Raw genomic sequence first — 51,632 nt, forward strand, 5'->3', positions numbered from 1 at the left:
TGGGATAAGGTGTTAGGGTGGGGATGGGCAGATGGGTTTGGTGCTAGGAATGAGGGGTGGTGTGGATGGAGCTGGGGGTGAGGTGTCTGGAGCCTGCCTGGAGAAGTGGGGTGTTGGGATATCAATAGGCTTCACGAGGATGGGAGAGCTGGAGAAGAAAAGGCTGGGACAGCAGCAGGCTGGAGGAAAGAAACCTGGGGTAGGTAGCTCAGTTGGGGAGGAGGAGCGTTTGTGCCTGTTGGAAGCTGAGAACTGCACGGCCTGGATGTGCTAAAAATTGTTGTATGGGGAAATAGCAGTCAGAATAGGGGTGGGCAAGAGCAAAGCTGAGGAGTTGATGAATCATGATCTTGCAGAAGTTTGAGCCTTGCTTTGAGACAGTCATTTATATGAAAAGACATGGGGTGGGATGAAATCTGTAAGTAGACTCTGACCTTTGAGTCCCAGCAGTTGACTGGGACTTCTCTTAGAAGAAGGTAGTCTAGAAGTCATGTGCTAGTAGTGAGAGCATAAAGTAGCAGCTTCTATTGAAAGTTCAGCTGCTGAAGAGATATTTGTTAGCTCACTAAAGGAAGAGATGGGTGTGCCGTTGGATTAATAGGAAACAGGAGAACCTTGCTTGTTCCCATCATGTTGGCAACAATCTTGCTATTTAGTAACAAGAATGGTTTGGGTCATGATGACATGTTCTTAAGTATACGAATATATAGACAGAAGAGATCTGTTGTACAGTGGCAGAGTAATAGGATGGCTTACTGCAATTCTGAATGGCCTTGCAGTGACACTTGCTCATGTGGTGAGTTATCTACCTCATGGAAAGGAGACTCCCTTACAAGTGCAAGGATGGCTGGAGCAGTTACTGTAATCTCAAGCTGTACTAAGTGGGCATACACAGTCCTTTTGTGTGCTTCTATCTGGTGGTTCTTGTTTCTTCAGTCCTTTTTCCCTCTCTCCTGAGGAAAAGGTATATGATGCAAAGTGAACAACTGTTGTTCTTATTTGTTTTTAGGAAAAAGTTAAATGCAATCAATGTCTTGTCCAAAACCCTTGCTGTTAGCTAATGACCGAATTCCTTTCCCAGTCCTTCTTTGCTTTAAAGACCCCTATCCCACTGCATTTAAAGACCGCTGTCCCACTGCATTTTCCCCAAAATCCAAGTCTAGGGAGCTCACCTTTTGTTGTGGTGAAAGTTTTAACAAGTAAACAGTTGCTTCCTATTACTGAAGGTATACTACATAGAGTATGCTGGAACTCTTGAAAGCAAGCTATTGTCTGGAACTCTTGAAAGCAAGCTATTGTCTGGAAGCCACAGGGATGCTTTTTGTGCAATGCTGTACTGGGAAGCAAAGTCTGAGTAGAGGCAGAGTAAAAGCATGAATTTTCTTACCTGTTCAGGCAGTCATACTCCATGATCACTTCTCATATGAAAGGGATGCATAGGAGAGATGTTTATGATATGCTGCAGCTTCTTAAAATTTGGTCACTTACTCCTGAAGAACGATCAAATCTACACTTCAATCCTACAGGAATTGAGAAGCCATGGGATTTTTTTTTCTAGCTGCATATGTGCTGTTACTAAAAAGAATACTTTTACATTTCTGACTCCAACTGACTCCAACTTTTGAGCATGAGTACAGGTCATTTTGTGGAATTGCTACTGGTGGATGTACTCTTAGCTAGTGCAATAGTGAAACTATGTCTTGGACTAAGAATATCTGTTTCTTTGGAAAAAAAAATAAATAGGTCAATGTGTACTAACCTCACAGAATTACTGACTTTTTGTAATCTTCCACAAATGTTTAAGTAATTTTAAAGAAGCTAAAGTAATCTGTGTTTTTTCTAATAGGTTTTTTTTCCCTCTTAAAAGGTGATGTGCTGAATATATCATACATATACAGAAATGATCCATGTCTCTAAGAGCTTTTTTTAAGTATGGTTTTCCAGGATTTCTGGAGCAGACATCAGTAATTTTCAGGGGCGTGGGGTGGTGAGGTGGGGAGTGGTGCACTTCCTGATACCATTGTTATTATTTTGAAAACACTTCATGTCATTTTTTTGAGAGGGCATGACAGAACACTTAGTCTGTGTTGAAAGCTTGCAATGAAACACCATCACTTCTCAGGCTGTAGAGATCTGGAAAGTAGTCTGGTTTAGAGCACATAACTACTGAAATGTGTCATTTTAAATGCCACTACAGCTCCCTAGGAGGAAGTTGTATGTAGCATTTAAACTGGTGGCCTGATACCTTGAAACCACAGTGGGTTTTTCCCAATGTTTGAGAATTTATAAAGCACATGAAGCATCCTATTCTGTAAATTATGATTAGCTTTGGACTTCAGCTACTTCTGTCCACTTGAACAAAATACTCCATGTTTTCTTGTATTGTTTTCAGGAAGCTTTTTATTTCTTTATCCTTTTTTTTTTTTGTAACTTATCCTGTTAACTTCTAACAGTAAGTGTTCCCACCTTGCTGCAAGTGTGTGATCTTGTTTTTTTCACTTCCTTTTCCCAACAATTCTTTATCAATGTAGGTATTCAAGTGTTTTAAATCTCTTTTGAATTTATCCCATTCAGCCTATAATGATTTCTGTAGTTCTGAAGTCTGTCTAGATTTTAATTTAAGTAATGACATGCACCTACAATAGTGTTTTATTTTTATAGAAGAGCTGCTGACCAGGAATACTAAGCTCTGTATCTCTAGACATGGTTCAAAAACTTTTGTTTTATGTTTGCCTAAGAGGATGTTTTTCATTTGCTGTCTGCTGTTTTCTGAGTCTCTTTCAGTGATTTAACAAATTCTCAGGTAAATTCTGCTTATCTTGGCAGGAGAAAAAATACTTTAACCTATGTTATTCTGAAATGCACTCAGGAGCACCAGCTACTTAAACAGTTGTATCATAAAGACAAGAGGCCTTAATTTCAGTCAAAATGAGAGGAGTTCTAAACAACTTAGGGAGGAAAAAAATATGCTATGGTTCATATAACTCCTAGGAAGCAGTAATAAGATTGGAATAGCAGATAGGCATCAATAGAGTTTGTAGAGGTGTGGAAAGTATGTGGTAAATTTTGGAAAATATTCCTGTTAGATGCAGAGGAAGGTTGAGTTATGAGTAGAAAGGAGACTTTAGTCAATGCTTAGGGCTAGACAATACACTTTGGTGTCTGTGGTTTTTAATAAAAAAAAACCAAACACCTAGCTCATTTGTACTTCTTCAGGATTTTTATGCGTCTGTGCCTTCTTCTGTTCTAACTAGTATATTGGGCAGATGCTGGTCAAGAGTGTAAATGGATAAATTCATAGTGATGTTTGACTTATGTGGCTTAATATTTTTTCAAGTTGAAAAAATATTAGAAAATGCGTACTTGTTAGGAACAAAGCTGTTTGTGTTAATATATTAACATATGTTTCAAATATGATAATGGTATTTTCCTTGTGTAGCTTGCATGTGAAACCTCTAGTTAAAATGCATGCATGACGAATGGGAAGAGGAGGGCAAAAGCTAGCAAGACCAGAGTCTTCAAAGTATAGAAAACTGTTTTGTTCAAATTCTTGATTCAAGTGTCAAAAGTGAATCTCTTTTTTGAAAAAGAGTAGCAGAACACTCTTTGAATGAGACCCCTATTATGAGTTGCATCTGTTTGTAGGAATTTCAGGAGATGTTTCACAATTGACTTCATGTTGCAGTCTCAATTTGTCCTGGTATCAAGTTAATGGCCTACCGTGAGAGGTGACCCTCAACAACAACTGAAAAAATACTTGTTGAAATTGAAGTTCCTTTACTGAAACATCACGATACAGTGTAGCACAAACTCAGTATTTATAAGTCCAAGAAGAAAATAAAAGGAGTAACACCGATTTTTGTGGCCTGTCAAACTCTTTACCAACCATTTATTTAGTCAGGTCTCAAAGTCGCTAATCTGTTTGATCATGGCGGAGCAGATGACACAGGATACAATTTTGCTCCTTTTGGTATCATCCCTGTCTTGGACTGCCATGATTCTTTTCTTTGTTCTCTAAAGAGCTAGGAAACCTACGTTGATCTAATAAATGCTGAAAGACAAGAAAAATAAGGCTATAGAATCAAAAAGGTACTTAAGAAACCACTGAATCTGTTTCTTAAAGGATGCTCTACAGAGAACTTTCTTTCCTCAAGGGAATCATTATATTTATATTTAAGGTTAAAGAGAAAACTGAAATAATGACAAGATGTTTTGCAACTTTTGTTAATAAATAATACACAAACAATCTTCTTGCTGCTTATACAGAAACCATGCCATTTTTGGGCCAAGACTGGAGGTCCCCTGGATGGAGATGGGTTAAAACAGAAGACGGATGGAAACGATGTGAACCCTTCAGTCCTGCACTTGAGGATGGGAACAATCAGCTGAATGATATCAGTCACACTGTGTAAGTATAAAAAAAAAAAGGTGATTCTGCATGAGTAATAGCAGTTAGGAAGACAGATTGACTCAATTTCCATCCAGACTGCAAGTGTTTGTGGTAGATGATATCATCTGCATATGCTAGAAGTGTACAAATGTAACTGTGTGTTTTGTTTAGTTAGGCAGACAGGAGACCCCTGTGGAGGATCTGTCTTTCAGATCCCATCTTAAGTTGTGTATCTTTAAAAATAAAAACTTTAAAAAAATCCAAACAAACAAAAAGCCTATTAAGCACTATTTAAAGGTAAAAGTGATGCTTATAAGTTGCAAGTGCAACAGGCATATTGAAATTTCTGCTGATTGGGTGTTTGATTGGGACTGTTTATGGCGGTCATATAATGCCTTTGCTCCAAATACACAATTAATGGTAGCTTCGTGGTAATTCCTTAACCCAGTATATGACTGTATGTGCTCCTGTGGAACAGGTGAGAAAGATATTAGTTAAATAGAGTAATACTTATGGCAGATGCCCACACACTGGTGTGATATAAGTAGCTTTGTCAAAACAAATTTCTACTTGGTTTCTCCAAGAAGAAGTAATTCTCAGGGATAGCGTTCTTGGTTATAAATTCCAGCATCATGTGCTCATAATGAGAAAAGGGAACATGCAGTGTTTTGTTGTTACTCCAGTAAATGATACAGTAACTGATCTGATTTAGAGGGAATTTACTGGCAAGCTAGCACTTGCTGTACTCATACACCTGTGTTTTCTGGATATGTGAAATAAACCTCGAGAGTTATCAAGCAGTGAAGAATTAAGTTGACTTACTGTTTTCTTTGTGCCTTTTTTCTTTTTGTATTCATCTGTCACTGATACTATTTGGACCTCTTTTTCCACACAGTCTGACCACTGTGGGTACAAAAGGCTATGCTTATCTGGAAGAGCATTCGTTAAACCTCCGATGTATAAGTTGTCTTAAATAACTCTGGAAAAAAAATCTTTTCTTCCCTCTTTCATGTATCTTTAAGATAGTTGGCAAATGAAAGGAAATCTAATTTAATTTTGATAGCTATTTGCACAGTTACTAAATAATTATATTTTGTAGGTTGCTTTAATGAATATTTTTTTAGCAAGTATGACATAAATGATCATTGTTTTTGTGAATATCATTAAGACTTTCATTCTTCTGATGCTAATTATATGTTGAGATATATTTATCTTTTCTCCAGAGAGGAAGGTGAGGTATTTTTATTGCTTCTTCAAGCAAAAATGCTAGATTTTTTTTAATCTTGGTCTTGAAAGAACTTAGTATTGAACTCCTCTGGAGTTGTCTTGCTAGAAATAGATATAAATCAACAGTTTGTGGAAGGATATGAGTATTAAAGTTCAAAACTAAAATAGGTACATTAATTTGGAGGGACTGGCCATGAAATGCTCTGGGGGGAAAAAGTATTCATTAAATCTCATGTGTTTCATGAATTGAGTTTCTGAGGCTAGCTTGCCAATTTGGCAGAATCTTGGACTTGGGGACCAACCTAGTCTGCAGCAGATGTCCTCATCTGTAGCAATTCCCCAGTTCCTTATCTTCATCTTGCACATCTCCTACTTAGTGAAGCCAAACCACACCATATTTTTAGTAGGCTACAATAGTAGCCCTATTTTTATTTTTTTTTAATTCTGCTCCTGTCTATTCAGTTAAAAAATATATGCTGTCCAAACTTAGACTACGGAATTCAAGTTGGTACTTCTTGGCAAATTGGAACTTTGGATCTATGACTTAGCCTTTGCTGCTAAACAGCAATTAATGTTTACTTGCACAATATTATAGAACAATTTAGTGTGGAAAGTACCTCTGGGGGTCATCTGGTCCAAACACATGCTCAAAGCAGGGCCAGCTGTGGTCAGGTTGTATAGGGCCTTTCCCAGTTGAACTTTGTGCATTTCCAAGAATGGAAATTCCTCTCTGGGCTCCTGTTCCAAGTTCCATTACCCTCACTGTGTTTTTTTTTTTTGTTTTGTTTTGTGTGTATGTATGTTCATATCCCCTTCCCATCCTATTAAGAATTTCTCTTATCACAGCTTGTGTCCATTACCACTTGACTTATTACTGCCCACCTCCTCTAACCTTACAGTCTAGCTCTGTCTTTTTTATACCCTTGTGTTAGATATCAGCACTAATCAGATTTCCTTCCACCACCACCACCTCTTAACACTGAACAAGCTCAGTTTCTTTTACTCTTGTGCATCGTGCATTCCAGTGCTTAATCACCTTGGTAACTCGTCACTGGACTTGTTCCAGTGTGCCAATATTTTTATTGTATTGGGAAACCCCAAACTAGGCACAGTACTCTGAATGCAGTTTCTCATGCCAAATAAAGGGGGATGGTTACTTCTTTCAGTCTGCAGGCTACACCAGACCAGGGTGCAGTTGGCTTTCTACAGCACAAGGGTAAGCTGCTGACCTGTGTTCCGCTTCTTCTCCACAAGACCCCTGTCTCCTTTTCTGCAAAACTGCTTCCCATTCAGTCTGTACCCAACATATACCCAGGCATGGCGTTATTCTATCCCATGTGCAGGGTTTCGTATTGAAGTACAGCAGTGTATTGTGTCTTGCTGGCTAGTTCTCTGTACAATCTTAGAGTCAGAGAATGGTTTGGGTTGGAAAGGACCTTAAAGATCTTCTAGTTCCACCCCCGCCCTGCCATGGGCAGGGACACCTTCCACTGGACCAGGTTACTACAAGGCCCATCCAACCTGGCCTTGAACACCTCCAGGGATGGGGCATCCACAACTTCCCTGGGCAACCTGTTCTGGTGTCTCACCACCCTCGCAGTAATGAGTCTTAAGCTATTTGGAAACAATTACCTGAGTACATTGAATAGACAGCTCAGCTTAGGATATCTGTTAACATGATATAGCAGTGAGTAAGGGTGAGGCTCAACAAAATGCTTCCTTCCTTGTGGAAGCAGCATGTAGTAAACAATACATAAGTATTTGTCTCTTTGTAAACTGCCCTGTGAATAGGGATGATGGTATATGCTAGTCTGGCTGTCCTAACAGGGTTTTATTTATTTTCACTCATTAAATGAAATAATATTTTTCAGCAAAATACTCTGTAGAAATCTATGCTAAAGGTAGTACTTGAGTATTGTGTTTAGGGGAGCAGTTATGGCAGTCTTCCTTTAAAAAGAAATTCAAGCTATGTAGTTGGCTGAAACCCTGTTTACTATTACTTGTATTCTCTGCTGTGAGAGAAAGTGTGGATGGAGTTACTTGCTAAACTTTGTCTTAATTACAAATCCTTTCCCTTCAGAAATTAAAAAGACCTGCTCATAAACACATTTCGAAATAAACCTTGAAGACATGTAAATACCTTGCGTAAATTGAAGGATATGTTTTTATTAAAATAGAACTTTTTTACCTTATTCAATTAGACATCCAATGCCTTGGTGAATCCAATTGATAAATCAGTTAAAAATTGTGGACCTAATGATAAACTGTTCCTGCACAAGTGGTTATGTTTGCTCAAGGCTGGTTAAGTGATGTGGAATAATGCTTCAACAGTTGCACTTTAAATTATTTCCATTTATGGAAACTGAGATGAAAAAAAGCAAGGCAGTTCTGTAGCTTTTACTTATTTGGATAATTAATATTATATAAGCAAAGAGTGCCTTGTATTCAAAGCATACAGTAGCTGGAAATGTGGTTGCAGTAGTGCATTTGAGCTCTGTGGGCTGAATGCTGGCCATGACTACCTGCAACTTCCACCTATAAATTCTAGCATAGATATATATTTCCAGTGCCATGGCACTGTCCTTGAAGCTGGGTGGGGAAGAGAGAATAGCACTACCTTACGGAATTGTATGGAAATACCTCTCAGGAGCCTGTGATTTAGGAGTAAAGCTGTCTTACACTTACCCTTTGAGGTAAAAGAATCAGGCTAATTTAAGATTTTCCTGATGCTGATATTCCTTTGTGTGTTAAACTAATATGAACTAGTTGGGCTGGCAGGGTAGTCATTTGAGTCTGCAGTGTCTCTTGTCTAATTCTGTAAGTCAGATATGGTGTTCAGAAAAGTGTTTATCACACTGGATAAAAGTCCTTTGTTTTAAATCTAGTCTTAGATAATTTTGGCATTTGACAAATATATTGTAACATTGTTTGGTGCAGGCACTTAACCTCAGGATTTTCCGTGCATGGTCAAGCTGTAAATGGCTTTGAGTCTCTTCTAAGACACTTAGTGTGTCTGTGTAGGTGATTGCATGACTTGAGGGCATTCCTCCTCCATTAGAAAAAAAGCAAGGAGATGAGGAAGAGTAGTTGGAGTTCGGATAGGCCTGCAAAGTTTTCCAGCACTTAAGGTGTCATACCGAAGAGGTTATTCAAATACTGCCATGAAATTAATTTTTTGAAAAAGCTGAAATTATTGCATGCTTTATATAGGGTATTGTAGTTCTAACGACATCAGGTACTTTGCTTTTAGAAGCTTTAGAATATTTTTTTATGGAGGGCATCGTAAAGATGAGAAAGTAAGAATAGCTGTAAATTGGCAGTATTAGATATATATTTAAATCCTTCCAGGTGCTCTCAGATGTCACATGCAGTATTATGGTAAAAATATTAAATTAAGACTTCTGTTATACCGTATGGCATGTGCAGCACTTGATTTTGTTTCTTGTGTCTTAGCTTGGTGTTTGGGAGGGGTGGGGAGGGAAGGGTTGCTTTTGGAAATGGTGGAGCAGCTTTGTTACTTATCAAGTAGCTTGCCAAATTTCTGGAAGAAAGGCTGGGGGAGTGCCTGTATCTCTGTCCCATTCTTCTGATGTCTCTGGGACCCTGGCCTTCATTGTCGGCAAGAGACTTAAAGTTTGTCAAGAATGGTGATGGATAAGTAGAGAAAGACTCTCCACATTAAGTGGGAGAGAACGTAAGGAAATAAAGCTTCGTATGAGAAGATTTTCAGAGAAGTCAAATTTGTCTTTTCTCTAAAATGACATGCAGAATTCCATGAAAGTCACAGGTGAATTTGAATGTCAGACAAAAGTGTTTGAAATAGCCCTCTTCATCTTAATTCTTCATCGACTGTACTTAAGCTACCTTGCTTGTTTATCTGATGCTTGAGGAAGTGTATATTACTAGGGGGCAGTGGTGGGCTTTAAATAACTTCAGGTATGTTACTGGTCTAAGTTGCTTTCTAGGGACACTTCCTCTCCAGGAACAAAAGAAGGAATCCTGCCAGATTAAGATTAACCTTCCTCTTCTAAAGCTGGCCTTCAGGAATGCTGCCTTCCCTCCTCTCCCCATTGCACTGGGTCAATCGGAATGGGCGTGTTTCTGTTCTGCCTGAGTTATATTGCAGAGTGTCAGCCGGTATCTCAAGTCTTGTATCTGTTGTTAGGAAGATAAAGCTAGGTCTTGGAGCTTTGTGCTCTGTTTCCGGTTCTCCAGTAACTTCTCATGTGTTGCAGCAATCCACTCAATAAGCTAAAGCATAATTAATGATTTTAGTTGATGTTCTGCTTTTGTCAGTTGCTGGTTCCTTTTCTCCAAACTCTTGCTGTTTGACCAGATATCAATATTCTATGCAACATTGCCAGATATGAAGTTGTTGAGTCTTTATCCTCTGCTTTAAAAATGGTAAGACATGAACTAAGGCCCTCTTCTTCCATAGACCTCTGTCTGAATGCAGAGGTATGTTAGCTTTTTTCCAGGATTTAAACTGAAGGTGAAAGCAACTTTCTATTTCTGAGTATTCTCTACTTGTGTATCTTTAAGCTGAGCTAGCATTTGCTGATTAGAGTGATTAAAAACCCAAAGCTTTTCTGTGGTGTTGTTTAGTCATCTTCCTTAACATATGGTTCAAGCCTTAAAATTTTAACTGTAAACCAGTAGCAATAAATTAGTAAAACTTTATTTTTGCAACTTAATGCCCAAGTACAGGTTGTTTTTGAATAAGCTGGTATCCTTCAGTTTTACAGTGTTCAGCTGTTGCTCGTGCAATTTGAAGTTCAAACTGATATTGATAGATTCATCTGGCAAATGCAGTTTAAAACCAGCAATGAATGGGAAGGGTTTTGTATACAACTTTCTTGTCAAAGAATAATAATGGGGAAATAAAGTAGTCCTACAGTTAGGCTTCACTACTATGTATCCTTAGTTATTCTGGTTATCTGTGCAAGACTGTGGCCTTCATATGAAGTATCTTCCTGTGGAAAGGAAAATGAATACCTGTTCTAAGCTGTATTGCTGTTCCTTACAATAATTTGTAAAAATGGAAAGCAAAACTTTTATGAAGCTGTGTAGACTTTATGTAGCACAGGCAGTTTTTAAGTGTAGGTGAATTTTAGAGAAGTTACTTTATCTAACAAAACTTTAATAGTTTCTTTATATATGTTTTCATATATATATACTCACACTATCTGTATATACACTATATAAAATTATTCAGTGTAGTCCTCAGTGTTGGGTTACATAGTTAACTGTCAGAAGTGACATAGGTATAGCTGATCCTCTCTGGGAGAGAGGAGGGTAGACCACATGGTTCTTGATGCCATACAAGTCATTGGCAAAACATTATTGTGACACCTATGTTGCATAGTGTTGTGATTCAGGTATTTATTAGAAGAAAGGCTTTCTTTGCCCGGAAGCTGACAGTAGTAAGAGATGTCTTTCTTTGCTGGCTTTCCGCCTATGTAGTAATTCTGCACTGACTTGCCTGTGTGCTCAGCTTTTCAAGGTTTGGCCTATTTCAAACAATGAATTTTTTTTTACACCAGAGCTTTGCAGATAGCCAGCTGTCCAATTAGTACTGTCTTCTCAGTAGTCCTTCCTAAATGTCAGTAGTAACTCACAGGATACCTATTAGGAATATACTTTGTGTCAAAGTGATTAAATACATAAAAATTCAACCCCACTGGGAAGAGCAAGACAGCTTTTCTCTTAAGATATGTGTTGCTATAGACGATCAGGTAGAGGAACATCATTAAAAATATAACTATTTTTTCCCAGTTGGCAGACTTGATTGCAGAGGAATTATAAGATGTATGCATGTTAAATTCTTAATCACTGCTGTTCTAATTAGATATGTTTATTTCAGCATCTTAACTGGTGATGATGAAGATGAAGAAATATACAGTACTGAAGATTGCGAGTTTGCAGCCAAGAAAAGGAAAAAAGATCATTTCAGGAATAATGCAGATTCACAATGTAAGGCTTGGGATTTTTTCATTTATTTTAGAAGACTCCTGTAGGTACAGCAAAATTTTATAATATTCATCTATAGAGTAGCCTTCTGAGTTGTTTACTTTTGTATTGGCAACAAATTCTGGTGTCAGAAGTGATACATCTTAACGGAACTGGGGCATTGATCATCTGTTGTGTGATTTTTTTTTTATTTTTTTTTTCCAAAGATCCAAATAAAACTCATTTAAGAATAGTAATTCCCAAATAATAAATGCCTTCTGATACTAACCACTTTTGTTGACTAGTTCTAGATTCAATTCCGGATGCTTATGGAAGCTTTTGCTTAACCGAAGCAGATGTTTTATTTTTGCTTAATTCAAATTCTGATTAGTGTTACAGCTCTAGAATCAGTTCATAAATAAATATATTTTGTTATAATACCTGTAACTCTTGGTAGAAGCTTTATCAGTATTGAATTTCTTGAAAATAGTCCCTTTTTAAAGAAAAATCAATTAAAATATCAAAGCTACTTTTGTGAGTTCTCTTTTTTTAAAAGATCACCTGTACTTTAAACTGCAAATGTGTGTATGACAGCAAGTAAACTTATTGAGGTGGAGAATTTGGTAAAGCAGGTTTAAAAAAAAAAGGTAAGCTGATAAGCAACTTTTTGGTGTTTCTAATGCTTTGATCTTGAAATGATCTCCATTATTTGTATGTTCCCAAAATTGTAACAGACATGGTCTTGCAGAAAGCTGTAAGCTTCTCCAGGCTTGTCTGGGTGTAAAGTATTTCAAAAGATTCAAGTGGCTGTATGTAAGAGCATGCTTTCATTTGATGACATACCAGACTTCTGAAAGCTGAAGGTCTGCCTTGTTGCCTTTGTTAGTCTTGTATAGTTCACTTCCCTGCAGCATTCTGCATCTAGTTGAAGCAAATGGATGCAGAGCAGGCACCTTTACAGAAGAAAATAGATTAGAGGGGGGGAGTGTTCGGAAAGAAAAAGGTTGCTCATTTCTGTGCTTTCCTGTGTTAAATGCTAAGGAGCCTGTTGGATTAAAAAAAGATCAGGGATTTTGTAGGAGAAATTGACTGTTGGTGGTGCACTGTTGACAAAAGTTGTGCTACTTCTGCCAATTGCATGCCAACTCTTGCATTTGATTTATAAAATTATTTAACTTTTCTTTTGTCTTTTGAAGTACATAATTTCTGAAAACTTGCAGTCATCCTCTTCAGCCTTTATAAACTTCCTTCCTTAGAACTGCTCTACCATCTCTTCTATCTTATGAAGCATTTTATTGAGGATGGTCTGTTTTGTTCAATTACTTTCCAGAAGGCATTACTTAAAGTGGGAGCCTAAAAATTCTTATATTTTGATTTTTATTTTAGGTTTTTATCGTGAAAAGTGGATTTATGTTCATAAAGAAAGCACCAGGGAAGTAAGTCCTGCATGCTGGGGGTCAATTCCTACAATCTTTGTGCTGCTTAATTGACAAATAGTATATTAAAAAAATGCATTTCTGCAGTGTTGTCTTAAGGTTTGTATTCGGCTCTCTTCATTGGCAGTGTAGTACTCCTGCATGTGGTGAGGCAAAGTCAGCTAGCAAAGTGACTTTTACATGGGTTACTGTGGCAGAGATGTGGGAATTTGCAAGCATAGACATAATAGTTCTCTACTGCTCTTCCAAGTCCGTCTGTCTCATCTGTATTGTGTGTCCTTGAAATAAAATTGGAAGTATTTGCAAAACCAGAGTAATGTCCCCAAGGAGCGTGTCTGCAGGCAGCTGCCTGATATTTTGGAATCTTGGTGTCAATTTGAGTATAAGTAAAACTTCAATTTCAAAGTTTACAAAGAGGACCCTTGTATTCCACAAAGTCCAGGTGCTTTCAGTTTGGGATACAAACTGTATCGTGCAACTGTAAAGGGAACATGAAATATCTTGGAATGACCTCTTGGAAAGCCAGGAGTTAAATACATCCATTGTATATAAAAGAAGCTGTCTTAAGTTTGAGTCTCATTCCTGTGTGGATTCCCATGGTTATCTGGGATGGGTGGAACTTGGACACCGTAAGGCTGTCTTTCATCCACAGTAATGCCAGCCAGGGGAGAGGGAAGGATGTGAGTGTGATGGCCCCTAGCCAGACAGGCAAAAGTTGGCTTTGCAGTTTAGAGCTGAGAGAGACCATAAGGCACTCTGTACTTGGGAAGAACATGGTGTTGTGGAGAAGAGCTTACATAGAGGAGACACTGGAAGACTTCGCCTTGCAGGCCAGTGACCTGGAGGCTGCTCTTCTACGTCTGAAGCATATTACAAAGCCTTTCACCAGATTCATAGCCCTCTTTCCCAGTTTTATATTCATCTGTGATAGATGTAGTTATTTACATTGGTCTGCAAAAGTCTTAAGCATGCTTTTTGTGCTATCTCAAATTTAGGGTAAGAAGGAAGCGGGGATGACAGGCTTTCATGTTATTATGGTGTTTTGAATGATAAGCCCAGTTTTTTCAAACTACATTCAGGCCGAAATACAAGTTGCCTAAAATCACTCATTGCTGTCTTTCATAACCTGTCTGGGATTTTTTTTTTCCCCTCCCACTTGTGAAGAAGTTGGTGTACTAATGATGTGTGATTATGTGCTTGGATATCTTGTCCATTCAGAAAGCAGACAAAATATTCTGGTATACAAATTAGCTTATTCTTGTCACTGCTGTTGTCTTCTAATTGTTGACCATTTGTCTTTCCTGTTTGCTTTTTTAAAAAAAAAAAAACCACCACCAAAACCAACAAAACAGGGATGGTTAGAATTAATCAATAATCTTTTTCAAGTAATTCCTTGTATAAATTCAGAAGCTTAGAGTAAAAAGTTAAGTAGCAGAATGGAAAAAGTAGCAAGGAATAAGCATACTTGAACCAAAAAATTCAGAGCAACAGTTTAAGTTAATCTAAAAAATAATTTACAGAGGCTCAAGTCTTTCTTGCAGGTTGTAAACTTACTTAATTTCGAAATGGCTGTCTTGCAACTAGGAAACTGTTTTTCCAAACTGGATACTGAATTTTAGGGCAAACTGACAAGAGTAGGAAGGTCTTGATAAACATGTGAAACATGCTATAAGAGAGCACTGAAAATAAAGAAAACCAAAACAAGTGCAAGTATCTAGTTGAAATGAAGTAGGAGATGCTCTTTGAGTAATTTTGTCATGATGATACGTTGGGGAAAGGTATAACTGAATCTTCTTAGAAATGTGCTTCCAGCTGTTCAAGGGAGTTATCATGTTGATGCATTTAACCGTGGCCTTTTGATAACTGTTAAAACAGAGAACAGCCACAAATATTTAAATTTCAATAAAAATTTTGTTGCCTGCAAGTGTTAATTCACTGTTATTATCCAACCAAGTTGTGCATACTGTAAAGTGTGCAGCATGCTTGGCTCTCAGGTATATAACTGGATGAGCAAGTAGTATGACCCTGAATTTAGTCATTAACCAATAGGCAGTAATTACCATCTCTCTGCAGTGAATAGTTAACTGTCTCGTATGGTACATCCAGGTAACCTTTCACTGGATTGCAAAAAGCAACATTAAGTTGTACTGCCATCTTTTTACCATCACGTAATTCACCGAGGAAGTCTATCTAGGAATGAACTTCAAATTATTATTTATTCCTCTCCTTCCCTGGGCTGATAAGCCATACTAGCACACTGCTGTCTGCAAGCATCTCTTTCACTAGTAGTAGGGTTTTCCTAGCCTTGCTATGTTTACTCCAAGGCTCCTGTGTGGCTTTGTGGCTCTAAATTTACTCCTCTTATGTGATCCCATGTCATTTCAGGCTGCTGCTGCCACCTTAAGTAGTTCCACAACAGTCTCTGAAATTTCCGTTTTCATCTCAAGAGACCTATGCAGAAGCACCAAAAGAGAATGCAACTTTTCTTGCTCTTAGTAACTAAGAATAATTGTGCCTGAACTTCTGGTACCCAGAAAATAAATTCTAGATGTTGAGACCATTTGTTCTTCCAATCCCAGGAGCAAGCAGCTGTGTTCTTAACCTCTAATGTGAACATAAACTCAGTCAGTTAATGCTTATGGTTGTAAGCTCAGACTGCTGCACAAACAAGCTCTACCTTGTGTTGAGGCAAATGAGAAGTATGATAGCCATGAGAAAGTGCTAGCACCGTGGCCATGCAGTAGTGAAGTAGATTCCCAGGACACTTAGATACCAGTGATTACAGATTGCATGATTATTATGAATTTAAAGGCCTTGCTGTCAAGTAATATTTCCTATCTACCTGTTAATTCCAAATAGCTTATCTGGTTCCATTTGTTCTACAAGAAATTAAATAAGTCTTCAGTCCAGATACATTATATGTCCAGGGAGCATGGTATACATAAGTGTCAGTTGCGTGGCAGAGTGCTTTTCTGAATATTTTCCTCAATTTTATCTTTGTTTCTTTCCATTTAAAGTGTGTTTATTCTTATTCTCAGAGACATGGCTACTGCACTTTGGGAGAAGCCTTTAACCGCTTAGACTTTTCAAGTGCAATTCAGGACATCAGAAGGTTCAATTACGTGGTCAAAGTAAGCTCTTTATTTTACATGCATATTTTAAAAGTGCAGTTGCTGATGTGCTTAGTGTGCAAAAGAAATCATTTGGCACTGAACAGCTGATGATTTGTGACTGTATAAATATCCTGTTCATATGTAATTCCTACTGCATGAAGCAACTTTAAACTGAGTAATTTTTCTTTGGTGAAAACTCGTTATATTGCTCTATGAAAGCCTATAGCTTGAGGACGATTGTGATGGCCAGTGTGCTATGCATTTACAGGGAAACACTGATAGTAGTTTCAGTTGTTGTTCATCAGTTCTGGGTAGTGAAGTCTCTTTAAAGACAAAATAATTCCTATACAACCAAAGCTAGCAAAGTGTAGTACATCTTAAATATACTGTCTTAAATATGCATAAAATAGCAATTTCCAGAAGAGTATTTGATGTGTAAATATTCTGCAGTTTCTGTTTCTTCTGCAGCTTCTTAACAGTCCTGTGATTCGTTGCATTTTATTTATTTATTTTTATCTAGGACAACACATCTATGTATTTACCTTTGTTAACATCCCTTAAAACAACACTCCAGCTTTTTCAGTCTTCCTTTCTTTGTCTTCCAGAAATGAGTTATTGCAAGTTTTCTTTTATAAATACTGTAGTGACATGAAGTCTATAGTAACAATTACGGTATACTAATCTCATGATTCCTTGGAAAGTCCCTTTCTCACTATGTTAATTTCTCTGGGTCAGGTCTAATCTTAAATTGAGAATCAAGTGCATGGAACCTGTAGGTTCTGGACAGTAGTGCTATCTGCCTGTTTTCCAGAACTATGTAACTTTTACTTTAGAGAGCTCCACAACGTTATGCCTTAAATTCTTTGATGCCTAACCAGCTGCCCACTTGTAAATACTTGTTCTGGGAGATACTGGTCTTTCTGTCTAGTCCCAATGGGGTTTTTTTGTCATTTAACTTGAGGTAGTAAAGTGCTTGTCCAAACTCCTAGAGAAGCTCAAAATGTGAGACATATCAGGACTAGAGTTCAGCTCAGTGGTGAGGCTGTTCACAAATAATGTAGTGGTTGGAACGTATCCAGAGCTTGAAAGGACACAAATCAAAATTAAATAAACATACCAGGAGAACACCCTTGCCACTAGGCCATGGAGTATTTGGAGAGAAAACACATTCTAGCCATCCTTGTGAAGCTGAGACAGTGTATTATACTGCCAGAAAAACAAAGATGCGGGACCAAAGGAAACAAAGCAAAAAGGATTTGCTTCCAGGCTAGTGGTTAGGGTACTTGCCTATTTTATTCACCTTGCAGATTTTTTGGTATATCTATGTATTGTGGTTTAGAACATTGCTTTTTAATGCTGTTTTGGGAGCAGAAACAAGAACCGTGGTCTTTTGCAAGATCTTTTGGTCTCAAACAGTAGGAACAAAAAAGAGCACCTAAAAGAGATGAATCGTGTTATAAATGGGGTCAACCTTGAGCACCTCACTTGAATGGTAACCAGGTAGAATGAATCCAGAACTAGAACCTTACATGATTTTTAGATGCTGCAGTTCCTATGCTGGGTTGCTGAAAACAGTTGATCAGAACAATATGCAGTCTAACATAATCACATTGACCAATTTCCCTTCTGTTCGAGAAAAAACATAAAATGGTTGGTTTAGTTAGCCAGGCTTAAGATTGTTGAGAAACTAGCAATACTTTAAAATTCAGAAACTTGGCTTTGTGATCCAAACCATTACTAGAGTAAGGTAAACACCAAGAAATTAGGGTGGGTTTAGAATAGTGGGCAAACTTCCAAAATCCTTTTAGCATTTTAGAATTTACTTGATTTTTTTTTTAAAACTTTAGAATTGTTTTACAATTACAAAAAAATTATATCTCTGCATTAGTTCATCTGAGGTGATGGAAGCAAACTGACTTTTATCAACAGGTATAGAAAGTGCACATCTAAGACCTTAAGAGTTACTGAGCTTCTAATAAACATGATCGATATGAATGACAGCTGCTGCTCATTCTGTAACTGTAGAACTTGTTGACTTGAGAAACATTTGGGGTGTTGCAGCTAATAAATTAAAACATCTGTGTGGATGTCAGTAATATGCAAAGTTGCAACAGATTTTTAAAAAGGATGTTTAATCTGCTCTATTGGGTCTTAAGCCAGTCTGCAACTGAGACCTAATATAAGAAGCCAGTCATCCCATACCCATCTGCTTTATACAAGTTCATATTTCCCTGAAGTTTCTAATGGTGGAGATGTTCTGCGCAGATCTCATTTAATGCAGTGCAGCAGTTCTTATTTCTTCTCCTCTAAGGTTTATTCCTAGTTATGAATGAATACGATGATGATTAATTTTATGCATGGTGTTCTGCTTGTTGCATTTAAGATAGCAAGATATAAATCAAGAAGACGGTTTTTAGATACCAAGCCCTACTAGATAGCTATTCTTTGATCCCACACCACCAAGGTGATCCATTTTGATTCTCCAGCCAACTAACAACCTCCCAGTCATTATTAAAAGTTAATATAGATGTCTGCCCAGGACCCCTGTGGGAGGAGGAGGGTAGGATCAGCTGTTTTCCTGCACTTGTTTGTGGTGTAGTATAATGATCATGTCTTAGCTGTTAAATGTCTGATACATTGAGTTTGATATGGGTGGTATTTTTCCAAAATGTTTCCATTTGAATAAACAGTTGATCCATTCAAAGTTATAATCTCTAGTAGACAACATAAGCCATGGCTATGCATGTATCAGACTGAACTTGTGTCAGATCCTTGTACTCATGCACCTGCTAAAATTGTCTTAATCCTTGCATATTAACCTTCACTGAATTGGAATCTTCATTCAAATGAGCCAGGTGGAATTTGTTTCTTTGGTTTAATCTTTAGTCTGAGTGAAATAACTGATTTTTTGTTTTTAATTAATCAAGAGAAATGTAAATACTTGCTTGAATTGGCAAACTGCCAATTGGCAAACTTGGCAAAATTGCACAATTGGCAAACTACCTCTACGTGTGCTCTAAATTATTAATCAAACTAAAAGGCTTTGAAAACGCCAAGGAAGAGGTCCTGATATCTAGTCTCAAAAACTGTATAAATAGATTGCTTATATTTAAATACATCAGGAGAATTATTTCCTCCTTTCATAGCACATAATGTTTTGTCAGGGATCATGCAGAGAAGCCAGAAGGAACATTATTAAATCAGGGAGAGAACAGGTGTATTCTCTCTTCCTCCAAAGGAAAATTAATGTTGAGTGTAGTGTCAAATCAGTGTTTTAGAAATGAAGATACAAAATAATTTTTGGCAGACTTAGTCTTTGTTAACCCTGTGTGCCAATAGTTGATGCTGTCCTACAAAGCACGGCTCTGCAGGTTAGTGTTTCGAGCGCTCTGTAGGGGATGCTGGTTTCTGCTCCCTGCTTTCCCTTTCTGATGTATTGAGAAGACTTGGTCTGAACTCAGCATTATGAATTGCCATTTTAAAGCTCAGTGCCACACTTCTAAACATTGCAACACTGCCGTAACATCAAAGTCTCTCTTACAGTTCATATGACGAGACCACTTATTGTTGAAGAAGCAATTGTCCTTGCCAATGGTCCTTACCAGCTACAAAACAATCTAAAATGTAAAAGCAAAGGTTTCAGAATGGAGCAAGGGCTGCCTCCAGCAGCTAAAGCTTGGCATTCATGTGCAGCAAGAACTTAAGCTATTCTGGTTACGTTCCCCTAAACCACTCCCACTGTTTTTGCTGTTCTTCTATTCACAGGAGACCCAGAGAGAAACATGTGGACTGTTAGGAGATGCTTACTATATAGTTAAGGAAAAGTTACTAATACAGTATGTACAGGTCTCATTATTAGATTACTGTGGTTTCTTCTACCAGGGACCTGAATGTGGGAGTAATACACAGAGATTTTTCTTCCCCTCCCCCCAGTTTAGGTAAAATCTAGCATTACCCCTCCATGAGCAGAAAGTAGTGCACTAAGTCCATCACACCTCAATTTGACCAGTATGATACTTTCACTCAGAAATTGGAAGTCTGGTGGTTGGTATCAGTTCACAGGGGTGTTGCTGGCCACTAAATCTGTTAGGGGGTTTAGGACCTACCCACATCAAAGACCACATTTCATAGAATGGTTTGGGTTGGAAGGGACCTTAAAGCTGATCTAGTTCCACCCCTCCTGCCATGGGCAGGGTCACCTCCCACTAGACCAGGTTGCTCAAAGCCCCATCCAACCTGGCCTTGAATGCTTCCATGGATGGGCCATCCACAACTTCTCTGGGCACTTTGTTCCAGTGTCTCACCACCATCCTCAGTGAAAAATTTCTTCCTAATACCTAATCTAAATCTCCCCTTTTCCTGTTTGAAGCCATTACCCCATGTCCTATCACTACATGCCCTTGTAAAAAGTCCCTCTCTAGCTTTCTTGTAGGTCCCCTTCAGGTAATTGGAAAGCTGCTGTAAGGTCTCCCTGGAGCCTTCTCTTCTCCAGGCTGAGAGCCTATTTGTGAGCCTCCAAACAGTCTCCCTCCATTGTTTCATTACACCTTACAAAGACTCTATCACAGAGATAAATACAAGTATTTGTGTAGTAGTTTGAAAACGTGCATCTCTTCATGAGTTGTTCATGGGATGCCAGTGGGAGTGCCTAAGGCTTTCTGCATTTGTCTGGCTTTGTTTTCTGAACTCTCTAGTTGTGTTTTCATGAAATATGGTTGCAGTGCTCTAGGCTGTTTTAGGTGAATGTATGTACTGAAAGTGTGTATTTGAAACCATCCTTTACTTCTGTCATTTGTATGAGTTTTAATTCTTTGTCCTAGCTCTTGCAGCTAATTGCAAAATCACAGTTAACTTCACTGAGTGGTGCAGCACAGAAGAACTACTTTAACATTTTGGACAAAATTGTACGGAAAGGTAAGACCTAAGGTTTTGTAATCTGCTTGTTCTGATCTAATCACTGTGACTAAGCTCTCAGTTGATTTTTTTTTTTGTTAGCTTTATTACCATTTTTAGTGTAAGACAAAGCAATAGCATATTTAATTAATGAAATGTTTCCTATTTTCCGTCCCACAGTTGCAATAAATTGTTTTCTCTTGATTATTGAATCATATTTGTTGAAACAGATTGGTGAAGTCAAATGCCAATTAGATTCTATTCAGAAACTATTGGTTACTATTAAATTATACTCTTTATGAAATGTGACAGCTTTTAGATTAGTAACGTTTGTTTTTCAGTTTGCAGGATGTACTGAGATTTAAAATACATAAGTGCTTTTCTTTATTCTTTATTAAAAGAAAAGCTATTGCATAGTATTGGGGGAAAAAAATTGTCTGGTAACCACACTAAATGGAGATGTAATACTGTCTACTTTGAACAGAAGAAATCAGTTTCATAACTAGATGTTTGTCATTAAACTTATTAAATGTATAACATGAAATGTTACATCAAATTTGTCTGTGAAATTGTTAATTATTGATCTTGTACTTATGGAACAGTGTTAATGAATATCATGGTGGGAATTAGGGCAGCTATTTATACATGAACAGTTGAATTGTGATTAGTCCATCTAAAAAAGTGTTGATTAGCTCGAGCTAACTGTATTAGCTTGGTTAACTCAGTTAACCAAAATTGCATTTGTTTTGTTTTCTAGTCATGGAAGACCAATATAATCCACGATTAATCAAAGATCTTCTACAGGATCTGAGTTCTACTCTCTGTATACTGATTAGGGGAGTAGGAAAATCTGTGTTGGTAGGCAACATCAATATTTGGATTTGCCGATTAGAAACTATCCTTCTGTGGCAACAACAACTAAAAAACCTTCAGATGAACAAGGTACACTATTAACTCATGTGGAAAAAAGTAATTGGGGGAGGGGACTTATATTGAACACTGGGTTATGATTTGTAAGTGAACAAAGTTTCAAATAAATCTTCAACAGTTTTACTTGTTGTCTTTGTTTTTAGAGAAGTAATATGAAATTAATAAAATGGAATCAACTTAATTTTCTAATGTTTTAATAGCTCTTCTCTAATGAGGGCTGCTACAGTGCCTGTACTGCTGGTTTGTGGTAGAGATGTATAGATGTAATTTTTTTTCTCACCCAAATAAATTTCAAAACATTTGTTTCTAGATTGTCAGATAGAGATGGAAAAAATACCAATTTTTAATTCCAAAGTAAATGTTCTACTAAAGAAATAAAAATCTAAAAGGAATTTTAGAGATGGATCAAAAAAAAAAAACCCAGAAATAAAATATTCAAATAGCAATCTTACAGCTTTATTCATTAGCACAGTTGCTTCTTGTAAAAAAAAAAGGTTAATGACTTCAGCATTTGATCATGCGAACTTTGTTCAAAGCATGTGGTGTGTACTGCTCCAGGTTTTTATAGTGGAAACTTCTGATGATAAGCAGGCAGTTTTTTAAGCTGTCTGGGTTATTCCTGGAAGAAGAAACACAGCAAGATATTGCTCCCAGTAAAGTCATACAATTGTTTCATCTGTTTGCTTTCAGCTGTGAAATTGTGACATTGTCCTTGCTGTGCATGCCAGTTACCTGAATAAAACAGCTAATTTTGGAATAGGAAGGAGAAAAGGGGAACCCAATCTTAGCAGTTTTCATATACTGAGCAACCGCAGCATAGACAGTTTTGAGACACTGCAGTTGCTGTGTTTATTTCTTTCCAATGTGCCGCTTCCATCTGAGCTGTTTTACATTGGTTGAAATAACTGATGAGAAATCTTGCATCTGTAATGCTCATATATTCCTGAACAGAACCATAGTCCCAGAGATGTTTATAACAGATGACACCATGGAAAGTCTAGTCTATAAGTGAGATGAATGGCTGTGAAATAAACTGACATAAGCAAGAGCCTGCTAGAGTACATCTGCCTTGCAACTGGGCAGCTCTGTGAGGTGGGGCCGGCAGCTGCCCACACTCCATCCCTCACCAGCTGGGACACCATCTCCAGCCATGTTGGGCTTTGTGCCACCTGGCAGCGTGGGCTGCAGGTTCAGTTGTGTATGAGTTGTGCTGTAGGCTACCCCATTAAAGAGAAACTTCAGCAGAGGTGTATATTCTTAATGAAAACTTTCTAAGTGCTCTGATCTGTCACCCCCTGCAGAATTTCTCATTTGCATATGAGGGGAACTATCTCCAGACTTCAGAAACAAACCTACTCTTCTGCCTCTGACTTTCTTAATATTTTCATTCTGTATTTCTCCTCTTCAGTCCTATACTCTGTACCATGTTCTGTACTCTAGTTGTCTAGTTGCAGATTGACATGGAGTCTCTTTTGTAATAAAAATTGAGAAACTTTAGTTATCCTACAAATTCTAAATAATTGGTTCTTACCTTTATTATAGTCAGGGTCTTAGCACAATTCTCTCAAAGGTGGAATTGAATATATTGTCATTTTCAACACTGTATACTGTTTAATTATTTTCTGAGAGCAGAAGTGTTTAAAATCAGTTGAAATTTAAACAAATAATTTAAGATATGTTTATTTTAACAGTAGGAAAGCTGTAAGTTATGGAGCTACAGTCTGTAGCTCCTTCTGTACCTGCAGTCATTTAAGTTTTCAACAGCAGCAGTTAAAAAATAATGGTAGCCAGGTAATCAAAGTATCACAGAATTAACTATAGATATTACTCAGTGGTTTTGTACAAACTAAGCTAAGACCTGAGCTACCTCTAAAGAATGTTATTTGTACCTTATACTATCAAGTTTTTGTTGTTAAAAGTCTTCAACTCTTTATTTTCAGCAAGTCAACAATGGTCTTACGCTTAGTGATCTCCCCCTGCATATGCTGAATAACATCTTATACAGGTTCTCTGATGGCTGGGACATTATTACTCTGGGTCAAGTGACCCCAACTTTGTACATGCTCAGTGAAGACAGGCAGTTGTGGAAAAAACTCTGCCAGTACCATTTTGCGGAAAAGCAGGTAATAAACTCTATCACTTGCATAAACGTGGTCCTTATCTTTGCAATACGGTATACTAATGAAGTGTGAACTTACCCTTTTTGAGATAAAAATACAGCAGTGTGCAGTAATAGTGAAAATGTTCTCTTTTGGGGGGATTGGTTCCTACTAAAAATTGTATTAGCATGTCTGTGAGTTTAGGGTAACTATCAGGCTGTTTCCTTGCATTATTCTAAAAAAATGTCTACCATAAAATGTTTTGGATCTTTTTTATACTACGCAATCACCAACAAGTGCGGTAGAGGATAACTCTAAGGTGTTTCTAATTTTAGTACCTAAAGTAGAACTTGTTTCACTAACCAAGATAGGCAGACAGATTGCTCAAACTTTTAGGCTGCATGAACAGTGTGGTGAAGCCAAAATTGGATTTTTGTGAAAAAGAATAGAACAAATGCTTAAGATTTTGAAATTAGGAACAAAAAGAGGAACAGTATTCTTCTGTCACTTCCTCAAAAAAAGCATTAAAGTAATCTAGGAATGCCTCCAGAACTGTCTTCATTTTCTGACAGTAATATATGCTGGGACAAAATCGGACTAGGTGAAAATAAAGCCATGAAAATAGAAGTTACCTCATCAGAGCTGGAGAAAGAACTGAAAACCTAGTATATTCCAGACTGGAGGAAATGAGAATACGCATTCTTAAATCTGATAGGTTGAAGTGGTACCATTTGATTGGTGACTACCAGATTAAGCATTATTATAACAGGAAAGGTAGAAGTAAAGATCAATTAACTCATGTGCAGTTGACCCAAATAAGAATTTTGGTGAGATGAAAGGCTTTAGAATGAACTTCATTGAGAATACAGACAGACAAAGGCGAACTGAAAAAGCCTTCTTCAGAAGCAGCTCAGAAGAATGCAAGGTGAATTTATGAGGGTAAGATGTTGAGCTTTACGTAGCAGTTCAACGGATTTTGAAGCTGGGTGAGTTAAGCTCAACTGAACAGTGGGAAAAAAATGGTTGTTAGATAAGAAGCTGTTTTACTAAGGTAATGTTGGGAAAAAGACCACTTGAGCATTTCAGTAGAATTAACTAGCCCTGTGCCTTATAAAGGACCGTTGTACACAGTGCTTCCAAAGCATTCCGAAATGTTCACATTCCATTTCTTAATAGGTTATTAATGATAGAAATCTAATGATTTTATTTATTTTCCAATATCAAGTTCTGCTTTTTCTGTTTAAAAGTGTACTACCTTAATAAGCTACAGAATCACATTAGGTTGTTTTTCCTGTCTTCTGTAGTGTATTTGTTGAACCATTGAAACAACCACAAAAACATACTTGATATCTGAAGAGCGCTTTTGGAAAAAACGAGAACTTTGCACAGGGAAGCTATTATAAAATGAAGTGTAGCTGAAATCACAAAGGCAGTGCTATTCTCTCCATTTAGAAATCATCTTCTGAGTGAAGAAAGCCCTTAATGTATTAACATTAATCCACACTGAGTGGAACAGAAGGCTTTTATAAATACATACTTAATAAACCTTGGCTGTGTATTAAGCTGGGGAGAAATAGCCATTGTGCATCAGCTGATCTTTACATGCAGATTATGTCCTTGAGAAGTGCATCAACTACTGATTATTGCTAGCCTTCTAGAAAGATCATAAATAAATGTGAAAAATAATCGTGTATGTACTTATAAAATGAAAGGAAAAGCATTATCTAAATCCATCGTTACTGTCTTAACAGAAACCCACTATTTGTAATGCATAATTTTTTAAAATCTTATTCCTGAGTGGCGTTTTTTAAGTATAAAAATAATTACTTATGGCTCTAAATGTTGTTTTTGTTATGTGGTTCTTGACTAAGAATAATTTCAAGACAGTAGAGTTAAATCAGCTGTGCATGGCCTACTTTTTCTTCGCAAATAGGCACCCTCTTATTTTTAGTGTTTTACCTGCCAGTTTTCGTGGCTAGATCTCTGTCACTCCTTTGCAGAGATGTATGATGTCAGATTATTGACTTCAAAGACTTCCAGTAACAAAACTTCAGTTTAACTACCTCTCCCCCCGGTCCTTTACCTGGTTTGACTCATTCTTTAACAATTTTAAAGGAATATATTAATTTTATGTCCAGTTTTGTAGGCATTTGATTCCATCAGAGAAAGGTCACATTGACTGGAAGCTGATGTACTTTGCACTTCAGAAATATTACCCAATAAAGGAACAGTACGGGGACACCTTGCATTTCTGTCGACACTGTAGTATTCTGTTTTGGAAGGTAAGAGCTTTGAAACAGATAATCAGAAATAAGTTCAAACAGCTACCAGTGATCATCTGAAAGGAAAAATATTAAGATCACCTTGTCAGCTTTCTCATGTGAAATGTGATTGGACAACTAATACCTAACTTTTAAATAATATATTAAACTTGCATATGAAGTCAGTACTAAATTCCAAAGGTTTTTTTTATGTAGTGTTCTTACCTCTTGATATCTGATAACCTCAATACTTTGAATTGCAAGGAGAAGTGCCACGTGGAAAAGAGTTGCACTCTGGGTCTTTTTGTATCTGTTTAATCTTATGCAAAGTTGTTAGGAATTTATATGAAGATAACCATTTTATGACATCCCTTTTCTAATGAAGGCATGGTAATCAATAGGTTTCTAATGAGAACTTATTACTATACTATTCCTACCACACTGGTGTAAAACTCTATTTTTTTTTTATAGTCTTGCTTCTGTCCATGTGAAGCTTGGAGGAATGTTTGAAACGTCAAAACGCATTTTCTGTTAATTTTGATGTTTACCGTGAAGTTTATTCTGTCTCAGAGGATGATTTTAATTTCTGTAGGGCACTTTCATGTTTAACTTGTGTCTGAACCCATAGTCTTGCTTTTACTTTGTGTTGCACCATAATCTAGCCTTCTAGTGAGACTTTAATTTTGCAGCTCAAAGACCAGATATAGGTAGTGCTAAGTGGACAGCAAAGAGCAAGAAATGTTTAAGGAATCTTGGAAAATACTCATATTGTGATTCACAGAAATGTGTTGCTCTTGTGTCATCTTTCTGTGATTTTTAAGAGGAGTTGCATGTCAGTGTGAGGGTGTTTTTTTTTATTTTCTATAGAAAAAAGAAACTTGGCTGTTAAATGGGATAAGCTAGCTTTTGGAGAAGTAGCATGTTACTGAATGATGTTACCTTCAAGTTGAGTATCCTTGATATAACAGGAGCCCTTCCAGGTACTAATATGTCTTGCTAAATTAATAGTAGCAAAGTAGGTAGTCAGAATTGGCTTCTGCTGTGAAAAGCCTGGGCATTTGCTGAAGAACTTGTGTCAAGAATGACTAAGAACTGTTTATTACAGTGGAATAAGTCTTTATCATGTTGCCCAATATGTAGGGTAAAGTTTTTCACTTTGAAAGCAGAAATTTTAAAGGTAAACACACAGCATGCATGTAGGTAGGCAGTTTTGGTATCAGATTTGTTTGGATTGTCTGGCTTTGCTGTGTAAAGGGTTGATGCTTTCTCTCACTCTGATCTTATAGCACTTTAATATTAGGAATGACTAAAATGTGTTTGGAATTAAATGTTTAACTTTGGAGATCCTGTGACAGTAAAACCTTGACATTGAACCTGTGACAGTAAAACCTGCACATTGAACCTGTGCAGGCAGATATCTTGTTACCTTGACTACTCCAGTCTACTACTGGAATAACAGCACTCATTTGGAGGTTTTTAGTGAAACCCAACACAGTAAATTGTAGAGGTACTTTGTTTGGACTGATGAGCAATACCTATTAGATCACCATTCCAGTGCTGACTGCCTCATCCTGGAGATTTGGGCAGGTCTTAAAGTGACAGTGGGGTTATGGATTAATTGCATGCTTTTCCTAAAATTCCATAGCAGGTGTTTGGGATTGTTTTTTTAACAAGAGTGCAGTCAGCAGGTTGACAAAAGTGATTACCCCTTTTCACTTGGCACTTATCTGGGATACTGGATCCAGCTGGTGTCCCTAACACTGATAAACTGGATGGAGTTCAGGTGAGGGCCAAATAATCAGGGAGGCTTGAGGACTAGCCCTGTGAGGAGAGGCTGAAGAACACCACTTCAGAGGAGCGCCAGAGCCTGCCATGAGGACAGCCAAGCAAAGGGAATGGTTTGACTGTAGAGGTTGTGCAGTTTCACAGAGTTTTCAGAGTTGGAAGGGACCTCTAGAGATCATCTAGTCCAACGCCCCTGCTAAAGCAGGATTGCCCAGAGCACATTACTCAGGACTGCATCCAGGCGGGTCTTGAAAATCTCCAGAGAAGGGGACTCCACACCCTCCCTGGGCAGCCTGTGCCAGTGCTCTGTCACCTGAACTGTAAAGAAGTTTTTCCGTGTGTTGGAACAGAACTTCCTATGTTCCAACTTGTGCCCATTGCCCCTTGTCCTGTCACTGGGAACCACTGAGAAGAGTCTGGCTCCATCCTCCTTCAACCCACCCTTTAGATATTTGTAAGTAGTAATAAGGTCTCCCCTCAGCCTTCTCTTCTCCAGGCTAAAGAGTCCCAGCTCTCTCAGCCTTTCTTCATAAGGGAGATGCTCCAATCCCTCAATCATCTTGGTTGCCCTTCGCTGGACTCTTTCCAGCAGTTCCCTGTCCCTTTTGAACTGGGGAGCCCAAAACGGGACACAGTATTCCAGTTGTGGCCTCACCAGTGCTGAGTAGAGGGGGAGAATGACCTCCCTCGACCTACTGGACACACTCTTCCCTATGCAGCCCAGGATTCCATCCTTGGATGTTTTCAAGACCTGACTGGATAAAGCTTGGAGCGATCTGGTTTGATCTCGTAGCTCACCCTGCTTTGAGCAGGAGGCTGGACTACAGACCTCCGGAGGTGCCTCCCAACCTGATTATGCTGCAAGTCTGCATTACAGTTTTCCTTCTCTAGGTCTTAGAATCTGAGCCTTGTTCCTATCTTAAAATAAATGTTTGATCAGGCTGAAATAGATTGTTAAATGAATTGATTTCTACGCAACTGGCATCCCTATTGGCAGGGACACTACGAGAGGTTAATCACCAGTCTGAAAAACAGTCCCTTTGTTTACAGGGCAATGTGGGTACAGTAGTGCTTAGTCACTCTGAGTTACGTGGGGGGAAAAGTAGTTCTGCTTTTTCATGCACTTGTATCTATATCCTTTCCCGAGCTTTCTAAACAAAGATAAACAAAGGGGGAGTGAGGGGAGCTTTATTAGTTCCAGAAAAATTCTGTGCTAGGTGAAAATATTTCTTAACAAAAAAGAACTTTCACAATTCATTCAAGCTTCAGTATCATACTTGATTAGACAGATTATTAAATGAAATGTATGAGTGGTTGATATATAATCGTGTCTGTAATGTACGAACTTTTGGTTCTCAACCGAAGCTTTTACTCTTCAAAATTTCATTGCATGTATATCCAAAAAAAAAACCCACCCCAAAACCAACAAACCACCAAACCCAAACTTTAAAAGAGAAATCACAGTTACTTTACAGATGAAAAAGTAGCAAGTGTTTGAATCTTGAAACAAATGGAAGCACTGGATTATTCACATAGTTTATAATATGGAAGAATTTAGCTTCTTGTTGTAATGGTACACTTCAAAAATCAGGCAGCTTTTGCTTTCAGGGGCATTCAGAAGAACTTCAGGCAATGTGCAGAACACTTTTTGGTATTGCACTTGTGGGTTTTCTTGTTTATTTTTTTTTCCTCCCTCTCTTCTCATTAAGAACAAAGCAAAACATTTGAATAGTTGCAGAGGAAAAAATACTGAAGTGATGAAGACATGAGGATGACTAGCAGACGTTAACTTCTTTTAACTTAGCTGTATTAAAGCTAATAAGGAATGCAAGTGCCCTCCATGAAGTCTTCTCAGAGACAGAGAAGGGATGAATAAACATGAGACTATGTAAGGAAATTATTTAAGATAAGGGCCAGCCTTGATGCAAATGAGTTGTAGAAACTAGTTGTGGGTAAACTTATGCTGAGAGTGAAGAGTTTCAAAGAACCAAAGCAGCGAGGTTCTGAAATAGCCCCAAAGCACAGGCCGAACTGGTGATGAGAAGAATTTTCATCAGTTTATGAAATTGATAATAGAATGTAATTGCTGGCCACATGAGGGCTATACTTGATGACCTAGGAAATTTTCAGTCCTGCATTTTGTGTCCTTTTAAAGAAGACTTTGAAAGGAAGGGACTGATGGCTACTGAATTGAATTAACAAGCAGTTTGAGTAGGGAAATGTCTTCTCACTTTTCAGTATGCTATAATAATCTTAGTGTTACTTTTAACAAGTCTTTAAGAGCTTGTCAGGCATTTGTATTCCTGTATTTGTTTAAAACCTGTAATCATAGTAATGTTAAATACAATAAGAAGGAATCAGTCATAAAATCATATACGTTAGAAAATACTTTTAAGGTCATTGAGTCCAACCAGTTCCTAAATTCATTGTAGGAAGTACAGCGATATAATAGAACATCTTGTACTCTTCTGTGTTAAAGGAGGGAATGATTGTAAGAAACTCTTCATATCGAATGTCTTTCAGAAGTGATTTATTGGTAAAGGATTTGTCTATGATGAAAGTGAAGAAGAATATGTAATTTCAGTAGTAGAAAAGTAATGGCAAACTAATTATTGACCGATGCCTCTGTGAATGCTTTTTATGTATACTATTTCTTCTGTTCCCCTAGGCCGCACTGCAACTGGGGGGCAGTTCTTTTATTTTCTTGGTTCACTCAGTGGCACATTTCAGTTATCCTAGAGATGGCCACAGAAGTTGAAATACCTTTTCTTCTTTCAATATCCAGGGCTTTATGTAACTTAGTGTAATTGTTTTGTGATATGCTTCACACTTGGTTTTAGTTGTCTTGGGGCTTGTGCTGGTTTTGGTTCTCCAGCTGCTTGATTTTGCCAAGAATAAAAGAGTATTTTTCTACATGGCACATGAACCATAGCTTCAATAAACCTTAACTCTGCTTCTTTTACTTTACGGCTCTCCTTCCTGCTTCCTTCTTCATGATCTCAAAGGACTACCACCTTGCTTTGTTACTCAAGGTATTTCCTGTGTGTCTCTTCTGTTTCATTGTGTACTGTTCTGTAATGTCAAAGGGAATAACGTGTTCATTTCTAATTGTTTGATACTCTTTGTTTTGATTTTATTTCCCCACATCAATTTAGCAGTAGGAATACTTTTGTTTCTTGTTTCCCTATTAGTAATGAATTAGTAGTGATGACTTCTCATCTCCAGTTTTTCATCAGATTTGGTTTTTATTATTGCCCTGTTCCCTGTTAATGCCATTTAAACTAGGGACTGTAATTCAGCTTCTAATGAGCATGGTGCATAGTGTCAGTGAGATCAGCCAGATTTTGCTAAGAAATAGGTTTCTCTGCACTTAGTGTTACAAACTGTTTCCACACTCCCTGATGTATTTAATTCAGTACTTAAATCTGAAAAGAGTAAAATGAACCTCAGATAACTTTCTTTAATGCAAAGGTACTAAAATTGATTTTACTGCACTTGGAATGCTGTAGTCCTACATGCTTTTATGAAAGAGTCTCTCAGAAGAGAAATTCTCAAAGCAGGCTGCATGTGACTTGGGAGAGTGGGGGGAGGCAGGCAAGTATAACGTTGCTTTCTGAATGAAGAAAGGGTGGAAATAACTATACAGAAAAGGACTGTTGCTCCAAAGTTATTGCGGGAGCTTCTTAATGTCTAGTTACTATCAAATTTGAGGAGGAAAACAACTACATTTGCCAGTAAACACTCCTCCTGGTGAATTCTTTTGTTAATTGAAAAGAATTCTGTTTCAGCTTTAAGTAGACACATTGAAAATAAATATGATTTGAATATTATTTATTAAATGTAATTTCAAGGGAAGTACATATTGCTATTTCTGTTGGTTTTAATAACTAAAAACCCCAAGAACTGGTCTTACTGAGATTTGGACCTGTAATTCCTGACTGAGCAGAGCTTTCAAAAGTGTTTTTATGATGAGATGCAGAGCAAAACAGATAGCATGTTACAAATTCCGTCTAAAATATTTTGGAGTATAAATAAGCACTAAAAGGGGATAAATCGTAGCTTCCTTCCCACAATCTTAATTCTGATGGTGTTTTTTGCTGGAAACTAGGAAAGTAATGACATGACAAGACACTGACACAGCAATGGGTAGAGAAGATGATCATTACTACCTGTGAGAGTGTTTTCTGCTGAGGTGCATCTCTTCCTTGCAGATGTGGTCTCAAGATGAAGATGTTAGGTTTAACACTTCTGGTCTTAGTCTTCTGTGCATTCTCATCTGCAACTTCCCCAGACAGGCAGCTCTACCTGAGCTCTAATCTATTTGATCATTCTTTCTTTGTTTTTCCACCTGTGTGTCAAGAATGTAACAACTGGTTCTCAGGTGCTGTTAAAGCAATTATTTAAAAAGTGGGAGGATGAGAAGGTGTTACCACATGGTATTTTCATGTAGTTTTCTATAGACTTAATAAAAAATACAGATATCTATAGAGTAACAATTTTCATTGGGAAAGCTGAGTAGTATTTAGCATGTGTTTCACCTGGTGCACTTTGGTGTTGCAAAGACTTTGGAAGGGAATGTGGCATCTTTGATAGCACTTTTCTTACATAAGTTTCCAAGTGAGAAAAAAAATTTCACTTGCAGGTTCTTTCCTTCTATTAACTGAATTGCATGTAACTTAGTTTCCTATGGAAAGGAAAGAAATGAAGACTGCAGTGGTCTGTGATCTACTTACCAAGCGTTTACTCTAGTTTTCTTGCCCCACATGGTGAATTCATCAATATAGTGATGGAAAAGGGGAGAGAACCCCTTAAAACCTGTAGAGGACAGTTTCTGAGCCTCACAACACTATTGATCAAGGTGTTTAACCTCTCCATTGAACTATCTGGGATGATGTTCTCATTACACCTCTAACATTTCCTTCCTTTAGAGGGTTCTAATAAGGTGAAAAACTGAACTTTTAATTTGAAAAGGAATTGGACTCTTAATCAGACAATTTTGTTAAGTTCAAGTTTCTGTATTATTAAAGACAGCACTGCATGCTTAGTGAATTTGTAATGACAAAGCCTTTCCATCCTGTCCATCTTCTATAGTCCTAACTTGCCTGGGTGCTAACTTCTGTTTTCAGGCAATGCTTTCAGGTGAGGAAAAGGTAGGAGTGAAAGAAGAGAAAAAGATGTTGGGGGGGCAAAAGAAAAACAAGCAAGGTAGAAAAACTTTGGTGACTGGGATTTCAAACATGCTGTTCAGGGGTTTTTTTTTGCGGGGGTGGGGGAGGGGAGTGGGGGAGGGGTCTGCTGCCCTTCACTTTGAAAGCAAGGAGCTCATTTCCCACCCTGAAGTAGTAGTTGATTTCAGATTTTGATTCACCAGATAATTTAGGTTCAACAAAGCATTTTTTTTTTAATTACACTTAACAAAAAATAACGGAAAAGGACTAAGAAACTTTTAAAGAGCACTGACTCAGATCCTGGTTTTGGTAGGGTGGAGAGGGGTTGTTTGTGTGTTTTGTGGGATTTTTTGGTTTGGGTGTTTGGTTTATTTTCCTGAAATCTGAAGCTACCCTGCACTACCACAGTCAAACTGGAAAGGCCTGTTTTCTTAACAAATTAGTCTAAAACAGTTAAAGAAATACAGTGAATTCTTAAAAAGAGCAAGTTCCTATCCATTTGTTTACAGTGGAAGTAGTTGTGTGTGCCTATATATAAATTTTTGCCCTTTTTTTTTTTTTAATTGGGGGTGGAGGGGGATTGCAGGTATAGAACAAAAACTTACTTTTTTTTTTCCCCCTCCTTCATTTTGCAGGATACAGGACACCCCTGCACAGCCAGTGATCCAGACACCTGTCTCATGCCAGTATCTCCTCAGCATTTCATTGATCTCTTCAAATTTTGAGATGTTCAGTAGCTGTTCTGTGTTTTGTGGCCATTTTTGTGAAGAGTCAGGCAGGATTTGTTATGCTTTTTTGTGCAATATATTTAAGTGTAATGTTTTGTTGTAGTTTAAAACAAAAGATATGGGGGAGATTATCAGACAGGCTTATTTGGCATACTGTTTTTGTGCAGAAAAAAGCTGAGGAGAAGGAGACAAATTAAGAAAACTTCATTGTCAGGAACTCTGCAGTGGACTTTTTTTTCAAGTCCAAGAAAGATCATTTTAATCTCAACAATCTCAACTTTAAATCCAATCTTTTGACGCCTTAATAGTTGGTTAAAATTATGTGGGGGAGTTGTGAAAATTTCATGGAAGAGTTAAACTACTCTTATAGGGACCAAAGGAGGGGTTTTTTGTTAATCCTTCTTTCTTTAAGCCACTTTTTCCAAACACCTCCATATAATTTGCACTATTATAAAGAACAGGGAAATATTCTCTCAGACTCTTAATACATCAGTTACCAAGGTGGCATTAATCATGGTGAGCTAGTGAATAAAATGTAGCTGTGGTTATATCTGTTGTTGAACCTATGAATGAAGGAAACCAACCAATCTTTGTACATACATTATGCAAAAATATTTATTTTTCTTAAGGACTTTATTAAGCATATAACCTATCTCAGCGCATCCTGTGTAACTCAAGAGACAGATCTGGGGCTACTGGAAAGTAATTTTTTTGATGGTAGCTATAGCATTCATTTATACTGTTTGGTATATCTCCAAATGCAACTGCATTAATTCATCTTCTAAGAAGAAGACTTTTTTGAAATTTAATGAGAATGGAGTTGCTTGTTTCTAGACTGGTACAGCGGCAGGACATTATACTACCAACTTGAGGTTCTAACCTGACAAGTCTTGACAAGCTATGGGAAACACTGACAGCCAGTCTGAGCTGAAGCACCTTCTGCCAAGTTAATCAGACGATAAATTCTCCAGGAAGCTATTTTCTTCTATCCTGTAGAACAAAATTAATTTCTTGGCTTAGGCAGGTAAAGGAAAAATTGGGGAAGTTTTGGGTTTGTCAATGAAATTTAACAAATAATATGTAATGTACAGAAAAAATAAATCATGTACTATATTCTGCATTTGCTTGTTCTGAATCTAGTTTTGTACAGTGTAATAAATCATGTTTTTTATCTATTATTCCTAGAAGTCTCTTGTGCATAGAGATGAATCCATTTGAATTTTATAAGATCTTTCTGAAACCTGTTCTCTGTAGTAATTGGTAATGGAACGAGCACACAAGCAGTCAAAGTGACATTGCTTTTTAGTAATTGGGTTTATTAGCACTTTTTTTTAATAGGATAGCTGGATTGTTAATAGTCTGCACAAGAGGAGGAGAGTATTTATTTCCTCAGGAGATAGTTTTATTTGCTTTAACTTAAATTTCAGTGTTATACCAACCTTATCCATTGAATTTGCTGATAGGTGGATTTTTCAATACAGGGTTTTGTGGGTTTTTTTTCTTTCTTTCAATTAAGGTATCTGCTCTGGCTATGGTAAGGATCAGGTGTGGAGCCAGTGACATCCATTCTTATTCATGTTCATTCAGAATGTTGCTGCAAGCCTTACTTTCCTAGCCCAAGCACCACTGTAGCCACTGGAATTGTAAGGGAACCAGCAGCTCTTCTTTAACAACAGTTTGCACCTCATTTATTTTGTTTAATGGTTGCAGACCTGCTTTCCTGCCTGTGTGACCGAGGTAACCGTGACAGTGGTTGGTGATGGCTGGCATCCATTAACTGCTCCTTTACCGCGGTTACAGTTTTGCTACCTTTCAGGAAACTTCCTGTCAATATCTACATGGATGCTACTTGCTTTCTTTGAGAGCTTTAAAGAAAGGTTCTGAAGTCAGCATTTGGTTTAATACTGTGCTGAGCTCTTCATCCATTGTGCTGACTCAAGGTCTTTGAGCAGGGACAGCAAGAATGCAGGCTCTTCAGGGACACACCACCACCTACTGAAGATGCAAATAATGTGAGAATCGGGGAAGGGCATTAAGATTGCTGAGAGGGAGCTCCCTTAGCCTCTAAATTGAGCAGAGAGATGTGACTTAAAATGATTTGGAAAAATCTATGTCCACAACAACTAATTTTCAGTCCTTTTACAAATGACAGGCTGAAAGACAGGTTCTGAGACATTTTCTGGTGTAAGCCATTAAGGGTCTGAGGTGGCAGTATCCAAGATGTACGTACTACCTTGTAGTCCTGTACTCTAGAGGCTTCATTCTATAGTCACAGAATGGTTGACGGTGGAAGGGACCTCCCTGCTCAAGCAGGGTTAGCTAGACCCAGTTGCCCAGGACCATGTCCAGGCAGTTTTTTAGTATCTCCAAGGATGAAGAGTCCACAACCTCTCTGGGCAACCTGCGCCAGTGTTCTGTACCCTCACAGTAAAGTGTTTCCTGATGTTCAGACAGCACCTCCTGTGTTTCAGTTTGTGCCTGTTGCCTGTCGTCCTTTCAGTGGAGCCCAGTGACAAGAGCCTGGCTCCATCTTCCCACCCTTCCTTCAGCTATGTATTGCTGAGATCCCCCCTGAGCCTTGTCTTCCCTAGGCTGAACAGTCCCAGCTCTCTCAGCCTTTCCTCCTAGGAGAGATGCTCCAGTGCCTTCATCATCCCCGTGACCCTTTGCTGGACTCTCTCCAGCCTGTCCATGTCTCTCTCATACTGAGGAGCTCCGAACTGGACCCAGCACTCCAGGTGGGCCCTCACCAGAAGAGGGGAAGGGCCATCTTGCTCCACCTGCTGGCAATACTCCTCATGCAGCCCAGTATACCATTAACCTTATTTGTGGCAAGGGCACATTGCTTGGCTCATGGTTCTACTTGGTGTCCACCAGAACACCAGTAAGGTGGCTTTTTAAACCTCAGGTTAAAAAAAAAAAAGGGGGGGCGGGGGGAGAAGAGACATGTGTCCATGTGCCCTGGGAAGCATATCAATGCATGGCTAATAGAGTATTTTTTTTAAATCTTAAAGATTTTGAGTGCAGAATTGTGCTATCATGAGCACTGTTATAAGCACTTAACACTCAGCAAAACTGAGCTTAGGGAGTCGTTCCACAAGCTAGTTAAATATTTAATGGATATGTCTTAGACTTGGCAAGTACCAGAGCTTGATTAAAAGTGACTGCATGGTGTGAAGTCATCAGCACATAAGAAGATACATTTTAATTGTGTCGCCTCAGCAAAAAGCTCAGGCACTGATTTTGATCAATAGGATTTTTGTGAGTTTGTGGGTTTTTTTTTAATCTCTTCTTGAGCTGGAAAGGGGAGAGGAGTTTACCTTCATGATAATGATCTTGTTAATAAATACCTCACCTGTAGTAAAGAACCTGTTTTGACAACCTGAATTAATCTCATTGCCCTTTACACCACTACTTACTCATGTCACCGGGTATTGTAACCCATGAGAAGAGTTATGCCTTAGAGAAAACATCCACTCTTTGGCCTCCTGTGTCCTGTCTGTCCTGCACAAAGAATTTTAGGTGCTCTCTCCTAAAGGGGAAACTGTGCCTTGAAATGTGTACCAAATCACCGCAGGGTTTGTTTGCTCTACAGCTTTTATCCCAAGACCTGGACCTGTTTATATATAAATTTTGCAGTGGTGGTGATAGGAAACCATGTTCTAACTGTGGCCCCTACATGATCACTTTACGGTCTCAGGTGATTTGGGGTGTGTTTTATTCATCCTGAAAAACAACACTGATTCAAAGCCAATCAAGACATTCTCTGCCACAGTCCACAAAGAGCTTGAAATAACAATTTTGAAAAAAAGGCTCTTCTGTCCACCTCCCAAACACCTTCCCCACCCCCAGTCATTATCTCCAAAACCCATCTCTGAGACACTCCAGCCCTGTTGGAATACATTCTCTCCCAACAGTTTTATTCTCCTGTTTCTGGGAAAAGATGCTAAAGACAGCAGATGTGGACCTGTTCAGAGAGCACCGAGTGAACCCTTCTCCTTCTATTTGGATGTCGGACAGGACTGAAGTTCTTACCTGGCAAAAGCAGAGGAGCAAAACCCTCCTCTTTTCCTTTCCCCTGCTCCCCATCCCTGGGAAATGATTAAACTCACTTCTGGAGAAGGAAGAAGCTGAAATGTCAGAAAAAACCCTGGCTCAGGCTCAGAGATACCCACCAGGAACAGGACTGAAGGACTAGTGGCATTCTGTGGTGTGGAAGGCAGAAGCAACGCAGACTGGCAGAAAGGAGAGGGGGGAATGGAGAACAGTAGCACAACATTTTGGATTTGCCTGGTGCACAAATTAGCATAGCTACAGCTCCAGCACTGGCAAAGAAAGAATTGTATTAGTTGAAGTCTTACATATGAGCATGTTTTTGAACCAATAAAGTAATTCATACACTTGTAGAGAAAGGAGGCAATGAGTAAGAGGAAATATTTATTATTTTTACATTATGCTATTGCTTTCAACCTCTAAGTCTTGGCATATATATGCCTTTGTAGGTATAGAATGAGAGCGAGGCATATTTCTTAAGCCTCATCACTTGAAGTCAGGCAGTTGCACCAGCAGCTGATTTCATCAAAAACCTTCAAACGTTACAAAATCAGTCACAGATATTTTAGCATTTTATACTTAGAAGTCCTGTAACCCAAGTTTAACCAAGTACTTCATAGCTTCTTAGAGAAGACCCAAGAAGTCACCCTGCAAAGGCGAGGGAGAAACAGGACACTAAGCCACACAGCACACTGAAAACGGCATCAGGTGTTTAACTTTTGACCAGCGAGAGAGAGTGAGACTGAACTCCAGCAAGGTCGAACATGGGAATCATCTTCTGGGAGCTTATCACCCACACTCTTTGAAAAGCTGAGCAGAGCTTCTCATATAGATCTTGATCAATAGGGTTTTTGATTTTGATCAATAGGGTTTGTGTTGTGTTTGGGGTTTTTTGTTTGTTTGTTTGTTTTTAATCTCTTCATGAGCTGGAAAGGGGAGAGGATTTCACCTTCACGATAGTCATCTTGTTAATAAATACCTCACCCATAGTAAAAAATGTATTTTGACAACCTGAATTAATCTCATTGCCCTTTACACCACCACTTACTCATGTAGCTCTTTCAAAGTCCATGAGAGGTCCCATTTCACTCCAAATCTTCACAATTAAAACATGAATTTTGGGGACTCCCTGTCCCAAAAGCTACGTTTGAGATTGTGTTGTGTCCCATGTCACATTCACCCTCCTCCCCCCTGTGCCATGCCAGGCATTGATACAGTTGCAGAGTCAGCCAGTCAGTTCAAGTTGCTGATCCAACCAAAATCAGAAATTAGTATTATTTCTAGGGATAATTTTCATGGAATCATTCTTCCTCAGCCTTTTCAGCTGAACCTACTCCACTCACGTAAAATAATTAATTTTTTCTAGACCTCAGTCAACATTTAATCATAGTGCGAGATGTTCAGGTACTCACCTAAGAAAAAGAAAGGGTCAAAGCATCAGGGCAAAATGTGGGCAGCAGCTGTGTGGCATCATACGACCAAGCGTGCACACTGCTGCACGGGTCCCTAGGAGAGAGCACTACATTCCACCCTCCTCTTTTCCCAATAAGTGGTCCTGATGAAGAGAATTTTTTTCCTTCCATAAGACCCTTAATATCCAATTAAGGCTTCCAGTTCAATACAAAGAATCTTAGAATCACCTAGTTTGGAAGGGACTCCAAGATGACTTTAAGATCATCGAGCCCAACCATAAACCTAACACTGCCAAAACCTCCACTAAACCATGTCCCTCAGCACCATGGCTACCCATCTTTTAAATACCTTTTAAATACTATTTCTGACAGATGTCAGGGTACGGGTGAGCCCGTAGTTCGAGTCCTCTGCACATGGCCCATAGCCACACTGTTCCGAGCCATCAGAAGCTGCACAAAGGGTCACTGCAGACTTGCTGGTGGGGCCAGAACCTCCAAATACGTGTGTTTGAGCCTCCTCGGCAGAAGTGCATGAGGTGGGTGGTCTGGTGGCTCTTCCTGTGGCTAGGGCACACATACCTGCAATGGGTTGAAGGCCTCACGCAGCCTTCATTGGGGCAGAGACCCAATGGGCCTGTTTATTAGCGCACCAGCTGGTGGTGGGTTGGGTTGGGGTTCTCCCCATCATCTCGCTTGTTAAAGTTGTTGCGTTTGATGTAAGGTGGCTAAGCAGGCAGCAGAGCCACACCATCCTGGTTAGCGGTGGTCTCACTCGTGCCCAGTGACTGTTTAAGCATGGTTGGGATTCAGCGGACGGGGAGGGGAAGGGTTGCAGGAGGGTTGCAGGATCTAGCCATGCGCCGTGCAGCTGATTTAGGAAAAATAGCAGAGTTCCAGGCAGGGACACGCTGCTGCGGGAGCTGCGGCATTACACTCAAGACTATCTAGTTTTAGCAAGTTAGGAAAATACCACCAAAGCGTTGCTTTTATAAATTAGCCAAGTTCTAAAGGGACACCATGGAATGAAGAAGGGGACTACAGGTTTATGGCTTTAAAAGACTCCAGTAGGAAAAAGTCTAAAAGTAACTGGTGTGCCTGAGAGAATAGTGGGGACCGAAACATGGGGGAGAGGTGCTCCAAGCACACAGAAATTTGTTCTGTAGCCTAAGCGTTCTTCTTAAAGGTCTCTATTCTCCCATTATTATTTTGTTATCAATACTATAGCAAAACAGAGCATACAGATGGAAAGAGCGAAAAAAAATACGTAAATTTAGAATTAAGTGGCAGCTGTTTGTGTATGCCTTGAAAATCGTTAGGAAGGCTTTCAGCTGAAGGCACAATGACTAACTACCCATAAAGTGCAACAAATATAAAGCACAACGAATATAAAGCTGAACATGTTTTATTCATAATTGTAGAAGAATGTACACACAAACCTGGGGGAAATAAGCATTACCAGCATGGCTGAAAGGCAGCGGGACAGGTCTGCGTGTTGCACAGAGAACAGCCCAAGGGAATCGAAAGAAAAGATAGGCAGTTTTAGTGGCACCCTCACCTCTGCCACCTTCTGAACCCACTCATCTGTCATGTCCTTGGGTACAGACAGTATAAGTTTTAAAGGTGACCTTCATGCTACTGAACTTTGCAGGAGCTGGGAATTATGTTCCAGTGTCTCTTAAGGGGTTGGAGCTGAGCCTTGCAGCTGGAGGCATATAAAGGGCACGAATGAATAGCATCGTTAGCTAATACTTCGATATTCTCAACCGTAATTTAACAACTATTTCCAAACACTTGACATTGTTTGCTTTACTTAATGTTGGTGAGCAGGACTAGGGAAGTGGTCGTGTCCCTGTACTCGGCACTGGTGAGGCCCCACCTCGAGTACTCTGTTCAGTTTTGGGCCCCAGAAGGCTAGAAAGACATTGAGGTGCTGGAGCACATCCAGAGAAGGGCAACGAAGCTGGTGAGGGGTCTGGAGGACAAGTCTTATGAGGAGCGGCTGAGGGAACTGGGGTGGTTTAGTCTGGAGAAAAGGAGGCTGAGGGGAGACCTTATCACTCTCTACAACTACCTGAAAAGAGGGTGTAGAGAGGTGGGGGCTGATATCTTCTCCCAGGTAACAGGCAATAGGACAAGAGGAAACGGCCTCAAGTTGTGCCAGGGGAGGTTTAGGATGGATATTATTAGGAAAAATTTCTTCACCAAAAGAGTTATCAAGGATTGGAAAAGGCTGCCCAGGGAAGTGGTGGCGGCACCATCCCTGGAGGGATTTAAAGATATGTAGGTGTGGTGCTGAGGGATGTGGTTTAGCAGTAACTTGGCAGTGGTAGGTTAGTGGTTGGACTTGATGATCTTAAAGGTCTCTTCCAACCAAAACGATTCTATGATTCTATAAAATGGGCATGTTCCAAATAATGCTTCATAAATTAACAGATTCATAGGCTTAGAGGCAATAAAACAAACAAACAGACAAAAAAAATCAACCTCTACCATCTAATTCATCCACTAAGAGGGGAAAAAAAAATACCCTGACGCTAATGGCGAATCATCAAATCATCTGAGGCACCAAAAAGCCCAAGTCAAAGATGAATGCTGAGAACAAACCTCACCAATAGCATAAAAGGCTGTGACAACAGAAGTTACATTAATGAGAAATTAATTGTTAGGCAAGTTCACATGGTCAATAACAAAAATAAAACCAGATTGAATCAGAAAGCAGCCCACACTTACTGATGGTGAAGAGGTTAAGAGCTGAGAATTAAAACAAGAGGAGGTAAATTTGGCCTTTGCCTTTCTTGGAGGATTAGAAAGCTCAGATCATACCTGAGAGAGGAAAATAGGAACCAGGAGAATAAATGAAAAGCCAGGTCACAGCATCAGTATGTGGGTATGACGGGAACGTAAGGACAGAATAAAGTCTTGACATGAAAAAAGTCAGCTGCAAGTAGCACCTGAAACCGGAGATCTCAGGGAAGAAACAGAAGGATGGAAAAAGCTCTTAATCATAGAGATATCAGAGAATCTGGTAAGACAGCAGGGAGAGAGGGCTGAAAGCGCAGTATTTGAAGAAGCAAGATAGTGGATGGAGCTGTTTAGGTCAACTAGAACTTCAACAGTTTTATCCCACCATCACTTCAGTTCTTGTTGAAACCTGACCATATGCCTTCTTCTGAGCCTTTGTTTAAAGGTTCTACTACCCGCACTTACCTTCTACCTTTTTTGATCAATTAAGTCTAATTTATACGCACAGTAGTATGGAATAATCTGGAGAAGTGCCTGCTGCGAGTTACATCACCAGTCTTAAAGGCATCCAAAAATCTACAGTTTGTGCCCATGCAGAGGGGATAAATATTCTTTCCAATTGCTCATCATGGCCAAAAACTCCATTCTTGAATGGGATAACTGAGAAAAAAACACTAGGCAAAAGGACGAGCCTGTGTTAGTTCTGATTCTCCAACACGAAACCCTTGGCCTAATAATAGATATTAATACTACCCCCCTAGAACATTCTCAGCTGTTCTGGACTTCTTACTTCTCTTAATGCTGTGCTTCATCCCCTGATGCTAGACCATCTGCTCCTTCACTTGTCTTGAAAACCTTCCCCCTGTCCCCAGTGCAGCCAGTTCTCACCGCACAGGCCAGGAGCTCGGATCCTCCACCACGGCTTTAGCTGCCAACCTTGTCCACCTTGGCCACAACGATTTCATTGGACATGCATGTGCTTTTTTGCCGGCAGCTGTGCGACAGCCACGCTACACAGACAGGTTAACACACTTCAGGAGACGTGCGATTTTATAAAACAAACAAAAAAACCCACCCAAACCAGCAAGTATATATTTCATTAAGTCTCTAATTTTCAAAATAACCCTATGTGCAGCATTACTGTATCTGTAGTATGACTTCTGGGAATCTTGTGCTCCATCCTATCAAACAATAGTTTACTTCCTAATGGGAAATGATGCTTGACTTGTTTTCCTTTGTTTGTCCTGTCAAATGTTGGTTGCCAAGTTTCTGTCCAAATGTTCAAAAGATAAACTGTTTACAGGCATTAAACTGAAGGCAAGTCTGCCTAAAAGCGGGTATCCGTCATGAGAGAAACAGCAACGATTAGGTCTTCATGTAATCAGAGAGGTGGTCTTTGCATAAGTGACCCAAAAAAAAAGAAGCTAATAGGGGACAAGTACAAAAATAAAACAAAGCAAAGAATAATTAATATTGATTATCTTGCATCTAAGAAAGCTTTAGCAGAAAAAAATAATAATATACCAAGTACAGTACTTGGACTCTGGATACATGAGTCTGCCTTCCCTTCTCCAGCACAAACACATGCAATACAGTGTCTTCTCTGTCTCTCCGATACCAGAAGCATTTAGCAGCGTAACCTTGGGGAGAATCGCAAGACTGCTGGACAAACAAGGTGTTCAAGACAACAGCATTTGGGAGTTTCAAGGAAAGAGGTATAAGATAAGAAAGGCAAGAAGACATCGCTAACTTTAAAGGAATGGGTCTGTATCAAATCTGAGCTGTCTCACTATATAACCTCAATCAAACTTGCCAATTCTCTGAAAAGTTATTTAAACTCAACTGTTCAATTAGCCTTCTCAGTAGAAGGGATTAGAGCAACTAGAAAGCAAAATACCACGATTATTTCCAGTAGTGAACCAACTAGTCTTACATAATAAAGCTCTCTGTTTTTCTCTGCAGAGAGTAATGCTTTTTCTTTTCCAGTAGCAAACTCACAGTTCAAAATGTGTTATTAAGCTTTCACTGGTGTTATTTGGGTCTCAAGAGAATAAAAATTTAAGTGCCAGCCAAGCTTTTACCAGATTATTATGGCCTTCAAAAGAATACAGTAGCTTTCTTGCATCTTTTTGTAACTACTAGACACAGAATAGGAAAATTTTCTTCCCAGATACAGAGCAGGTATTTCTTTATTCAGTATCAGTGATAAGAGCTGGTAAATATCATATGAAAAACCATCTTCTCCTTATACTTTGTTTACTATTATATATTTCATATCACTTTCTATTATTTATATCCCTATTTTCTGATTGTTTTCATACTCTTTATTACTTTGTAACTACAGAAGAAGCTTTTTTTTCTGCTATCATGCTTACAAGAAATGCAACTCTCTCCTTTCAATTTCTAAAACTGGATTCTTCACCTATCTGTCGGGTTCCCTGTCTTGCGTGGCACAAAGCGGTCACGCTACAAGAAATTTTTGAGAGACAGACAGACATCTAACGATACACACCTTTGCAAACTATCACCAGTGACTAAACCTTTTAGGAAATTATTTTTCTTCTTCATAGGGGTGGTTTCATTTCCCAGGTACTTGCACATGAGAAATCAACTAGCAGGGACTCAGGGGAAAAAAAAAAAAAAAAATCAGTAAGAACAGTTTATATATGCAAGAAACAGCTAAATAATACACGCATTCATGTTCTTTTCAGACTGTACAGGGAGAGGACATACAGTTTTGTCATCTGATATTCATACACATTAACAAACATTTCAAAAAGTTTTGGAAACTGAGACCGAATTCACCTGGGCAGGGTCCTTGTCTACCCAGGGTCTGGAAATGTAAGTCCCTCCACTCCCTTTCACCTGCCCAGATGTGCCCCTGACCCACCTGAGTATAGTCAGAGGCATCTCCATAGAGGTTTTTCCCCTAAGAATGTAACTTATATGAATAAAATTTTCTGTTTCAGCTAGTTCACACACCCTGATAATAAACATTTTGCCTAAATGTTCTCTGCTAAGTCTAGACAGCAACAAAGGCAGCGGACTAGAGTGGAAGAAAGAGAAGCCAACAATAGGCTTCTTTCTATAGCCGATCTACCGGTCACAGCGGCTGCATCTCACCCTTTTGTCACAGTCCGGGACGTGCAGGTCTCACCTCGTTATGGGGCCCGTGTATGCAAAAGCATTCCAGGTCCTCCAGTTTACATGTAGCTGGTGAAATCTTCAGGGAAAGAATGCTGCTCTGCCCAAGCTTTCCTAACAGCCAATAAATTTTTTAAAAAAATAATAAAATGTTTAAACCAATAAATACCAGTAAAACAAAACATTTGCAGTTTGTCAAAACCAATTAATTCTTCCCACTGTGAAAGCAACGGGTGATGCTTTAAATCTAGATGCTGCAGCTTCTGAGACGGCATGATTCACTGCGTTTGGACAAACATAGCTATCACTGCCTTGGCCATATTCTACAATGATGCAAGGAACATCCATGCAGATGGAAACAAATTCACATGACAAATAAAATGGCACCAAAAAATATCAAAGAATAAGGCATTTCAGTTCAAACTAAATCTTTATTCATATGGAAAATACTATTTTTCTTTTCAAATGATGCTAATAAATAAAAATACTCAGAAAGAACTTTGCTTAGAGTTAAGTGACTCGTTACAGCCACGTGAAGCTTTTAATTCCCGTTAAAACCACGCCAACAATCATGCAGATTGGCCACGAGAAAGCAATATAAACTATATTTTATTCTGTGCAATCTTATCATACAATCTTAATGCTACCTTCTTCTAAACCATTTCACATAGATTGAAATGCAATTTCAAAACAAATATTTAGGGACATATTCTACACTTATTCCACATATGGAGCTGTGTATAACTTAAGCCCATAAACGTATAATGTAGTTAAGCATCTAAAGAAGGTAAAAGAAAAGAGGACCCCATTCTGAAAATTCAGACAAGTTTATAAACATAAGAGAAGAAAAGCTCACACCAGTGAGTTCGAAAGACAAATACATTATTAAAGCATAACAATAAATTATATTAAATTTAATAATGCTCATCCTTAGAACGGTTATTTCTGAGGAAATATCACTTAAAAAGCACACCAAAACTTTCATCACTAGGAGTTAAACCTTAAGTTTACATATCTCAGTTTCCCACTTGGATGCAATTTTTGTTTTATAATAGGCTTCGGCTTTGTGAGCGTATTCTTTATCATACACTTAAAAACAAATTGAAAAATGTTGCAGTTAAGCTGTGCATCAAACACATCATCAAGGTGAGAAACAGGCACTTGACAGTATAATGTGCAAGGCAAAACCTTTACTGGTCACAGTATAAATAGTTTCTCCAGGAGGGAAATAAAAAGTTCTCAGCCCATCTTTGAAAGCAAAATATTGAGGGCTACTAGCAGATCTTTTTCCATTCTTTTAGGTCAGCACCAACAACCAAACTAAATACTAGCTCACGCCTTAGAGGGTATTCCATGAACTATAAAATGCAGCATACTTTACCCAAGAATACCAATTCTTTCCTATAATTAATGTATTAAACATACATACTTGCCAAAGGCAAATACAGAGTTTACTCACAAGCTAAATGATAACCCTTTCTCCTCTATTAGTACTTTTTAAATACGTAACGCCAATTTTACAAATATATTTGCTAGGTACAAGATCCTGTTTTGTAGCACAAAACACTGATGTTCTTTTATATAAACTTAAGAGCAATGTCTTTTAACATCCTATTAATACCGGGGAAAAAAAAAAAACAACAAACCAACAAAAAACCCCATTTTGCTACAGTTTCCCTCCAGGCACATCTCAACAGGAATCTCCAAAAAACAGCTATGCAGGAACTGTAAGCCAGAAAACTATACATGAATTGGAAGAGAAAGGAGAAAGAGACAGCTAAGAAGGGAGTCATGTGGCAGTAACAGAAACAAGGTACAAGCTTAGAAGAAAATTGCATGCATCCCTTTTCATCAGCATAAGCTTCTTGCAAAAATATGTTTACAAGATATCCATTATATAAAGGTGTATGCTTTCTTGTAAAAACGCTGATTTTCTCCGAAATGCTAACTTGATCTTCCGACTGTACTGGCCATATTGCTAGGCTGTCAACAAGCTTTCAGTTCTGTTATACCAGTTTAACAATCAGGAGAGAGAAAAGGCCTACTGTTCATTTTTTATGAAACTTTTGGTTTGATTTTTTTCCATGAAAGTTAAAGTAGTATTTATATAGGTCATATAAACAAAATGGAAACCAACTTTGGATCTGACATCAGCCACACTGCTAATGAGAGACAATATGCTAGAAAGAGGCACTTTTAGTATTCTTATATACATTTCAAATCTCAAGTTTAACACTTCACCTTCTTTTACCAAAAATTAAAATATCAGTAGCTAACAAGACCGAGCTATATAACAAAAATGCTTCAGAAGTTGTACGCATGCACATATTTGCGATGGCTCAGTTACTCAGTTATCCTGAAAATGCCAGAGTATAATTCAATCACTGCTTATGGGGCAAGGGAGGGAGGAACAATACAGTACAGAACAAAAAAGTTGTTTTTAGAACAAGGAGCAGCTATTGCAAAAAATGAAAACACATGCCCTTCCATAAGAAGCAACTTATCCCTAGATTCAGGACTACAGATACTGAATGTCGAGATCTTCTTATACTCTACTCAACTGCTGCTTTCCAAATTTTCAATCATTTTTATTTTTGGCATAACATGCATCTTAAAAACTGAGAAGCTTAGGTTTGTCAAACAATGTTCCATATAAAAAACCCAAACAACTGAACCTCTGGAAGACCCAATTTGACCTGACTATTGGTGAAGATCCTGTGATGGAAGGAATTACATTAGAATAGTATTTTCCCCATTTCATACACAGTATAGCACATTGTGACAGTTGAGCATCTTGCGTGCACAAGCTGAAGCATATGCTGAGGCTGAAGATTTGGAAAACAGTCTACTAAGTATAAGCATTTTCCCTGCAGGCAACAGATCAGTATTCTTAGTTAAAAAGGGACAGCATCAAAACTAAAATTTTGAGTGGCCCTCAAATACCAGAATAAAACCAGGACCTCAAGCTAGTGGAAGTTCCTACATAAGGCAGTCAAATTTACAACCAGTGTATACATTCACTAAGGAATTACATTTTTTTTGGTAAAACCAACAATCCAACATACTGCAGAGTCTGAGTGTGAAATATAGGCACAAAATAGATTCTCTACTTTTTTCAGTGTGGAAAACATAGCTATTTAACAATGTAATAAGAAAATTTATATCAGGTGAGCAAAAATTTGTAACAATCTGAATAAAACAAAGTACTGTATAAAGGTGCAATATTGAGCAGATTTGATTTTGGTTTAAACATACGAGTAAATCATGAAACCTTTCTCTTCTTATCTATAAAGTATTTCACACTACCAGTATCATTCTAGTTCTTCCCAGTTGTCAGTAAGGTTACCTTTGCTTTGACGTCTAATACTAACCAGCTTTCCAGCTGATTTGATACTCCACCTGGAACTGTTTCCTGAGCTGGCCAGGTTTGTGTATTTTGTGGAGCCTTTGGTTTCGTCTTCCCAGCCTGACCAGGCTGTATAGTCACTTAAAGTAGCTGCTGCATCACTGGTGGAGTCAGCAGCGGTAATCTGCGGCGGTTCCCATCCCTCAATCTCATCTGGTTTCCTAGACTGGACATTCTGCTTTATCACCAAACTGTCCCAAAAACCTGGCTTCTTTTCAGACTTCATCTCTTCCTTTAACTTTAGGTTTGTTCTAGAAAATAACAATGATGAGGTGATTAATTCCTTCATTTTAAAATGCTTGTAATAGTTACTAATAAACATTCCATTAATTTATTATGTTTTATAGTAAGGAACACTAATCAGTCAGTCAGCCTACAACCGCACATCCATTAATGCCAGCTTCAGGAAAAACACCCTCGTATACATGTAATCCTAAGCACAGTAGAATCTTGCAGTGATAAATCAGAAGTGGACTGAGTATGGCCATTCCCTATTATAATAAGAACTTACACTTGTCCCCCCGGCTCACTGAATTACACAGAACTGCCTCTGTAAATGTATGAAGTATTTTAGCATACATGACAACAATTTAGGACTCTAACAAAAAAAAAACCCAAAAGCAAACCCAGAGCTAGGATAGCAGAAGGAATACAAAAACGTTTTGTCTACCACCAGCTTTAACAATCATTCACTATGTTCCTCAGTTTCATATACCTGTTACCATCTTGCCAGTTAAACCTTATACGCTAAAATAGTTGATGTACACAGTATTAGGACTTTCAAGATACCAGCATTTTTATTTTTTTTTCATAAAGATCTGCACAATATTTAAAAAACGGCTGTTCTGTATTTCTGGTAAGAACTCCCAAAATTCCCCTCCCAAAACCAAGAAAAACCCTTTGTTGTTATTTTCTCTCTCAGAAAGATACTTGAAAACAACTCATATTATTACATTTCTTATCCCATTAAGAACCTTCAATCTGAATTATTTCCTATTTGCAGTGTGGAGTGTTTAAAATACAGAATGTCAAATGTTTATGCATAAGTTTACATGCAGGTTTATATTTGTAATCAAATAATGGACCACAAGGAAAGGATGAACACCAGTGGTGAAACTCACAACCTTCAGAGTTCAATGAGCTAAATAGCAAATTGAAAACATTATCTGCTAGTAGCACACAAATTCCTTAGCCACAAATACAACTGCCATTGACATTTTTTCAGTATTTCTATTCAAAGAGCTTTTTTCCCATTAATGAAAGCTTGACACTATCATATTTAAATAGAAGCAACTGAATCAATAGCTTTAAAACCTCTTCCTTTACTGAACTCTGAATTTAGGATTAGGTTTTTCAGAATTTTCATCTTGCTAAAGCCAGTCACAGACTCCGAACACTTTTCCCATATTTCATGAGTAATGCACTTGAAAAGTTGTCTTTTTCTTTAAAAGGAAAGTAAAGATCATGGTATACAGTTATAGGAAAATACCCCCCAAACTTAAAATACAGGCAGTTTTCATGATAATGCTAAAATAACTTTCCACATTTGTGGTAATTCAGTTTTCATCCTTCTGCTCTCTTCACTGGGTTACTTGACTCTTATATTCAGCTCCAATTACAAAGAATCCTTGAAGCAACCTCGCACGTAATAACACCTATAAAATTATGCAGGAATAGTAGCTGGGAACTTTTGGGAAGTTTTATTGAACAGGCTCAAATGGAAATGGAAACATATGTATTTATATTCTAAATTGTTTTTATAGATATACATGCACTCCCTGCAAGCATATATATACACTTGCATACTGTAATATATATATTTCAAAGTAAACTGGAAACAAGACATACTGCAGCAAGTCTTACCAAAGCCAATATTTGGCTGGACCATCTATACTGATAGGTGGCACATTTTGTCCTATTTGCAACCAAGGTAGTTAGGTAGCACACGTAGGTAAAGCCTACATATACTTGTAACAACAAAACAGCCTGTCCTGGGAAGAGGTCTGTTCTGTTCAGAGAACAGCTCTAACCTACAGGCAGCAGAACTGTTCCAAGGAAGCACCTCAGCTCCGACAGGGAAGATTTGCAGATCCTGATACAGCTACTCCACTTAACCTTTTTAGGTGTAGACAAGACTTCAACAGAGGAAGTAAAGCATGCAAAAGGAATTTGTAAATTCAACCATGATTAATCCTTAAGAGGAAAGGGGGAGGGTGGAAGCGACCCTTTCACTCAGAAACCTTTACTCCTTTTCTACAATAAAAAATTATTGTGCAGCTAAATTCCCTTTTCTTCCTGACAGAACTAAAAATATCCATCCTTTCCTAATACAGCATGCATTGTAAACTTACTGTACACATAATTCTGAAATGCACATAAACCGTTCTCTGTGATTTAACTTCCAGGATTTGAACACTACTGCTTCTCAGTGTCTCCCTTCACTACTTTGCACAGCTATTCTCTGTTCCAGTTTGTGTATTTTAATAGCAAACAGACCAATTGGTTTTACTCACCCTTTGGATTTTGGAGACTTGCATCCTGCTAGCAATTGCTGTTCATCATCTTTATTGAACATAGACGTCACTTCCTTCCAACCCCGGAAACTTGCACCTTGAACCTAGACAGAGAAGCAAACATCCTCATTAATATGAATTACAGACTTGCAAGCGCAGAGTGTGGCTGCCAGTTCTGACTCTGGGTGGCTGATAGGCAGCAACAGCCCTACCTCTCGTGTGCTGTGGAGCTGGGAGCACAGCAGCTCCACACAGCCGGCAGGGGACGGCCGCATTTTGAAAACAAGCAGGTTGGGTTACTGCAGCAAGAGCTCTTTCCGGCTGCGCAAAGAGTACAAAACCTTGCCAGTTTGCAGAGGCTGGCAAATGATGCCAGTGAGTAC

General features: G+C 38.5%; 2 protein-coding genes across 5 annotated transcripts in view; one reads left to right on the forward strand and one right to left on the reverse strand.

The window, feature by feature from the left end:
- Positions 1-4,271: 4,271 nt before the first annotated feature.
- FBXO25 (F-box protein 25) lies at positions 4,272-34,112 on the forward strand. Of its 4 annotated transcripts, XM_009891526.1 has the most exons (10): positions 4,272-4,408; positions 11,481-11,590; positions 12,953-13,002; positions 16,041-16,133; positions 20,936-21,029; positions 21,766-21,950; positions 23,879-24,061; positions 26,176-26,319; positions 31,089-31,115; positions 33,887-33,976. In XM_009891526.1, exons 1-10 carry the CDS (start codon positions 4,272-4,274, stop codon positions 33,974-33,976), a joined length of 1,113 nt encoding a protein of 370 aa, XP_009889828.1. The 4 variants fall into 4 exon arrangements, with proteins under 4 accessions (XP_009889828.1, XP_009889829.1, XP_009889830.1 ...); XM_009891527.1 differs by lacking the exon at positions 31,089-31,115 and having other exon boundaries at positions 33,887-34,112; XM_009891528.1 differs by lacking the exon at positions 31,089-31,115 and having other exon boundaries at positions 4,272-4,398; positions 11,504-11,590; positions 33,887-34,112.
- A 14,430-nt stretch (positions 34,113-48,542) lies between these two features.
- TDRP (testis development related protein) overlaps positions 48,543-51,632 on the reverse strand; it is a 14,571-nt gene continuing 11,481 nt past the window's right edge. The window contains exons 2-3 of the mRNA XM_009891530.1: positions 51,250-51,353; positions 48,543-48,987 (exon numbers count right to left, since the gene is read on the reverse strand). Coding sequence (XP_009889832.1) covers positions 48,642-48,987; positions 51,250-51,353 — 450 coding nt within the window. The 3' untranslated portion in view covers positions 48,543-48,641. The remainder of the gene's footprint in view (positions 48,988-51,249; positions 51,354-51,632) is intronic.

Source organism: Charadrius vociferus, unplaced genomic scaffold, assembly GCF_000708025.1.
Source record: "Charadrius vociferus isolate BGI_N301 unplaced genomic scaffold, ASM70802v2 scaffold799, whole genome shotgun sequence".
NCBI classification, from domain to species: domain Eukaryota; kingdom Metazoa; phylum Chordata; class Aves; order Charadriiformes; family Charadriidae; genus Charadrius; species Charadrius vociferus.

Coding starts and splice junctions, on each gene's coding strand:
- FBXO25 (XM_009891526.1), top strand. CDS start 4,272: ATGCCATTTTTGGGCCAAGACTGGAGGTCCCCTGGATGGAGATGGGTT. Junction 21,030..21,765: donor GGACAAAATTGTACGGAAAG/GTAAGACCTAAG, acceptor TTTGTTTTCTAG/TCATGGAAGACCAATATAAT. Junction 24,062..26,175: donor ACCATTTTGCGGAAAAGCAG/GTAATAAACTCT, acceptor TTTTATGTCCAG/TTTTGTAGGCATTTGATTCC.